This window comes from Tenrec ecaudatus, chromosome 6 (genome assembly GCF_050624435.1).
Source record: "Tenrec ecaudatus isolate mTenEca1 chromosome 6, mTenEca1.hap1, whole genome shotgun sequence".
In the NCBI taxonomy this organism is placed as follows: Eukaryota; Metazoa; Chordata; class Mammalia; order Afrosoricida; family Tenrecidae; genus Tenrec; species Tenrec ecaudatus.
The window spans coordinates 129,601,290-129,672,162 of NC_134535.1; the positions used below are offsets into that span (position 1 = coordinate 129,601,290).

Here is a 70,873-nt window from a genome sequence, read left to right on the forward strand (position 1 = left end):
GGAGGCGGAGCTTGCTGAAAGGACTCCCGTCCTCACACTGTTGTTACTGTAAGGCGTCTTCCGGTCAAGTGACCAATAGATCCGCAGCAGGACGTTGCCAAGGAGCATCATCTTCACGGAAGCCCGTCTCCAGGCCCTTCCGCATGAAACCACTGGGGAGATTCAAGCCACCCAACTTGGGTGTCACCGCAGAACACTTAACCATTGCACTGCCAGGGCGGCTTCAGAGCATGTAAATGAATAACGGGAGATCAGGGCTAGAGAGGACACAGTTGTGGCAGGGATCGGTGCAAAATTGTCCACTGTAAACACTGCCCTGTCCAAAAAACAAGCACACAGCCTTGGGGTTCATTCTGACTCTGTGTTAATCCAGGTAGACTAGAGAAACAAATTCATAGACACGCATATCTGTATAAGAAAGAGCTTTATATACAAGAGCAATTGAATATTAAGAAAATATCCCAGCCCTGTCCAGATCAAGTCCATAAGTCTGGTATTAGCCCATATGTCTGATACCGGTCTGTAAATTTCTCTTCAGACTCACGCAGCCATGCAATGACACTGAATGCAGGAAGATCATAGGCCAGTGGGTGGACAGTCTTGTGGACCCCGTGGTGGTAGAGGCATCTCAGTGCTGGCCAGGGTCTCCACGTGGCTCCTTCAGCCAGGGCTCTAGTGTCACTCCATGTGTCTTGTCAGCAAGCATGTCTCACAGGGAGTGAGTGTGTGTCCTGCCCTCTGCCTCCAACGAGCTATGTATCTCCCCTGAGCACAAATGAGGTCACCAAGCTGCGCCCTGATTGATAGGCCAAACTCCACCCCTTCACGCTTAAGTCAAATTGACACAGAGATTGTAACCACCACAGCCTCATTGGCTCATAGAGACCCCGAAGGACAAGGCAGAGCTAGCTGCCCCTGTGAGTTGCTGAGACGGCGACTCATTCTGGAAGTCGGAAGTCTCATCTCTCTGCTGAGGAGCGGCTGGTGTGTCACCCATCACACCCCTAGGGCCTGTAAGCCTGGAAAGGTGCTCGTGTCCCTGAGGTGGGCGAGTGGCATTAGGGTGGACTCAGTGTTGACAGAGGAGCAGCGGTGACCAGTCGTTAAGCCCGCAGCTGCTGACTGCGAGACCGGTGGTTTAGACTGACCAGTGGCCAGCCCCACAAGAGAAAGAGCTCCCCGTCGTCTTTGATGGAGAATGCAGGCTTGGAAACCCGTGGGCCGTTCTGCTCGGCTCTCTAGAGTTGCTGTGAGTCACGGTGCCTTCCGATCTCGGGCCGGTGCTAGCACGGGGTCGCCGAGTCTGGTCCCTGACAGTTCACGCCGCGCTCACATGCGATACTTTGGACCAGAACATCTGAGCCTCGGGGCACCATGCATCCAGAGGCAGGTCCAGAACCAGGTGGTCTTGGCCTGATGAAGATGTGGTATGGCGGAAGGGGTTCTTTGTGGGGTGGGGTGGGGGTGCGGGTTCCGAGCCTGGTTCCAAGCCCTACCAACTTTGGCAATGTGACCCGGAGCAAGTCACCCCTGGAGTATCATTGGGCTTCCTCTTTGTAAACCCACAGGGAAGAATGATGACCTCCAGCGTGCCCGGCCACCAGCGCCGAGATTCCACGTTCCTGTGGCTCCCACGCGGGGCATCCACTGGGTGGGACTGGGAAAGCTTCGGAGACTTGGGCACCCCTCAGAAGGCATGACGTCTGGCCAGCCAAGGGGCCCTTTGGTTGAGACTGACTGGTCGGAAGGAGCTGTGGTGAGTTTGTGATTAAGAACCCAAACGTCGGTGGTTTGAACCCACCAGCCTCCCGGTGGGAGAGAACGGAGGCCATGTGCTTCTGCAAAGAGCAGCGTCTAGGAAACCCTACAGGGCAGATCTACTCTGCCCGTCCGTGTGAGCTGAAGCGGACGCCATCACAATAGGCTGGATTCTCCTATGAGCGTGTTTTGCCTGAAGGCACACACTTTGGGGGAAGTGCGGCAAGTGTTTGAAGCCCCCCCCGCCCGTGTTTGCAAGGGACGGGGGAGGTAATAACCCCGGAAGCCTTTTATAAAGCGAAAAGGCACTTTTCGCAAAGAACACACGGAGAAGCATCTCCCCGCTGAGCGAGAGGGGTAAAGAGTAAGCCAGAGACTCAGAAGACACTCGAGGGAGCTCCCGATTGTGGGGCAATGTCTAGGGCTTGTTAGTGGGGCTGGGGGTGGGTATAGTCAAAGGGCCCTGAGAAACCCCCATTCAAAAGCTGTGTCCCCTATCCCCTGCCCTCCTAAATGTGGCCGCGCTGATCCGTGCGTCCTGAGTGGGACAAAGGCTGCTCTTGTCGCCCTAAGTGAGCCTTTGGTACAACCTTTCACACACACACTGCTCCCCCACCCGTGGGACATGTGGTGTCTTATCTCCTGAGAGCTACAGAGGTGGAGGCCGGGAGAGGGCTTCCAGTAACAAGAAGGGTGTGAGCGGAAAAGGCGGGGGGGCCATGAGGAGCAGTGAGGGAAGGAAAAGGGAGTCCGGCTGCAGTTATTGATCAGTCGCCTGGGCTTCTCCCCCATCTTTTTGCTCTCAACGCTTCTGTGACCTGAGCTGGATAAGGGTCCCCAGCTGAAGTGATCTGAGGTTCTTCCCTGCTGTCCCCCACTTCTTTTTTTGGCCTGGCAAGGGGTGCCCAAGGTCAATAGCTGTAGTCTTGCTGAAGTTCATTGCATTTAGTTTGAGAATGCCTAACAAGGATTCGCTGTTCTTGTTTAGCTGGGCTTTAAGGAGAGGTGTTGGGTTGAGATCGGTGGTGGAGGGCATCTGCCTTTCTTGTGTCCATCTCTGTCCGGTGGGGAGAGAGCCAAGTCCACCAGCAGGGGATTTAACCAACTCCATTCCCCACCTGTGATGTGGGGAACTCAAATGCAGATGATTCGGTTAAAAGGGACCTGCCCCCAAACCCACTGCCATTGAGACCCGCCCCAAACCCACTCGCCAGGGCCCTATAGGGCAGGGTAGAGCTGGCCCTTTGGGTTTCTGAGTCTTTGACATCTTGACTGGTGCGGCCGCCTCATCTTTCTCCAACAGGGTGACTGGTGGGTTTGAACCGCTGAGCTGATGGTTTGAAGCTCAATGGGCAACCCACTCAGCCAGCAGGGATCTGGATCAAGCATAGTAGGTGAGAAAGCAAAGTATTTGGGAGGGATGGGGGGCAAGTCAGTACCCTATCCCCCGAGAGAAACCTCAGGGCTGAACAGCCGAGAAGAAGCTTCTAGAGTATTGCAATGACAAATCCCCCTCCCCTGGTTGAAAGCAGGAGAGAATGATGTGTCTAAAGCTGCACTTATGGATTTCAAAGGAAAGGGGCTCTGACTTGGGCGTGAAAGTTGATCCACGTGGCAGGGATGGGTGAGAAATTGGCTTTTGTCATCTTCTTTCCCCAAAGTTTTGACTGTGATTTGGGTGAACGCTGAGGGGGCCCATTGGTTTTCTGTTCAACAATTCATGCACTTTTTTTATGTTGGTTGTAATCCCCACAATGTAACAGCTCTCTCTCCCCACTTCCTCTTGGGGTTCACCATTCCTATCCATCCCTCTTACTTGCCTTCTGAGCTTTATCCTTGAATCTCACGTGACTGGGGGTCCCAGGGAGCGCACCCCCACCCCCGCAGCGGTGTCTTCTGTTGGGGGCCTGGAGGTATGCAGGGAGACCCCGGCTGTTCTAGCACACTGTCTGTACCTGACTCTGCGAGGATTACCCTGGACACCACGGAGGCAGACACCATCGCTGCTCTTGTCCCGTGGTTCCTTGTTCATAGACACTGTCCCCAGGAGAAAGGCGTGGCTTTCTCCTCTCCGTAAAGAGTTACAGTCTCAGAAACCCCACGGGTCTGTCTGCCCGTCCTCCTGTAGGGTCGCTGCCAGTTGGAACCGATTCGATGGAGGTGGGTTTGGTTTGGTTTTTGGTGGTGCAGATAATGCACCCAAAGATGCTGAAAGAAAGGCCAGGTGATTGGCTTCCATCCTGTCACAGCCCGCCCAGATTGTGGCAGAGACCTCTGTTAGCATGAGGAGCCGCCCGGAGTCGGAATCAGCCAGATGACATGGCTGTATGGGTTCGAGCAATTGCAGGCTCGCCGAGAAATGGAGCAGGAAGACAAGCTCCCCTCGAGTGCCCTCCCTCCACCCCCTCCACACACACAGCCTTGCCCACAGTAACGTCTTGCATTCACATGGTTCCTTTGTGACGATTGATGGATGCACATCAGACACGATTGGCTAAAGTGCTTCGTTTGTGTCAAGGTCGGGGGTCCGTTTAGGTTGCCCTACTGCATGGTTAACTCTGGTCCCATGGGTGGGGGTGGGTAGGTGGGGTTTAGTGAAAGTTTACAGAACAAATCAGTTCCCGGTTGACAGGCCGGACAGAAAGTGGTCATGACACGGGTTCCGGTGCCCGCAGTGCGCCAGCATCCGCCCCTTCAGCCGGGGGTCTCCCTTCCTCACCCACGCCATTTCTTTTCCTCGGAAACCTCGACCCCTTCCTGCCTTCTCATCTTGCTTTGGGGCAAATTGTGTCCGTCTGCCATCACATCATGGCTTCTTCTAAGGAACTCGATCCTCTGGGGGACTGTTGTGTGTTTTATGGGCCTGACTATTGTTGGTCTAAAGAGTGATCTCTGGGAATGGCTTCGGGTTCAGGTCAGAAGGTTCCAGGTCAGAAGGAAGGTTGTGGCAATGGCGGGTCCCGTGTCCACCACGACAGTCTCCTGCAAAATAGGTGACGGCCCTAACCAGGCCTCGTGCTCCAGGTCTTGCTTGCGGTGTCTCCCATGGACTCAGGTCTCCTTGTTGGGCAGCTGTTTGGGACAGTGGACTGAGTGGCGCCTGCCCACGAAGGACAGCGGATGGTCGATCCATTGCTCATGCTCGATGCTGGGCTCTCCCACATGGATCACCCTTAGCTGTCGACTCTTCTGTGCGTGTGCCAGCTGCTGAATCCTGACTGTTGCTGTTATCTGCCGTCAACCACCCCCAGCTGATGACTCACTGACTACCCAGTGAGAAGCTGCCTGGTCCTGCACTGATCCCTGTCATCGGTGGCAACTTCCTGTGACCCCTGGAGTTCTTGTTGGCTGAGTGTTTTGTTGCCAGGCCTTTATTCCTAGTCTCTCTGCATTGGGAAGCCCCACCGTGGCCTGTGCAGCCTCCCTGACACATTGGTGAGGTGCAGTGGCTAGGATGGCAGCCACGTTGGATTCTACGTGGAAGGGCTACCCCTGAGCCACCATGGCAGTCCTGTGTCTCCTCGAGCCTCTTCCTTCAGTGTTCTTGTCACCGTTTCTCACCATCCAGCTGGCCTCTTTTCTGAGGCTCGTCAGAATCCGTGTCCTCCGTACAGCTGGTTTATACCCTTTAAAACACGGTCAAGGGCTCAAGTAGAAAGGAAATGTCTTGAGAATGATGATGGCGACATAGGTACAAGTGTGCTTGGCACGATGGCTGGATGAGGATAAGAGCTGTAAGAGCCCCCCAATAAAATGATTTTAAAACACAAAACCCCAGTAAACCTCTAAGTGAACACTCAGGTGTGTAGCCGTTGTTGGTTATCGAGTCCAGCTCACGGCGACCCTATGCACGGCCAGCGGAACTGCTCCGTGGCTTTGTTCAGGGTTGTGAGCTCTTGGAGGCAGATCAGCAGGGTTGTCTTCCAAGGTGCCTGCCTCGGGAGAACGGCGCCCTGGGAGATCTGAGCTCTAGCTAGGGGGTGTTAAATTCTGAAAGTGTTTGTTTGTCGGCATCATTGTTAGGCTCTGACTCATAGCGACCCAGTGTAGAAAGAATGAAACACGGCCCGGTCCCGTGTCACCCGCAGCATCATTGTCATGTTTGAGCCCATTGCTGCAGCCACCGCGTCGATCCATCTGGTCAAGGGCCTTCCTCTGTTTCACTGCCCCTCCACTGTACCAAGCATGCTGTCCCCCTCCAGGGACTGGTCTCTCCGGACACATGTCCCAACAACAGCATTCTGTTGTACTTCTTAGACAGATCCGCTTGTTCTTTTGGCGGTCCGTGGTACTTTCAATACTTTTGGCCAACACCATAGTTCAAATGCATCCATTCTTCTTCAGTCTTCCTCAGTCAATGTCCAACGTTCACTTGCCTCGGAGACGACTGAAAATACCCTGGCTTGGGTCACAGGCACCTCAGTCCTCAAAGTCACACCCTGGCTTTTCAACACTTTAAAGAGGTTTTGTGCAGCAGATTGACCCAAAGCAATGCATCATTTGATCTTTCGAATACTGCTTCCATGAGCATAATCCTGGATCCACGCAAGACAAAATCCTTAACAACTTCAGTCTTTTCTCCGTTTATCATAATGCTGCTTATTGGTCCAGTTGTGAGGACTTTGGTTTTCTTTACATTAAGTTGTAATCCACACGGAAGGCTACAATCCTGGACTTTCATCAGCCAGGGCTTCATATCCTCCTCGCTTTCAGCAAGTAAGGTGTGTCATCTGCATATTTAAATTTGTTAGCAAGCCTTCCTCGGATCTTGATGCCATGCGCTTCTTCATATAATCCAGCTTCTCTGATTATTTGCTCAGCAGAGACCGTGGTGACCCGAAAGTCCCCAGCCACCAGGACCACTCCGAGCAAGGCATGTGTGACTGTCTGTGCATGAATATATATCTGACATCTGTGTGCATGAGTGACTATGTGTAAGGCATGTATGTATGTGTATGTGCAAACATTTGTGCCCTTGGGAGCCACACCCAAGAGCCTCTGCAGCAGGGCATGAGACGGAAGAAATGGAAAGACGGCTTTCTGGAACGTGAGGCGGTAAAGAAAAAGCATGAGCCTGGACACATGAGGTCCTCCTCGCCCCACGGCAAGCCAGACAAGGTTACTGTGTTGAAAAGTCTGCACCGTGAGAGAATATCATCTGGAGGAGATGGACCTTCTCAAAGAAGGTTCTAGGAAAAAGAAGTCAGGAGAGAAAAGAGAAGCATTTATAGAGTCTTGGTTCTGGGGGCGCAAAGGCAGAGACTGGACCAGTGGCCTGCAGGCAGCTCCTTGGGAAAATTCTTCTGGTGAGAGAGCCAGAGCTTCCAGGCCAAGATGGAGACCAGCCAGCCACAGGGCCCCACCTGCCAGGAGGGGCCGCATCCCAGGCAGCCACCTGGAAGCCAAGGCCAGTGCTATCGGAAGACCAGCGCGGTCTCCCCTGCCTGGCCATCTGCCATCAGCATTTCACACTAGTGCCCCAGATGCTCAGCACTGAAGTGTGACTGGTGAGTGCCCTCTAGGTGTGAAGCCCGGAACACACTCTGGACTTTCCCTCGGTCTCCAAAGCTGCAGGGGCACCCCTTCTAACAGGCCTAAGCCGGAGGCTCCTCAGACAGGTGCAGTGGGTACCTGTGGCTGGTGTTGGGTGCCAACTCCTCACGCTTCTGCGTCGAGCAGAAAGCAGTCCTGCCCAGCTTAGTGCCAGCCTGCCATCACTGCGTTTGAGTCCATCCATCTCCTCAACGCTCTGCCTCTTCTTCGACTGTACCCAGCATGATGCCCCTTTGCCTGATGACCTGTCTGAAGTACATGGGATGAAGTCTGGCCATCCTCGCTCAAGGGGTGTTCTGGCTACCCCTTCTTCCCAGGCAGATTTGCTCGTGTTGAGTCTAGACGGGGTCCTTTGCTAACACCCTAATTCCAATGCACCGGCTCCACGGATCCACACTGAAGCATGTTGTTTACCATTGAGCTGATTCCAACCAGCTCGAATGACCCCATGTAACAGAAGCGAATCGCCCCACTGGGCCGTTTACAGGCTGTAATTGCTATGGAAGTAAGCCCCTAGGTCTTTCTCCTAGCAGGTTGGTTTGAACCACTAACCTTCCCCTTCATAGTTGGTGCTTAACCCTCGGTGCTGCCTGCACGTCTAAACATTCTCTAGAAAGACCCGTGTAGATCCCAGCCCGCCCAGTTTGACTAGTAATCCTGCAAGGAAATTGAGCAGGGAATCAAGGGGGGGTCTAGATCTCCCAGGTCACGTTTGGAACTCCAAGTCTTGTGTATTGGTGAGTCGGCTCACCCAGAGATCAAGCTAAGCTAGAGACTCTGGTCCAGCGTGTCTGGGATGGAAATCCAACTCCTTAGCCAAGGATGGAACCAGAACGAATGGGCTTGAAACGCTGGTCTAAGGCACTGGGGCAATGACTGTGTGAAAGTGCGTCCAGGATCCTAACAGGCAGCCAAGCTGGAGAGTTGCTGCTGGTGCCCGGCGGTGCCCCAGTGGGACAATGGTTGAAGATGTGACTGCCGACTGCCAGGTCAGTGGTTTGAACCCACCAGCGGCTCTGAGGGCAAGCGACCCCCTTGCTCTCCTCAATCTTTCTCGATCTCGGATGGGAAGACTTGTGCCGAGACCTTTGCATCTTCCTTTACTCTCCCCACCCCCTCCCCACCTCCCACCCTAAGAATAACCTACTCCTCTGCTACTGGGCACGCGGGGCTGCTTTCTAGAGGAAGTGGGAGCCTTTGGGAGGGGGGGAGGAAGCTAGCGGGCACATCGATCCTCTATCCTAATGAGAGAACAAAGCAGGCTTTTTTGTGGGCTTGGACGGGGTTACCCCAAAACTCCACCCACATCTCCAGCTCCTGCCAAGGCACCGTGGGGAAAGCGAGCCACCTTTTTGGGATGGCAGGAGGACTTAGTCACTCAGCTTCTAGAGTGACTGCCTGGCTTCCTTTGCCCCAGTGCCCACCCCCCCGCCCAGCCCAGCTGTCTCCCTTTTCTGAGTTTCATTACCGTGTCTTCTGTTTCTTAGTTTAGCACCTCCCTGGGCTCGATGAGTGACACAGGACCAGGCAACGTCGCATTCTGCTGTGCCCATGGAATCAGAGGCGACGGGTCAGTAACAACCACACCCTGCTTGTGTTCCACGAAGCCGTTCTCTATGCCGGACTCAGCGGTGCCGTGGGTTCCGTCCGCAGCAAACTGCTGTCCACCAAGGCAATGACTTTGATCCCCCCAGCGGCCCCATGGGAGAGGCATGGGCTGCCTATTCCCATACAAGCGGAAAGTCTTGGAGACCCAAAGGGGCAGTTCTCCTTGTCCCCGTGTGAGTCAGAAATGACTCGATGACAGGGAGTTTGGCTTTTTAAAATTCTCTGCTCGGTTATACTGCAAGTGGAGGATATGTTTGTTCAACTGTGCACTTTTTTTAAGTGTTCACTTTTTTTGTCCCTTTGCTCCATTCTTCCTTGCACAGAGAAAGTTCTCAGTAGCTGCTCATGGCTTCTCAAGTGCTTGCCACCAGAAGAGGAAAGGCAGCATTATCAGTGAGCAAATGTCCCCGAATGCTTTGCCTCTCAGATCTGAATGTGAGCTATTTCTTCTAGGAGCTAAGAGGTGATATACTCCATTGATGAGCCTTTCGGTGGTCGTCAGGAGAGAAGACGTTTTCATAAATGTCACCCATCTTCTATCTGACCCACGGGAGCCAATCACATTTGGCATTTCCTAGAGACAAATCTTGGGTAATGGCACGGCACCAAAGACAGGGATTCTCTGCCATAGTGCTACATGTCCCTGCTCACCCAGCTCTGAGCGTGGGGTTGGCTTGTACATCTAGCCAAGTGACTGGGGAGTCTACCGTCAGACTAGGTGCATTCACACCTGCCCTCTTCTCCTTCGTATAAGGTGTATCATTGGGCATGTTATTCAAAGCCTGTATGCACCCAGTTCCTCATCCGAATACAGCTGATAAGAACAGCACCCCTCGGAGTTCTTAGGAAGATGCAATGACTCCTTACAGGAAGGCCCTTGGGACAATGTAGGGATGAGCACACTCCCAAAGCATAGTGTTGCTGTGCTTCGTACCGGAGAGACAGCCTAAGCCTAAGGAAGCAGAAGCCGTATTTGCTCTGTGACGGGGCACCCATCCCCAGCTCTCGCATGTCTCCGCGTGTGCATTGCAGACACTGGTGATGCCCAGTGCGGCCATTGCCCAGAGCTTCAGGGAGGTTCCAGTGAGCGTCGGCATGAGCAGAGGCTTTATCCCCGATGGAGCTCTGCATGCACCTGCAGGGGTCACAAGGGAGCTGCGGTGGCACCGTGGGGAAAGCGCTTGGTTCCCATGATTGGCCGTTGGCATCCACCCACCATGCCCCTGGGGAACGATGTGGCAGTCTGCTTCCATGAAGATGACAACTTTGGAAACGCCATGGGGCCAGCCTACTCTGTCTGCCCCATGGGGGTCGCCATGGGCTGTTGTGGTGGACCAGGTGGCAATGGGTTTGGGAGAGTTGCACTTGGAATGATGCTTCGTGGCACAGCGACTTACTTTATCTGCCTGCTCCGCTGCATCGGGGTCCCTGAGCCCAGCATCATCCCACCACCATGCCTAGCCTGACGGCTGTCTGTGCTGCAGCCTCAGCTTGCATGTGTTTCAGTAGCTTCTTCCCTATTAGATGGTATGTGCCACGTGGAGCCCCACCCCCCACATCAGCCCACAGCTTCTCGGGGCTGGGGGCAAGGAGGTACACCTACAAGCAGCACCTGTGTGGCAGTGTCCAGGCTCAGGAATGGGGCCCCTATGGGTAGACACTGACTGTGTGGACACACCCTGTCCCCGCAGCCCTGGGATCCTTCCTGAGTTCTGATGGCCTCTGCTCGCCCAGCAGCCTACCCATCCGCCTGAGGTTTCTGACCTGCTCTCCCAACAATTGGGAAAGAACAAAATGACTGGTTTGGCGGCCAAACTTGGAAAATGGAGAAAGAAAATCTCGGAGTTTTATAAAGCACCGGGGACCATTCTGCCCCTGTTGAAATCCTACCAGATGGTAACGATGGCTGTTCGAGCCCTGCCCCCACCCAGCCCCCATCTCTTTCAGGAGGTGGGGTGTCTGGGAGAATCCCATTTGCCTAATGACATCGTTTATTTCTCCATCCTTGGAAATGTCTAGAGTCACCAGGGTGATACAACCAGTGGCCATGCTCAGCTGCTAATCACAAAAAGGTGGGCAGTTAAAGAGTGCTCCTCAGTGCACCTTGGAAGAAAGGCCTGGCCACCTATGTCCATTGAAAACCCTCTGGAGCAGAGTTCCACGTTGACACACGTGCATGGGCATCAGCTCCACACCCGGCTCTCAAAGGACCGGCTGTCAAAGGACCTACTTGCTTATGCACCGAGAAGGTACGGACTAGGCACCTGACGGTTGGGAGGAAAGGGACGGGGGATGCAAACTACAGAGCCTGGGAGCCTCCGTGGGAGAGGAATTGCACAGGAGCCTACTGACGGCAGGAGTGAAGCTGGATTGTTTTTGTTGGGTTTTTTTTTTTCCCCGAATCACTGGCTGCCTTCACATTTCCTGGTGGAAGTGGGATAGGTCAGCAGACAGCCCAGAACTGCAGATAACTTGTGCCCACACAATGACTTTTCGGAGCATTGGCTTGAAATTGAGGTGTGTGCGTGCATGCGTGTGTGTGTGTGTGACCAAGGACCTCTCGTGACCCCCAGAGGTCTCTGCTCTCTTCAAATGGGCTGATCTCCACACAGAGGATGTGGACAGTGGAACTTTTCCTGTTTGATGTCACATTGCTATCCTTTAAAAGTCCGAGGGGGCAAAGGAGGGAATCCAACCTCGCACAGTCGTTCCAGATACCCGCGAGGAAGAGGAGGAAGAAAAGGCCGAGGGTCACGGCCATCCAGCAGAGGCAAGGAGACAGTGTCGGGTTTCAAACTTGGCCCCAGCGGTCCAGACAGCCAGGATGTTGGGGGCCCACCTCAGACTCTGGGTCTGTGCCTTGTGCATTGTGAGCGCCATCTACGTCGGAGCCTACCCCAACACCTCCCCACTCCTGGGCACCAGCTGGGCTGGCCTGACCCACCTGTACACGGCGACGGCCAGGAACAGCTTCCACCTGCAGATCCACAAGGATGGCCACGTGGACGGCACCCCCCACCAGACCATCTACAGTGAGTGGGGGCTCTGGGTGGAAGGAAGGGGGCGCTCTCCTGTGAGTTCATCTGCACGGGGCTTGGGAATGCTTTGGCTTAGACTAGATCCCATTTCCTAGTGCTGGGGCCAGAATCCACTTATTTTAACCCTGGGGGAAGAGTCAGCCAACCTCTGAATTCATGATCACTGGATCTCCCAACATAGACAGTTTCTGTCCTACCTGAGCCCCTCCGACAGAGCCCCCTTCCTCGTGCTCTGTCCAGGGTACAGAAAGGATGGTGAGGAGGTTGAGAGCAAAAGAAGCCGGAGAGAGAACACGGTGGACAGTGAGCTTGAGCTTATGAACTTGAAACTGGACTGGCTAGGAGAGACGAACCCAGGGGCCCTTGTCAAAGCTACTCTTCCAGTCTCAAGAAATACTCTTGAGAAGGTGCTGTGGGGATGTGTGGTCTGGGTGAATCTCCCCTGGGTTAGGTGGTCCTTTTGAATCCTTCCATATACCCGTCTACTCGCGTATCCAACTGGTCTTTACTGGGGGCTTCAGAGGTGCCCAGTCTGGTAGGAGCTGGTGACTCTCCGTGGAGCTGGAAGGTATCCAGTCAGTCTTAGGCTGGTGACCATCGAGTCAATTCTGAATCAGGGTGCCCCTGTGTGTGTCGAAGTAGGACTTTGTGTGTGTGTGTGTGTGTGTGTGTGTGTGTGTGTGTTTGGCTTTTTGGGTGAACACTAGAATATTTCTCCAGGATGAGGAAGGAAACCACGACAAATGCCCATACTTTTAATGTTTCTGATTGTTTCAGGAGTAGATGGCCACAGAGTCTCTGGGTAGACTAGAACCTCTAAAGCCAGCTCACAGAGGAGCACATTAACCGTTCTCAGTGCCCAGAGACCCCCTTTACAGATTAAGAAGTGTGTGGAAAGCAGGTCCTAGGCAGTCAATCAATTAGCTAGATGTCAAATGAGCGCTCACTGTACACACCCCCATAGGGCTGCAGGGGCTCTGTCCGAAGCAGTGGTAAGAAGGGAAAGGTTGTCGGTTTGTACCCATAGCAGCTCCACAGGTGGAAAGATGAGCGTCTGCTTCTGGACCGATTACAGCTCGGGAGCCCACGGGGGCCGTGCTACCCAGTCCTACGGGGTTGCTATGAGCCAGCATCAACTTGACAGTAGTACGTTTGTTTTTCCTATGTGATTAAAGGGTGGATATAGACAAATATATATAGCCTCTTCTATTTCAGAAAGGCATGTAAACAGTACTCCCAGGACACAGAAAAGTATACACAGATTCAATACAGATCGGGCTAAAGGAATGAAAGACGGATCACCATTTCTGCTGCAAGAAACAAAACTCTTTATTGAAATGGTGATTTGCTCTTTGTTGCTGTAATCAGTGACCCTGTGCTTTCGCTGTTGCCTTACTGTGAACCAGGAGGCACTGTGCTAGGAAAGAAGATTCCTGAAACCTGGTAACCAGGTAACAGATGCAGGGGGTGGGGGGTGGGGGGAGTCGCTCCAAATACCAAACATTCCACAACGCAAGCAGATATAGTCTCAGATTCAAGCGTCAACATCTTAGAAGCCAAGGTTCGCGCACCCCCGCGGAAGTCAGAACTAAAGCGGGGATCAGTGATGGCGCCAGAGTGCTGCTTGTTTCTGTCTGTTGCTGTCCCATAGAACCTAGAGCGTGTCTGGGAACCCTGATGGTGGAGTGCTCATGCACTCGGCTGCTAACCGAAAGGTTGGCAGTTAGAAACTGAAAGACGAGGGGTTTTTTTATTTTTATTTTTTTCAAATAACCCCTGTACACAGTCACAGTCTCAGAAACTCACAGGAGCAGCTCTACCCCGACGGCTGGATGGCCGAGTTTGTTTTTTTGAGCACATACTGAGCCCAAAGCTCAGTCGTTTGAACCCCGCTGCCGCTCCACGGGAAAATGACGCTGTTGCTTTCCTCAAGATCTACAGCCTCCAAACCCCCCCGGACATAGGGGTGCAGTTCTTTTCTGTCCCGTAGAGCCCCTGTGAGTCAGGATTGACTTGATGGCATGGGCAGTGGGTGATGGAGGGTCAACCTTACTTCCACTGCGAGACGATGTGATAGAGAATTCTGCATCACAATCGACCACTTCGATTTCCATAGATGGAAATTTGTCTAGAATGCTAAATCTCTCTGCTGAGGGAAGTCTTCCAAGAGACGTTTTCCTCAACCAGCGAGAGTCAAGCAGCCCAGAGAGTGTGGTGTGTGGCACGCTCACCGTAGCCAGCACTTTCCATTCCTCAACTTTCCCCCCAGACTTCCACCAGTCAGACCCAGATGGCTCCGCTCAGGACTACTTTAAGTGATTGAAAAGGACTAGGACGCAACAAAAGGAATAGAATGGATTTTGGATTGTGTGTGTGTGTGTGTGTGTGTAGAAGTGTGTGGCTTTACTTTGTCTGATGTACAAGGAGAAACCAGTTCAGCATGTGTCTCTGGAAAGATACATACTCAATGGAGAAGGGAACCGGGGTGGGGAAGATCAGCGCTTCCACACCATCATTTGTTCCACCCAATTCCACTGACATGTGCATTTACACACGCACGCGCACACACACAGAAACCAAAATCATATACGCGGAGATAAAAAGTTACCCAAGGAGAAAGGAGACCTTGACACCTATGGATGGGCAGCATGGCCTTCCCTTGGCCAAGGAGTCTATTCTAACTCCTGTGCACCCCGAGGGACAGCGCAGGACTGTCCTGTCTTCCCTTCATGGAGGCAGATTGCCACATCCTTCTTCCTCGGAGCAGCTGATGGGCTGCAGGCCTCCTGGTTCTAGGGAGCATCGCCAGGGCCCCCGATTGGCAGCACAGGTGCTTAGCAAAAACTGGAGGTTGCAAAAGGCTTTCTCACACATTTAAACCATTGAGTTGTATGGCAGGTGAATTACATGTTGAGAGAATGGTCTGTAAAGTAGCTGAAGAAGGATGTGTACGTGCCTCCTCAATGAATGCACAGCAGCGGCTTTCTTCTGATGGAAGGGCTAGGGTTTGGCTTCCTATCTTTCTAGTTCATTGCCTTTCCCGTGGAATCTGGCTCATCTGCTTACTCTGCGTTCGTCAAGCCCTGATTCATTGCATCGCATCCCGCCTAGCTGGCTAATGGCCTCTGATAAAAGGAAAACATCTGTCTTGGAAATTCTATAACTTCCTGAGGATTCACCAGGCCTGACATCAGGGACCCCCTCTTCCATCTGTCCCTTCTGATATGAACAAGGCTGCCTTCTTATGCCCTGTTGTCTGCGCCGTGGAAACAGACAAAATGCTTCTTATCCCTAGTTTATGACCATGTCCTTGTATGTTCACTACCTCACACTCGCCCATCAGCCTTGTCTTCACTTTGAGGCTCCAGTATATTGGCCCTTCTTCATAATAAAAGTGCTTTCATAAGGCACTTGACATCTGCCATCTTTGTTATTCGTGGCTACCCTGGAGAACAGACTGGAACAGAGCATTTTCGACTTTTCAAGCAGAAGCGGAGGTGAAGTGGCAAGTGGAGCCGTTGCTAACCTGTAGAAAATGCTCCGTATAAAGCCGTGGTGCTGTGGCGAGAAGAGCCTTGGTGGTCAGCAGTTCAAAACCACCAGCCACTCAAAGGGAGAAACATGAAGCTTTCCACTCCTGTAAAGAGTTACATTCTCAGAAACCCCACAGGGCAGTCCGACCCTGCCCTATAGGGAGGCTGTAAGTCAGAATCAACTCGATGGCAGCAAGTTTGCTTTGGAGTTGTTGGTGGTGTTGTGGGTTACTTGTTGGGCTGCTAACCACAAAGTCAGCAGTTCAAATCCACCAGCCACATGGCAGGAGAAAGATGAGGCTTTCTGCTCCCGTAAAGATTGGCTTTGGGGCTTCAGTTTCTAGAGGAAAAACAATTATCTCATTACATCCTCAAGATGGCCATTTATGCCACCCGTACTGTCCAGCCAAGAAAACAGAGGCGTAGAGGCCTTAGATACCTGATTCAAGGTCGCACCGCTGGTAGCTGTCCTGGAGGGCATCTTAACCCCACCCCCCAGGCTTTCGCACATGCATGCAGACACCCTCCAGGATGTCCATTGGGCCAATCCCTCCAGCAGGTGGAAGTTCCCCCAAGTGAGCTGCTCTCTCTGCCAGTTTCTCGCCTGCAGTCTGCGCAGACCCTGGAAGTGGTCGCAGGAAGCTGTGACGGGAAGAGGTTTTACCTTTCTCAGCTTTCCTAACTTTCAGATTGGCCTGTGTCCATTTGGTTCAGAAACTGGTGGCACAGCTGCTCAGAGTTCCTCTGCCGGTTTCCTGACTCGCACCAGACTGGCACGGGAACTAGAGAGAGGCGAGCTTGCTCCCCGTCACCGGACCCCAAACTTCAGGAGTCCAGGTAGTGGGTTGCCGCAGACGGCAGGCCAGCACAGAATTTAGCTTGGTTTCCGTCTGTTCAGTGGCCTTCGAGTCACGCCTACTACCAGTATCCCATCTGATTTCATAGTGGCCCTGGGAAGGAGGTAGGGACAGCTATTGTTAGTCTCATGTACAGCCAAGGAACCGGGCTGGAGGAATGAGTTGCCCAAGGCTATTAAGTTCCTAAGCAGTAGAACTGGGAGCAAGATCCAAGTCTCCGGATTTCCTGGGTCTGTGCTCATTTTCTGGTTCACTCAGAGGCACCAGGACGCAGGATCCCCAGGGCCTACATAATTTCTTCCAGTATTTGATTTGGTCTTGTCCATACTTCAGCTGGAGGGAGGAGGAGATGTTGGAGTCCCTGGCCTGAGTTTGAGTTCTGTTTGAGTGCCTTAATCATTTAAATGAAGATCCTATTACTAAGACGGTTAACAGGATGAGGGGGCTTCAAACGGAGGGGCAGGGTGTGTGTGTGTGTGTGTGTGTGTGTGTGTGTGTGTGTGGAATCCTACTGTCTTTTAGCTCCTTTTCCCACACTCTTTCTGAAGCCCCCCCCCCATTATGTTGTTTTGAGAATGGAGAACATGAAGCGGATAGAGAACCCAGCGAGACACTGCTTCTGATCCTTCCTTACACTTCTCTCGGGCCTTGCCACCAAATTAGCCAGACCTTGGAAAGATACAGGAAGACGTCATCATGCCGCAAATCAAGTAGCCTCTGCCCTCGCATACCCCCACCTGTCTTCCAGAAGCTTCTCCTCCCACACAGGTCATCAATGACCCAAGGACAGCTGACCCCAACCCCCTTGACTAGCCCTCAGTCAAACTTGGGAGACGAATTAAATTTTTTCTTTGGCTTTCTTCCTTCCTTCCTTTTCTTTCTGGGTTCATCCTCATCCTCATCCCGTGTCCCAAATCATTCCAAGATCAACCCTTCATTAGACTCCCCGACGCAACTCAAGAAGATTCATTGCCATCGAGTCAATGCGGACTCATAATGAGTTTTCCAAGACTGTAACTGTTTACAGGAGTGGAAAGCTCCCAATTCTCTCTCCCGTAATGCTGGTGTGGTGGTCTCAAACTGCCGACCATGCGGATTGCAGTCCAACACATACCCATGACACCACCAGCTAGTGTCTAATTATTGCCTGTTTATGCTCCTCCAAAGGAGTCCTGATGGTGTAGGGCAGGGTTCTCCACCTTCTTAATGCCTCAACCCTGTCATACCATTCCTCATGTGTTGGCGACCCCCCAACCATAAAATTATTTTTGTGGCTACTTCATAACTGTAATTTTGCTACTGTTATGAATCATCATGTAAATATCTAATAGATGTATTTTCATTGTTACAAATTGAACATAATTAAAGCATAGTGAATAATCACAAATACAATAGGTCATTGTATATTGTGAACTATTTATTTCTAATGACAAATCAATGAAATGTCTTGAAGCATAGTGTAGCATGGGTACTCATAGGTGGGCGTATCTGCACGTGGGCGGACCCGCCTGGAGACAGATAGAGGAACCTTGTCTCGGTTCCTAAGACCATTGGAAATATGTGTTTTCTGAAGGTCTTAGTTGACCCCTATGAAAGGGTCGGTCCACCCACAAAGGGGTCCCGACCCACAGATTGAGAACCGCTAGTGTAGCGGGTTACAGCATTGGGCTGCTAACGAAAGGTCAAGCAGTTCAAAGCCAGGAGCCACTCTGGGAGAAAGGTACAGGCTTGGAAATCCGTAGGGGGCGCTCTACCCTGTCTCTATGGTCACTAGGGGTCAGGATCAACAGGATGGCAGTGGATTTGGGGCCCGGCACAGTCACACCCAGAGTTGCTGCACTGGGTGACACCAACTCTAGTGACACCACTGGCTGGGTGAGCTCTGCTCAGGCAAGAAGGGAAAGCAGAGGCCAACACAGCAAGTGGCAAGAAATGACCCGGGCAAGTCATGACCAGGGCAGGGTCCTGCGACGTCCTCACCACTCTCGGCAGCAAGGCAGAGAGATTGCGCGAAGGCAGACCAAATGTGCGACAGGTTTTGACGTGCACGCTCTCTTCCTAGGTGCCCTGATGATCCGATCAGAGGACTCTGGCTTCGTGGTGATCACAGGGGTGATGAGCAGGAGATACCTCTGTATGGATTTCAGAGGCAACATTTTTGGATCGGTGAGTCTTTCTTCGTGCCGGCCACCATTGGAAAACACATGTCAACTGTGTGATTGGAACATACCGTAGTCGTTTACAGCTTAAAGACCCCACTTGCACCGTACTTAGCGGTCTGATATCACTGTGAGCTTTATTCAGGGCCAGTTTCAACTGCTCAGGTTCACACAACTGGGGTTTCAACCTAGGCCATCTGGTTCCCCAGCTCATGCCCCTAACTTCTCTTCTGTACTGCGCCCTTTGGGGCCCATTTCTGCATCCAGCACAGCACCGTGTATGTTGCGGCAGGCGCCCGGGCCGCTGAGTTCATATTGTTGAGTAGAGCCCATCAGAAGAGCGGAGAAGCCCCCTGCTTGGGTATCTTCTTGAGTCTGTTTCTGCGGCTCCTCACTTCCTCCAGCATCAGGTCCCTCCCCTGGAAGCAGGGCAGTGAGAGGGATCCCGTAGCCGGTGGAGCGCTCTCTGGTTTAAAGATCTCTCGTGATCTCCGCCACAACTGGGACTGGATGGCCATTCAGATTGTTAAACACAAACTACTCACGTGGATGTACCAGGCATCTTCCAAGGGCTTTGAGAGTGCTCGTAAATCTCCGTTACCTCAGGAGCCTCTCATCACCAGGGAGTCCAACCGGAAATGCACACGAGCCAAGCCCTTTTATTTGGCTCCTTGCTGTGGCCTTGTACCTGGTCCAGCATGGCCAATACACAGGGATCTGTTGAACAAACGGGAACCTAGAAGTAGCCCTCGTCTGTAAAACACCTACTCCACAGAGTTGAATGCAATGTGCTTGCGATCCAGCTTTGCCCTAACAAAAAAAAAAAACCCTCTGCAGGTGGCCTGGGAAAACACACATTTCTTCCGGTTAGGAGGCTAGAAGTCAGAATTTAGGGTGCTGACTCTGGAGACAAGAGCTCTCTGTTGGATCTTGGAGCAGGCTCTTGTCTCTTCTGAGCTTGTTCTTGGGCAGTCTTCATGTGGCATGGCTCTCTCACTCACTAACCACCCCCCCCCTCACCCCTCCACCCCCCACCCCATATCAACTTCCTCCTACCTCTGCCTCCAAAGAAATTTACTCAAGATACCACTTATAGCTGGATTCAACATAATAAAGAGAACCCACTCCCAAATTACCATATGAGGGTGACTATACACAGTTTGGGGGTACACCATTCAGCCCATGACATTATGTTAAAGTCCTAATAGGAACTCACAATAATAGGTCCCAGTTGGTGGCAGAGTGAAAATTCAAATACAGGTCATCTGTTGCCAAAGTTCAAGTCCCTGGGCCCCAAACTGTTCTGTCTCGCTGATGGGAAACCTGCAGTTCCATCCATCTCGGTTCTCCAGGCAAGGGGGCAGACCTGAGCCAACTTTCAGCGGGAAGAGGGCTCACCGTGGTACAGCGTGGGGGAGAAGAATGTGTTTAAATCGGCCCTCTCTCTAGAAACACACACACACACGTGTGCTAGCTCTCTTCGCTCCTGGTCCGGCATGCCTCGAGAAGTCCTCCTGGTGTGGCGGTGACACTGCTAAGCACAAGGTCAGCGGTGCAAAACCACAAGCTGCTCTGCGGGAGAAAGACGAGGCTTTCTACTCCTTCAGAGAGTTGGTCTCGGAAACCCCCAGGGGCAGTTCTACCCTGGCCTCTAGGGCCACAAGGAGTCAGCCTGGCCTGGATGCGGGGTGGGGGCTGTGGGTGGGGAAGTGGTTGAGGCATGCCATGTACCTACCCGGCCACTTCTTACATAAGTGAGCTGTGTCTGCTACTCCCAGAAGGCCCCTGGGGAATTTAGAAACCATGAGTCAAAATCAGTTTCCCCCAGGCGGAAGCCCTGATCCTTCCAGACCCTCAATTGAACCCTCAGATCCACCAGTTGCCTACCTAATGGAGTTGTGGAATCCCTGGGTGGGGCAAACAGTAAGGTATCCGAGACTGCAAAACTGGAGGTTCAAATCCACGGGAAGGCCTGGCAAGGGGGCTCTGAAAGAGTCAGAATCAGCTGGGTGGCAACCGGTGGGGTGCCTTGGTTTAAGGGAGCGGGTGTCCAGCTGCACGCACAATATGTACCAAGGTGGGCACTCAGGGGACAGCCCAGGGCTGCCAGCGGCGTGTGGGGCTAGGAGCTCACGCTGGGTTGCTTTACCTACACCGCTTTGGCCCTTCCAGCACTACTTCACGGCGGACAGCTGCAGGTTCCGACAGCGGACGCTGGAGAACGGCTATGACGTCTATCACTCGCCCCAGCATCATTTCCTGATCAGCCTGGGCCGCGCCAAGAGGGTCTTCCTGCCGGGCATGAACCCGCCGCCTTACTCCCAGTTCTTGTCCCGGAGGAACGAGATCCCCCTGATTCACTTCAACACCCCCAAGCCCCGGCGGCACACGCGGAGTGCCGAGGAGGACGCCGAGCAGGACCCCCTGAACGTGCTGAAGCCCAGGCCCCGGATGACGCCGGCTCCAGCCTCCTGCTCCCAGGAGCTGCCCAGTGCCGAAGACAACAGCGCCCTGGCCAGCGACCCCCTGGGAGTGGTCAGAGGCAAAAAGCCCAGCGCCCAAAGATGCCGCCCCTTTCCCAAGTTCAGGGAAACAGGGAAGGACTACTTTCTAACCAATCCCTGAGCAAAGTAGAGCAGAGTCAACCTTTGAGGCCTGAGCGATAGTTTCACCGGCTTCCCGCCCCATGTACCGCCTTCCTGAACAAGAAGCCCCAATAGGTAAACTAGTCCCTGTCCTTCCATTAAGGGGTCAGAGCATGGATTGTTTCTTTCCATATTTATTTTCCCTGTGCCTCTCCTTAACCAGCTTAGCCAAGAACAAAGCAATGGCTTGCTGAGTCCACGATCCCTGAGGGCTGGGACCCCCACCCCAACTGCCTACCCCCAGGGAGCATCAACTGCTCTTGGCACTTGCGATCTGGCTGGACCTGGTCGCATTTGAGTTGGCCAGTGTCGGGGCCTTGGATATGAACAGTCCGAGTAAGCACATTGTTGGAAACCCTAATTCCAAGCCTTGGTTCTCCTTTGTGGAAGGGCTTTCCAAGAGATTGGTGGTCAGCTGGTCAAAACTAAAATGCTTACTCTCAACTGAGGCAGCAAGCACACTAGAAAGAAAACTCAACCTTCCGGGACAGAGTAGGAAGCACATGGCATACTCGTGTCCTCTCCCTGTGGCCCTGCTCCATTCCCAACTGGCCCACAAAGGAGCTCTGGCTCTTGAACTTGAGTGAATTCGGCCTGTGAAAGAGTTCGGTCCATGAAAACCTGCTCTGCTCCCATGCTTCCAAAATGGCAATGCAATTCCAACCCTCCTGAGGGGCAGGAATCAAGCCTGGAATTCCAGGTGGCGTAGCAATCCATTCGAGATCAATTACAAAAAGATCACTCCTGGACACCAGGTGACTGCTCTGGGCTGGGCTTTCTGTCGACTGTCAAACCCTGTCCTTTTCCTAGGTGAAGTGGCCGCAAGGGCTCAGGGGGAAAGATGTCCCATTCCAAAGTTTAGGAGTTATAAAAACACAACACTGGTTTGCGATCTCCTTTAGCACGCTGTAGCGGCGGCTAACCAATTACTTCGAACGCTTCAAGGCTGGCACTTGGAGCCTCCTTTCATTTAGAAATTTGGGAGGGAGGGGTTCTTAAATGAAGACCACTTTTGGTCACAGGTACCCCAATTCTATCCCAAGGAAAACGAAACCTCCCTTACCCAAGAGCGGAGGGACGCCAGAATGGGAGCTTATTACACGGTCCGCAGGCTGGTCTTACCCCTTGACTTCCTCCAACCAGGGCCTCCGCTCTCCTGCCTCGCTCTCAGTGAGCCGAATATTGACCAGCGGAAGCGATTTCACGAACGCTTTAGGCCAAGTCACCTTTCATTTTCCTTCTTCACTGCCACCGTGGACCAAGCCTGAAAAATCAGTTCATCCTTCTGTGCATCCCAGAAACGCACACGGAACAACTGGCTTTCCTGCTGCCTTCCAGTTGCACTTGAAAGGCCGTATTCTGGAGCTCTAAAGCCATGTCTAGTACCAGACAGCAGGGCAGGTCAGGGTCGTGGTCTTCATCCCACCTCACAACTGGTGGAAGTTAGGCAATCCCGAGAAGTACCCAGAAACTCCCCCAAGGACTTTGGTCCAACATTGGCGGTGACCTCCCAAGCACTGCCGTCACCGCCTTGTGTGCTCTTTGGCAGAGCAAGGGCAGCCCCCTACGATTTCCCATGTGACCTAGCAAGTGGCAGTATTTATTTATTTATGTGGAAAATTGTGCCTATCCACTCGATATTTATAGAATGGTCACCCTATCTTGTTTCCTTTCTTCTGTTTAAAAGAAAAATAAAATTTATCTCAGCTTTGCTTCGCTTTTCCTGTCTGTGTGACACCATTCAAAAAGGCCAGCAGACGAGAGTAAAAGGGGTCCTCAGGTGGGGGCAGGGCGCCATTGGGAAAACAGAGAAAGCAACTTGGAAATAGGTGAAGGGAACCGTTAGGTATTCAAAATCTCCCCCCAGTCATAAGCAGACGCTAGACTCAGCAGTTTGATCAATCCGATCAGAACTCTGAAACACACAGGAAACCGATCATTGCAAATATCTGATCACCCTCCTTTGAGACATTGCCCTCAAACAGAGGAAGCCTCTTATTTGAGAAATGTGCTCAGACGCACCATCAATACCCAGGGAAGCATAAGTACACTTAACACACGCGGTGTTCCTGCTCTGTGGGCTGGAGAGCCATGACTAGGGTCACGGATCTCACTCAATGCCTGCTCTTCGCATGGTTGTCTGTCTCTAACCTCCATCTGACAAGGCTACCCCAAACCCAGCAGGCAAACACGCCCGTGTCACGTTAGCACCCCGGGAAATGCACACCAGCTCAAGCCAACAGTTTTTCATGATCTGACTGGACCCATCGGCTTCTCCCTTTCAGTCATCCACAGACAGTGTTCACTGCTTTGACTGATGTTCACATTGCCTCTGCCATGGTGGACAGGTTAACTTTCTTTAGAAAAGGTTCATTGTAAGAAAGTACCCAAGTCCTCCATATGGGGCAGCAACAACAACAAAAAAGGATAAAGGTGGAAGAGGACACCAGGATGCCAGAGGTAAAGGTTGTTATATACACAATCGGGCTGATGGTGATCTGTAAGTATGGATTATGAATGGGTAATGGTCAGAGAGTGAGAGGATACTGAATATATAACACACACACACACACACACATTGCCTAGGCAATGGCCATTAGTGCATTTGCAGTTACCATTGCTGCAACTGGATCTATGAATGTGGAGGTTACCAAGGTCAATAGGCCAAGCATAATCCTCAAAGACAAGGTTCTACATGTTACACCTTCTACTTACGAAGTACCAACTCAGGTCTTCAAAGCTCCTAAGAGACCACCTAAGGTACAAATGTTGGTCTCTCCGAGCCTGAGGGAAAGAAGAGTACGGAAAACTGTGGACTCAATGGGTCCAATGGACTACTGGACCACATACACATCAGTCTCTACCACCCTGAGACTAGCGCTAGAAGGTGCCCCCAAAGCACTGCCTATGACTCTGAACAGTATCACAGCAAAAGGTCCTAAATCCCCTCCCTCCCCATTCCCCTCTCCCTCATGAGCCCTTGATAATTTATAGATTATTATTTTGTCATATGGGGAAAAAAAGGGGGGGGAAAGAGGACCTGATGCAAAGGGCTTAAGTGGAGAGAGCAAATGCTTTGAAAATGATGAGGGCAAAGAATGTACAGATGTGCTTTACACAATTGATGTATGTATATGTATGGATTGTGATGAGAGTTGTATGAGCCCCTGATAAAATGTTTTTTTTGGTTTTTTTAAAAAAAGGTCCTAAATCAGCAGTTCTCGAACTATGGGTCGCGGCCCCTTGTGGGGGTTGAATGACTCTTTCAGAGGGGTCACCCAATTCATAACAGTAGCAAAATAACAGTGATGAAGTAGCAATGAAAATAATGTTATGGTTGAGGGTCACCACCCCATGAGGAACTGTATGAAAGGGTCATGGCATCAGGAAGGTTGAGAACCATGGGAGAAAATGGGAAATTAAGAAAAGCAGGCTCATTTGCCAGACAGTGACAGGTGGAGCCCTGAGACAATGGTCCTTAGCCACCCCTCAGGTCTAAAAATGAACTCATCCCATCACTCCATTTTTTGCAAGATTTATAAGGGGAACAGTAAGACTAGGGAGGTACACATGCCTTAGAATGATGAATTATGTGAGGTCCGAAGGGCAACAGACCCAAGGATAAAGTCCAGAAGGGTTAGGAAGGAAGAAAGAATGGAAAGAGGAAAGAAGAGGTGGACGTGGGGCAAGTGATGCTAAACTGTGGGAACTGCAATCAATGACATGATGCAAAATGTGTGTACTGTCAACAGGAAGTGGATCTGCTTTGTAATTTCACACACACACACCTCTCCTCCATACTAGAGAGGATAACCATCAGGTTCCACCCATGGCACAGGCCAAATTTTTGGCCACATAAGACACTGAAGACTTTCACTGCCGCTGAATAGATCCAACTCACAGGGACCCTAAAAGTGAGTAGAATGGTCCTTCTGGGTTCAGAAAGCCTCATCTTTCTCCTACAGAGCTACTGATGGTCTCCAACTGCTGGCTTTGTAGTTAGCAGCCCAAGGCATAACCCCTGTGCCACCAGGGCCCCCTTACCCAAATACCAAAACCCAAACCAAACTCACTGCCATCGAGTCCATGCTGACTCATGGCGTCTCCCGGTGGGTTTCTGAGATGATAACTGTTCACGGGACCAGAAAGCCCAGTCTTTCTCCCTTGGGGCTGCTGGTGGTTTTGGACCGCAGATCACAGCCCAGCTAGTAACTGCTGTACTATCAGGACTCCAGGACCAAAACATCGGTGCTGTGATGATGAGTTTAATTCTCTCTAGTCTAGGCAAACACTTTGTTGTCGATACCAAGTCGGCTCTGATGTGCCGCATCCCTGCGTAACATACAACCAGATGTAACGCCACCTGGCCCTGTGTCACCCTAACAATCCTTTTTCTGTTTGAGCCCATGGTCGCAGTCACTGTGTCAACCCATTGTGTCAAAGGGCTTCCTCTTTGACTGCCCCTCCACTTGACCACTAAGCAAGATGTCCTTTGCCAACGATTTGTCTTTCTTGACATATCCAAAGTATGTGAGACGAAGTCTCGCCATCCTTGCTTCGAAGGCCCGTTCTTGTTGTACTTCTTCCAAGACAGATCTGTTTGTGTTTTTGGCAGTGCATGGAATGTTCATCTTTGTGGGGTACCAGCCCCCACAATCGAGTGGGTCCGAAGGGTGGTTGTGTCATTGAGGGGTAAAATTAAAGAGACCTCAGACAAGATAAGGCATGCAAGGGCTCACCTCCAGGACCACCATGATTTCAGGAGCCAGGTTCGCACAGAGAATAATTTCCAACCAAGGCTTATATACACTCGGGGTGTGCAAGGCCCCCTAATTAAAGGTAACCACATACATAACAAAGTGGCCTGTATCCTAACCCTAAAGGTCCCTGAGTCCATGGGGGGAGTAATGTAACACCAGTGCCCAGGCAGGTGAGGGGGAGTGGCTGTCTTCAGAGCCTAGCGATCAATAGCACACTTCTTCTTCTATAGATCAAGCCGCTGCTACGTAGCAGTGAGCCACGTGCTTCTAAGAGGTAACTTTAAGGTAGCACTATGATGGGAGGCTATGGTGGGGAACCAGATTAATGATGAGAATGTGATTGGGACTCACGGTGACTCCAACTCACAAGGACGAAGGGCCCCCTCCACCCAAGAAGCCCAGCCTGCCCGGGTCCTGAATCTATGAGACCCAAGGATTCATCCGTATACACTCTCTTCCCATTCTTGGCGCCCCACACACATTTCTCAACTTCCTCCCACGGAGCAGCTTGGGGGCTGATTGCTGCCCTTCCGGTTAGCAGCCTAACCCGTAACCCACCACGCCACCAGGGTGTCAAGCAAAGAGCAGGCTCAGCTTGTAAAGTCGGTAGGTATGAAAGAAGACCCAATAATCATGTTGTGAGTCCAAAGGCCTTCACTCCATGGCCGTCCAGGTACCTCCGACTCAGAGGGACCCTGAGACGAAATCTTTATGGGAGCTGAGCGGCTGGTGCACTTGAACCACCAAGCTGACAGGTAATAGCTGAACACCTAACCCACAGTGCCACCAGTGCCACCTATTATCAAAGGGAAATTAAACGTGAAAGAGGTGTCGCCTTCCACAGGCTTGCGAGAGAGTTGCTTTCTCACACCATGTATGTGTGAACTTAAAAAGTTTTTTTTTTTAACACAGTTGGTGAGGTGAGGATGGAGCGTACAGGAAGAGAACACGTCGACATGCCATATATATTTCTAGGGAGCTTTATGGCACAACATCCGGCTGCTAGAAGCTCGCTACCTATGCCGAGGCAGGGTTTATTGCCCAATCTCGGGCTCCCCTAGGAGCCTCAGTGGTGCTGTGGGCTACAAGTTGGGCTAACTGTAGAGTCAGCAGTTCAAACCCATTAGCTGCTTTTGGGAAAAAGATGGGGCTTTCTACTCCTGTTTTTAAAAGTCTGAGCCCCCCCCCCCCAAAGAACAGCTCCACTCTGTCCTGTGGGGTCACTGTGAATTGGAATCCACAGTATGTGGGTGACGTTTCTCTTCTCTGCATAATTGCCTCTTGAAGGTCCTGTAGGGGTGACACACGATGGTGCCCAGGAGAAAGGAAGCGCACTAATGAGGCCCCAGGATCATCTCAGCTTGCTGACTTAGTGGCACGTGATTTCACAGCGATGGAGCGGAGACGCAGCCCAAGGATGAGGAATGAGGAAACATCGATGTGAGAATGGCCGTCCTTGAAGCACTGCCCACACCACACCAAATGCCAGTGAGAATGTGGAGCATCAGAAGTCTCACTCCTTGCTGGTGGGGCTGGAAAATGGGGCAGCTACCTTGGCGAGGTCGCTGTTCTTGGCAAACACGACAGCAAGCACAGGCCTAGGGCTATTTACCCAAACGTCTGCGAAGCATTCCCCAACACTTTGCGAACGAATGTCTCCAGCAGGTTTATTTAGACACAGGAACCAGTACTCTCTTCAGGAAGTGAATTGTGTCTCATTCAGGTGATGAAATATTACTCAGCCATCAGAACGGCCGGGAACTCGAAAAAAGACAGGGAGCATGTGGACGTCTGCCTCCACGCACAACTGCCACCTCTGTCTTAAGACCCAAACTGAATGGTGCCCTGCTCACTGCCTTTTACTTCTGGGCCTCTTTTAAACGTATTTTGGATTAAGTGGAGGTTCACTTGTGAACATTTGGATAAGTCACCACAGAAGGATCCTGTTCAAAAGGGGAAAATGCAAAACAGAATTGCAAGTTCCAATGGACTCTGGGCTCTCCGGAGCCATGACAGACGGGGAATAATCCCCTAAAACCGTGGCCAAGATCATCGTCAAGCCTCAAAAGTATCCTCTAACTCCCCCTTAAAACGGAACTGGTTAGCTCAACTAGTGAAAAACACAATAAAAAAATGTAAGAAGTCAGCCTTGAACATTATGCTTTTTAAAGGATTATATAGGATCAAAATGACAGCAGCAACTCAAACGATTGGCTAGGAGCCATACGGGGTCGAGATTGCTAGTTGCTAACAGGGCGGAGCGAGTAAGGAGTCCGACCACCGCAGGGATGTGGTCAATGTCTCTCTCTCAATGGAGCCTGTCGAAACCGTGGGACTGGTGTGTTTAGCTGTGTATATTCCCAGCAAAGCGTGGGAGTAAAACAAAAAAGAATCATGAAGCTCAAACAGGGAAACCTCCCTTTGAAAATAGCCTGGAAACACAGGACAGGGAATCCAGGGCGGATGATCCCTCCAGGACCAGGGGTGTGAGTGGCGATACTGGGAGGGTAGAGGGTGAGTGGGTTGGAAAGAGGGAACCAATTACAAGGATCTACATGTGACTTCCTCCCTGGGGGATGGACAACAGAAAAGGGGGTGAAGGGAGACGCCAGATAGGGCAAGATATGTCAAAATAATAATTTATAAATTATCAAGGCCTCATGAGGGAGTAGGGAGTGGGGAGAGAGGGAGAAAAAAGAGGACTTGATGCAAAGAGCTTAAGTGGAGAGCAAATGCTTTGAAAATGATGAGGGCAAAGAATGTACAGATGTGCTTTATACAATTAATGTATATATGGATTGTGATAAGAGTTGTATGAATCCCTAATAAAATATTTTTAAAAATTATACTTAGCCCTGAAAAAAAGAAAGAAAATAGCCCATCCTTTATGATTACAAATACCTAACATTCTGGAAAATGGAAAACTAGGGAGATATTACAGGAGCAGAGCAGAGGTATTACCAGGGAGTGCAGTAAAGTCAGGAGGGGTGAGCAGGCTGGGAAGTGTTTGCATGATACAAGGGGAGGGGGGGACACACAGGGCATTTAGCAGGGGCCAAAACCCACAGAGCTGTACAGCACCAAGAATGAACCCTAAAAAAAAAAAAGAACCCTAATGCAAACTCCAGGTAAGAACAGATCGCCATTGGTTCATCAATGATAACGAATCGTCCTGCTAATGGAAGATGCGACCAGAGGGGCAGCAGGAAGTGGGAAGAGGGCTTGGGAATGTCCCGGGCATCCGGCACCATCTTTCCGTGCACCAAGACCGCTCTAACACACCGTCTATTTCACAGGAAGATACTAGAGGGAGCCTTCACCTCCCGTGTTCAACTGCAGTCGCTACTAAAGCACAGTTGTGACGTGCCCATCCTTACCCAGATCAACTGTGAGGGTGTGGGGACGGCACAGATTCCTAGGGACACCGGGAAACGCGTCTACAGATGGGGGAAAGGGTGCACAAGCCCACTGCCTCATTGGAATAGAAGACAGAACAGAACGTTGGTGACTGCTTGGAAGTGCCTTTATTTGCATCTTGATATTTTATTTGTTGAGAAGAAGAATGGTTTCTCAGGAGTTTTTTTCCTTCTTCAAGTTTCCATTTGCTCTATTCCGATCCTGGCGGGAGATAGGGGTACAGTGCGAGACCACTGATAAACGGGGCAGCAGCAAACGACCTGTGGGTTCCCCAGGCTCAAAGTCAAGTCCGTGTTCAGTTTCTTACAAGGTGAGGCAGTGCGCGTTGGCACTACTAAAAGGCTCACCGCGTGTCGAGCATATTGAGAGAAACAGGTTTTGAAAGGACCGGTCTTGGTTACAAAATGAAGTATCAAAGTTGGTTTCTCCTGGTGCCCTCTGGTGGCAAGAAGGGGCAGCCTGCCGTGCTCTGACTGAGGCTACTGTGTGGGAGACTGCAACTCGCCTTCAGGTGAGACAAGCCCATGGACGGTGCACTTCCAGGGAAGTGTCTTCAGGTCAGGAGCCGTGCTGCTCCTTCTGAGAGAGGTGTTCCGATCCTCCCACTCAGAGATTCCCTCTCTACCTTGGTTTGTCACACGCTGCCTCACTGGGGCATCCTGTGATCCACATTTATTATTGACCCCCGGTTGTCAGCCCTTCCAGAGAAAAAGAAAAAAAAACCCACCAGTTGATTTCTACAGAAAAGACTTTAGTGTCGTTTGATTTTGCAGACGCTTGTGGTGGGAAGGGACTTAGCACTTCGTGGACAGAACTTCAAGTTTCTCGAGACAGAGACCGTGATTGCCACTGTGAAGAAGAAGAAGCCGCAGGGCGAACAGTTCCTTCTTCCCGACACTGAGTGAGATGATGACCATGCGCAGGGTCGGATCAAGAGCCAACGCAAGAGGCTACAGACTGGTCAGGCATGGATGCTCGATGCCTCCCGTCTTGCAATGGGGAGTTCCCTCATCCGCTTACAATCCAGAGATGCACCTTGGCGGGTGGTGGACGGACCCGGGAAAAGGCCCACTGTGCTCAGACAAGAGGTCGATGCTTAATGGTTTTCTGTGCGCGCTTCAGGGCCCATGTTGAGTTTCATAACTGGTTACAGAGTAGAAAGCTTTTTAACCGTTTGCAAATCAGCACTAGCAGGGGGGAGCACTGAAGCCCCAGGCACCCTGCCCGGAGGCTCCAAACTGGTGTCCGCTTACACTGAGCGGGTCCCGGCCTTCCCATTTAGATGGTCCAGCAGGTTCATGCAGACACACTCGACTGTGGGTGTAACTCCCTCTGCGTCCTCAAAACTCACGATAAAGAGGCTCATCCCTGTGTTGGGGCTGACGGAAACCAGTTCGGATTTGCTCAGGGTTGCCGGGAGGGAGCACTTAAGGTCTGACAGAAAATAACCGAACAGGGTTTTCATGTATGCTCCGTGGCTCACAACTAAGACACTGGCGGCTAACCCTGGGGCAGCGTCACCGCCACGGGAGTTTTTGCCCAGCGGAAATACTTCTGTCAGAGAAGATTCCAGAGAGTTGCCGGGTGCTTCTTGGGAAGGCTGCTCTTGTTGGCCTGCTTCTTTCAGGACCAGCTGACAGAGATATGAAAAGAAGTCTTTTCCCCGCAGTCTCACCTACAATGAAAGAGAGAAAGCAAGCAAGGGGCTCATTCTCAGCTGGAGTGATCTTAGCAACACGCGGAAACGGAAAACGTAACAGACCTGATGCTTCCCGAGTGCATCCACAGCAGAACCTCGTCTGTCTTTCTACCCATTCAGTGATTCCAAACAGCTCACCAGAGCGCTCCCTGCGAGTCAGAGACGACGGACGCAGATGGGGGACCAGGGTGGTGGTGGGGGGAACGATGACATCAGGGCCCGGCTTCTGCCTCCACTGCACTCACAGGCCAGTTAGGGAAATCTAGACGTAGCCGGAAACTTACAAAATAGTGCTAACCAGGAAGCTTTATTGTGCACTGTAGTTCAGCACAAAATTAATCTTTCCCTTAACAGAGTAAGATTAAAAAACAAGTCCTTTTAAAGAAAATTATGAAACCAAAGGGAGGGGGCAGTGGGGAGGCGCTGCCAAGGTGTTTCAAAAGCTTTCCAGACAGAAGGGACGCACCACGGTGATGAGGTCGGTAACAGGTGGCAGGGCGGGAGAGGTGGGGGGAGGGTGACCTCTTGTCTGACGTCACCTATCACTCCCCCAGAAAGGCACCCCACTTACTCGACTGAGGGCCAACTAAACCCTCTGCGGCTGGATCAGTTCTGTCTCCCAGCAACCCTACAGGAAGGAGCAGAGCTGGGCTGCCCGTTCGCTAACAGGAAGGTTTGCGGTTCAAAGCCACCGGCTGCTCTGAGGCTGAGAGCTGTCGTCGTTTCCTTCGGTGACCCAAGAAGGCGCCTCTTGCTCCACGTCGGAACATTCAGCCACGGAGAACGGGCTCCCGAGCACAGTGACACTCTGACAGCGCATGGGGTCTCCAGGAGTCACCATCACCTACGGCTGACCCATGACCAGCAAGGGGTGCAAACGAGCAACCCCGGGTTTCGAAATAGACAGGCCATTTGCGCACTGTGTTGATAATCAGGAAGCGATCACATTGACATGGGCCGTTATCACCAGCCAGTTTATGGACCAAGCAGCTTCCCAACTGCTCGGGCTGGAATGCCCTAAGACTCTAATGGATAAAGCGAGTCTGCTCTCAGCTACCCTGCGGCACAGAGAGCTTCACCCCAGGTGGCACTACATACCTGGTCCAAGGTCTCTCCTCCGGGCGGGGTGAATATGGTTATTTCTTCCTGAGCCGCTTTGGCCAATGCCCTTAGCTCAGTCAGCACCTTGCCTTCTGCAATCCCATATTTCTGCAAAGGTTTCAATGCATTAAAACAGCCTGAGACAGTTAGTTCATTGCGCCAACCTGGCCGATAAACACATGTGGGGTTAATTGAAGGGTGGAGGGATAAATGGCTCAGTGAATATTGCCTTTCTAGTTCTCAGGTCTCTTGCTTTGTGATGGTCGGACCAGGGTGCAGCTGCCTTAGCCAGTTCCCTGCTTCAACTGACAAGGCTCACTTCCTGCAAGACATCCCTGAGGAGAAGCCACATGGACCTACCCCGATGCAGCCCTGGGTACTGGAGACCCCTGCTAGTACTAAGATGCTTACACACTCACTGATTTTGCTTTCTCCCTGCAGTCGGCATCATAATGTGTGTTTTGTGAGATGGATTAGGACTTTGTGGATTGGTGTCGGACATCTGGGTTAAGGTTGAACTTGGTTTGTGCAGCACTGGGTTGGGATGTTTTCTTGATGTGCACTTAACCTTTATGTAAAACACTCTTACACATGTGAGTTTCTGTGGATTTGTTTCTCTAAAGTACCCAGACGCACACACAGGCTCAGACGCATTTGCAGACTAAGCACAAGTTCGTAGCAAACATGACTCCTCTGAACTGGCGATTGGAATCTGCTGAGCAGTGGGCCAGGTACCCTAGAAAATGTGGGCGATGCCCTGACTGTGCACATGGCACGGTGGGCCACACAGAAGAACGCAGCCAAGCCAGCGCAGGGTACAATCCAGAGAGGCGCTAACTCCAGAGGAGTGCACAGTCCACCGAGGCAGTAACACCACACCCACACGTATCCCCGGGGGCCTCAAAACAGCCAGTGAGACACATATTTTCAGCTCCGTCCTCACGCACACAAGGAGGCTGCTTTTCACAGAGGTGAAGCAACCTGCCTACAGATTCCCAGTCTCTAGTAAGCACAGCGGGGCGCCTTCAAAGTTCAGGAGCTTTCTACAGTCATTTGAGATGGAGGCTCTGAGAAAGGCTTCACAAATCGCCAACTAGGAAGTGGCCTAGCGAGAAATCACCAGTGTGAACGTGACGCTGGTGCCGTTTTTAAGGTCCCGGGGTGGAAGAGCAAGAAGCCGGGTGACACCTAGTACTGGTGGGAGAAAACCAACACTCTCCGGGATCACCCGGGAGCGCCATTGGTACTTGTCTGGAAGGCACGTTTCGGCAATTTGGTTTCTACAGTTTAGTAGCCGCTACCACCAGGCCCCTTCCGCCTGGTGGTAGCGGCTACTAAACTTGTAGAAATGCTCATGTGTGAGGAGAAACGTGGTCACGTTCAGTTGCACACCACACAGTGGGCTTCTTGAGTAACATCTGGACACTTATCGTTATGCACAGTCTGGCCACAACAGTCTAGCACCGCTTTCAGACAGAAACCCAACCAAACTGCTACGTTTGCTTTGTACAGAATGTGAAACTTAAGATTCAACTATGAATAAGGAATTTGTTGGCTAATTTAGGTTTTAAATGTAGTCTACTTATTTAAAATATTTAAATTTTTAGGAAACTTAAATATTAGAATGTATGCACAATTTGGCTACGAAGCTGGTCAATTTTCCAGGCCTGAAGTCCAAGTTCATATATCTTAGTCTGTATACAGAGCAGCTTTGGCTACAAAGCAGGGCAGTAAAAAACTATCACTTGCCGTGTCTTTACAAGAATGGAAACATTCATTTACTGAATGAGTATTCAGAACGCCACTCTTGACGTGCACGCCAGGCTGCGGGGCCTCACCAGGGCCAGGGAGGCTGTCCCCCAAGGCCCCCATCCATGTGGAGACACTGAGACAGATGATGGACGACTGACCACGGAGCAGCATGCCAAAAGTGGATCAGTGGAAAGACACAGAACCTAAGCCACAGTGATCTGACCTGGACTTGGGGAATCACAGACGACTCAGGTCTAAAAGGAACCAAGAAGTTCAAGGTCAAGTTTGCGGAGCTTGAGTTCCAAGCGGAATGGCCTAGACTCCGGTGTTCAGTGGGGAGAGAGAGCAACTCAGAGATCAATGGTCTAGAACATGGTTCTCATCCTTCCTCATGCCGCGACCCTTTCATACCGTTCCTCATGGGGTGCTGACCTCCCAACCATATAATTATTTTCGTTGCTACTTCATCACTGTCATTTTGCTACTGTTATGACTCGGGTGGCCCCTGTGAAAGGGTAGTTTGACAACCCCCTAGGGGGTCGCGACCCACAGGTTGAGAACCGCTGGTCTAGAGCCCTGGTTCCATGGCCTGAGGCCCTGTGTGGAATCTCGGCTCTGCCATTACTTGCTTGGTGACCCTGGGCATGGACTGAACCTCAGGGGTGTCTCCACTGCTGCGAGGGTGACGGAGAGCGTCCTGCTCACTGGGTTGTCATGAAGATCAATCTAGCGTGGCGCTTGGCACAGTGCCGGTGGGTGGCGAGCAGCCTTGTTCCAAAGGCTGATGGACTGAAGGCACGGTGAAGAGACAGGGGCCAGCCACGCACCAGGTCTCGTGGCCAGGTTAAAGCCTCTGGTCAACCTCTCCCAGGAAAAGGCAGCCAGTGAAATACTGGACACAGAGGTGCAGCCGTCACGCGTTCAAAGGTTCCCCAGGCTGCCACGTGGAGACTGGAGTGGACGAGAGGGTGTCCAACAGAAAACACAAGGACGGCCACGGTGACCGAGCAGAGGGATGACACCCATCGGCAATGGGATGGCAGCTAGTGGGATTGGAAAAGATGAACAGATTCAAGCGCAGCTGTGAGCTACAGCTGGCACGATGGTCATGAGATTAAGTGTCCGAGACCATGAAGAGTCAAGAAAGGAGGACTTGGTGACATGAGTAAGGCAGGAGCCAGCAGAGAGAGGGAAGCCCCGAGAGTGGGAAGTAGCTGACAGCCCTCCTGGCACTGCAAGGTGAACGGTGGACAGCTAGCCACAAGGTTGGCAGTTCAAACCCACCAGCCCATCTGTGGCAGAACTGAGGCTGTCTGCCCCTGCAAAGATTCAGTTTTGACCCCTAACATCAGCTAGATGGTAATGGGGCTGGTTTGGGGCTGTAGGGGAAACAATCAAATAGTAAGCAGTATGATAGGTGAGTGCGAAGCTCTGTTATGAGATCTAAGCTAAATATATGTGTGTGTACATGCATATATATAAATACATATACAACATCTCTTTTGTAAAGGAGAGAATAAGACTACATATATGATTTTACTATACAATATACTACAAATACACACACGCTATATGTGTTTTTTGTATGATGTATGTAGACATATACATACTTGTGCACACGCGCGCACACGGAGTGAGACATGTGAGAGAGACTTTGTGACAAGCGTGCCTTGTTTTTCCAAGTCTCTCAGGTTTTCCATCAGGCCATGATACAGTCCCATCACTTGCCTCTCACTCTCAACTCCTGGGCGGTATGTGACGGGTTTCCGCCTTACACAGTGCGGGAGTTACATCATCTGTTGTCAATTTGAGACTTAAGAGTGAAGGGGTGGAGTTGAGCCTGTCAAGCAGGTTGCAGTTTGAGGACCTCCTTTGGAGGCTCTAAGGATATCAATAGCTCGCTGAAGGTGGGACACACACACGCTCCCTGCCAGACATTCCTGACGATGAGCCTGGTGGAGCTAGGCTGATGGAGCCAGAGCCCTGGAGCTGGAGGAGCCATGTGGCGACCCCTGCCAGCACTGGGATGCTTGCACCACCACTGGATCCACAAGACTCTCCACCTATTAGCCTGTGACCTTCCCGCATTCGGCATCATTGCATGGCTGCACGAGTCTAAAGAATTTATGGACTAGTATTGACATATGGGGGTGATATCGGACTTAGGACTTCATCTGGACTGGATTGCGACGTTTTCTCAATATTCAATTGCTTTTGTATATAAGGTTTTTTGTGATACACATAAGTGTGTTTATGAATTTGTTCTTCTAGTCTACCCAGACTAACAAATGGGGACTCCCACTGTCACATGTTTTCCTGTATTTTCAAGGCCTTGGCCCAATGCCTTAAGTCAAGGGAAAGGCTGACTGACACAGCCCCCAAAGGGTCCAGAGGAAGCAAAGAAGATGGCCTAGCTAAGGCAAATGCCTTCTCCGGCTATGTGATAAAAGCCCCACCCGACCACCCCCACCCAGTTTTTGTTTGTTTGTTTGCTTGCTTTTTAAAGTAACTTTTGAGCACTTGTCCTCAAGCAGCGAGTCTTTCCAAGAGCATTGGAGATGAAGTGCTACCGTTTTAGACATGAAAGGAATTAGGAGTCACTGACTGGTCGGGAGCCCTGGTGGCACAGTGGATCTCATGTGGGGCTGAGAGCCACAAGGTCAGAAGCTCAAACCCGCCAGGCTCTCCAAGGGGGAAAGTTGAGGTTTTCTGTCCTGTAAAGGTCCACAGCCTTGGAAACCCAAAGGCGTTCTACTCTGTACGGAAACAGAGGATCATAAGGGAGCACCTCACTTTTATGTTAAACTCTGTCCTGTGGGAAGGTCTTGGCAATACATCCTGCACCTATGATGGAAGGCAGGCATCCACTATGGTATTGATTATTAAATAATAGGACGCAATATGTGGCCATCTGTAACCAAACTGCTTACCCTTTCTCGAAGTCTTGAATCATACATCACAGTCATATCCTTGCAAAATTTACTCTTCTCCAAAATCCCATGCATGGTCTGGAAATCAAAACACAGCTGGGTCATGAAAGTCATCATTCTAGCCCAAAGGTCTAGGACTTCCAGCTCTGTCAGACCTCTTTTGCCACAGGTCGAGAACAGCCCTTCTTTTTAAAATCACTTTTATTGGGGGCTCTTAGGGCCCTTAAAACATTCCATACATCAATCGTAACACCTGCTGCCATCATCATTTCCAAAACATTTCCTACTTGAGCCCTTGGTATCAGCTCTTTATTCCCCCTCCCTCCCTTATGAACGAATCCCTGATCATTATATATTGTTGATGTTATTTCATGTCTTACACGATTCGTGGTCTCCCTCTGCTTTCGTAAGGCTGCTTCAGGCGCACGCTTACCAGCGTGAGGTCTTTCTTTCTGCAGCACCCTGACACTTCCTTCCCTTGGCCGGAGGGGACCGCGCATCTGATTCCCAGCCCTGTGGGAGCTCTCGGGATGCCAGCTTATGGTTCTTCGGAAGTCCTCTCTCCTGAACGTGTCCTTTAGCTTGGCTTCCAGCCGAGCCACTCTACATGTGCCAATTAACATCTCACCTAATACGAGGGGTCCCGGGGCCCACTCCCATGTTTCCTGTTAACACCCTTCTCTGGTCGTCAGCCCCACAGATTTTAACGATGCTACCTTCCCCAAACACCACGTTCCAGCTCTCCAACTCGTCGTGACCCCTGCGGTCACCTGGATTCCCGCATCCCTACTCTGGACATTGCTTCAGCCCCTAAACCACGACCATCTGCATGCTCACCCTCATTCAGCCCTTCGTGCAGGGGCGGTGGGACATGTTCCCATGTTGCCTGACGACTCTGTCTGGAAACACGTATAGTCGACCTTGTGGCTTGTTTTCTAGTGTTTAAGGGAGATCTAAGACTAAGTCTCAAGCCCTCTTAAATCCCTCATAGTTGCCAAAGTCATCAGCCATCGAGTTTCTCATTTCCACATGATATTTTATATTTATAGAAGTTGGTGTGTTTTTTTAATACTAGAAAAAGGGTCTTTGGGGCCATTCATTTAACTATCTTTCGTCATATTTTGCTTCTGTGGGTTCCCTCCCATTGACCCTACTTCTTTTTGATTTCCCCCCCCCCCCAAAGCTACTCCAATTTGAAAATTACCAAAATAAAATAAGGAAAATGGACAGGAAAATCAGCTCTCAGTCAGGGGTGGGATTAGGGGTGATGGCGTCTCTGTGTGATTGACTCCCCTACAGCCTCTGCTATCCCATTTCCCAAGGCTACACCACAGGGGAGACTTCTGATCCCGTGGCCATAGGCTTGCCCCGTCATGGTACCTGCTTTGTCCGGATGAGGTCGCTGGAGAACGCATGCGTAAACTTCACCTTGTGGAGGAACAGCCCCGCAGCCGCTGCTTGTTGGAACCCCGTCTCCGAAAGGGGCTCATCTATTCCTTGTCCTGTGGCATTAAGAGAAAGAACAACGCTTGAACTGTCAGAAAATTTAGAAGGAACCCCATTAAATGACATGTAAAACACTCTCCGTTGCATTCAGATTCCCTTAGGTGATTGCCCACATCACCGTTCAGAGAACTGATGACCAGTAAGACGAACCCCCTTTCCATAAAGGCGAAGTGTTGCGGTCACATAGTGTGCTCCTCGGAGAAGCCCTGAGCCCTACTACACCTGTGACGGGGCCTCAAGGGTTTGGCTGTCACTTTGTACTCTGAAGCCAGCTGCTCTGCAGGTGAACGATAAAAATCTGCTTCTGTGAAAGTTACAGCATTGGGAATCTTAACTGAACAGCTCACAGACATTGATAAGAGTCACAATTAACTGGTGACAGTGGCTTTCGGTGTGACTGTAATACTTGGAAATAGAGTTCTCTTCACAATATTAACGAGGCCATTCCTGCACACGCCACAATCAAGCCAAACCAAACTCACTGCCATCACGGCCAAGCCACCTCTTAGCAACCCTTAGGGCAGAGTAGAACTGCCCCTGTGGACTTCTGAGACTAACTTTCCACAGGAGTAGAAAGCCTCGTCTTTCTCCCGAGGTGGTTCCACACTTCTGGCCTCGCTATTAGCAGCCCAATGCGGTGGTGGTTACATAATGTGGTGTCAATTTGGGACTTGAAAGGATTAAGAGTGAAGGGGTGGAGTCTCGTCAGTCAATCGGATCAGAGCCAATGAGGCCTCTGTGGGGGCATGGCCTTCTCCTGAGGATTCCCAGAATTTTCCTCCTTGGAGGCGGGAAACACTCTCTTGGCTCACTCCCTGTGAGACATTACAGACAGGGAGTCTGATGGGAACAAGGAGGCGGCCCCTGCCAGTGCTGAGATGCTTACAACGCCACTGGATCCACATACTTCCCACCCACTGGCCTGGGATCTGCCTGCATTCGGCGCCATTGCATGTGGTTTGTGAGTCTGAGGAGGACTTTATAGATTGGTATGGGACAGATGGGCTCATATCCGACTTAGGGACTGGATCTGGACTGGGCTGCGATGTTTCTTTCAATGTTGAATTTCTCTTGTATAGAAACCTTTCTTACACACGTATGAGTGTCTACGAATTTGTTTCTCTAGTCCGTCCAGACTAAGGCAACCACCAGGGCTCCAGACGTGGAGGCCAGCAAGCACCCGGAGAAGGGCGGCTGGTCACCACCATGTGGAAATCGCCAAGGAGCCCAGCACAGTGGGGACAAGGGAAGCTGTGCCAGGCTTTTCCCCCAGAGTGGCAGAGCGTCTTCCCCTACAGCAGGGGGTCTCAACCTGCCTCATGCCACGACCCTTTCACACAGGTCAAGGTGGTGACCCCCAACCACACAATTATTTTCGTTGCTGCTTCATCACTGTCATTTTGCTACTGTTATGAATAGGGCGACCCCTGTGAAAGGGTCGTTCTATACCCAAAGGGGTCGCGACCCCAGGTTGAGAACCGCTGCCCTAGAGCCAGTATCCTGAAACCAGACTTCTAGCCTCCTGGACTGTGACAAAATGCGTTCCTCCTTGTGACGGCCTTGTGACGGCCTTGCACGTGGCCTTCTGCCAGAGCAGCACTAGGAAGTGCAGACACACAGCTATCTGCGTCTTTCCAAGGGTCATTTTCCCCACGAGAGAGAGAGTTAGATGATGGCATGGGCCAAGCTTTCTTAAGCCTTTTCCCTATTGGCTGTAGTTGATTCACTGACTCTGCGTCTATGTTCCCGACTTGGGTGGTGTCTTGCAGTGAGCGATCACTGGGTTTCTTCCTGTCCCCTTGGCCATCTGTTCAGTAGTCTAACTGGATGGCTTTTCGTCTGTTTTCTGCTTCATTTCAAAAATCCTTTCAGGAGCAAGGCTGGCTGGGCGCCCCACAGGCCCATTCCATTTCAAAAGAATGAAACGGAGGCGTTCTACTCTCGTGAAGAGCTGCAGTCTCCGGAGCCCACAGGGCAGCTCGACCCTGTCCTGTAGGGGGCTGCGAGACAGAACCCACGAGAGAGGGGCGAGGAGCAATATACTACAGCTTAGCAAGGGGGCCTACGGGAAGGCTGCCGCCAGAGCACGGCTGGCCATCTGTCTGCTCCACTAAAGGTTACAGCCTAGAACCTACAACAGCTCCACTCTGTCATGGGTCCCGATCTAACAAGAAAGAAGAGCGCCGGGTGGGGAGGGACCGGAGCGCAAAGGATGGCTTGGGTGGGGACGTGTCGTTTAACAAAAGTTCACTTAGCAGTCTTGTTTCCAGAAGGAATTATGTGCCCTGGATGTGAAAATAAAAAGTTCCCCCATCGGAATAAAAACCCTAAATGCCTTACAGCCAAAGCACAGAAAGTGTGTGTCTGGCAGAAGGTTCACCTCAGAGAGTCTTTAAAAAGTCAGAGCTGGCTCTCAGGGCGCTCAAGATCTGAGCCCATGTTACTAGAATGAGGGAGGCAAAATCTGTCATAATAAAATTAACAACTCCATTGAAGGGTCCTCTTGGTGACGTCGCATCTCAGTTACTACTGAAATTAAAACAACTATCTCAGCAAAAAAAAAAAATTCCCATTTTCACCAGTCAGTACACTTTATGAAACTTCCAAATACGGAGTTATTTTAAACCTAGGCAGCTATATTTTAAGACATCTAGACCCACTGACTATCTGCCGACGGGGCCACGTGGAAGCTACTCACAAACAAGAGTTTTGGCACCGAGTTTACGTGGGACAGTTCTTCCTCTTAGGTGACAATTGTTCGGATTATATTTGATTTCATCATGCTTAAATCCCATAATCCCAATTCACAAGCCCCAGGTCATGCCACCCCCATCAAATCTGATGAATTAACATATCGCAATAACACTACAGGGGTGAACTGACATCGCAGGTGTCTACCAACCTTGCAGTATTTTCTCCTTGTTAAATCTGGTTTCGCCACTAAAATAAAAGGGAAGAAGGGGGAAAACATGATTACCGAATTATGTTAATTTAAAATTAAGAATCCACACTAATGATTAAAATCAACAGAACCCTGAAGGGCAATGGTGTATCTTATGAACCTTGTAAAACACACACTTCATCAACAAGCCCATGGAAACACGATTTATTTGACGCTAACATTCCGTATTCCACTCTGCAGGGGAGAATCCCCGAGTGGGGTGAATGGTTAATGTGCGGGGCTGCAAACCAAAAGACCCCCGGGAGTTCCCCGGGAAGAGTCTGGTGCCCTACTTCTGGAAAACCAGCCATTGAAAACCCCATGGTGGAGGAAATGGGGGGGGGGCTCTTACTAAGGGGCCTTGAGTTTCTGTGAGCGGTGGCAGAACTGCAAGGGCAAGGACAGCGGGGAGGGTGGCACAACTGGAAGAATGTAAATGCGGAACTGTACATGCATGATTTTCTGGGGTCCTAGGAGCTAGATGGCCCCTCAAAACTAGTCCTCTCAGAGGACCTTTAAGTAAGGTGACCAGACTGCCCGCTTTGGGCAGGACAGTCCCAATTTCTGACAATTTTCCCCAAGTCCCATGGCGTTTTTTAAAAGTCCCAATTTTTGGAAAGAATGCACGACAAGCTAGGGTAGACGGTTTTCGGCTGCCATGTGGCTATTTTGCCAGGATGTGAGTTTTATCAATGGTGTACCACTTTACCAATGTCAAAATCGGGTCACCTTACCTTTAAGCCCCAAATACCCATGATATCTTGGAGTAAGTAGTAAGCGATCTCTGCCTGGAGCGCTGTGCTTGTTTTAAAGTGATCTATCTACATATCTGAGATCTGAGATCTATCTACATATCTGAGATCATATCTATCTACATATCGGAGAACTGGCCACCGCAAGCCCCAGGGATTGGATTAGCAGCGTTACAGGGCAGGGGGCTCATATTAATTGGGGGGCACACACCCAACTCCAAAGGAAGCTGAGACTGGTTGTACACCTGGAAGAGGATAATTAATGTCACTACAGTGGAGAACCTTGGACCAAATAAGCCACCAAAATTCTTCAGAAAAAAAATTGGAGCATAATAAGAAAAAAAGACAAGCTCACCGCCGTGAGTCATTTCCAACTCATAGCGACCCTACAAGACAGGGGAGTATGGTCCCTGTGACTTTCTGAGACTGTGACTCTCTCTGGGAGTAGAAAGCCCCCTTTCTTCTGAGGAGTGGCTGGGGGTTCCCAGGTGCTGGCCTTGCGGCTCACAGTCCAATGTGTAAGCTCTACGGGACCAGGGCTCCTGCATGAGACGCAACAAGGGAGCCTAGTTTAAGGGGCCAGGCTGCGAGTCACACTGGGGTAGCTTGTGTGTTTGGGGCGGGGGGAGGGGATGTTCAAAGCTTAATGACTGGTATCTCGAATACCAGCAGGGTCACCTGCAGGGAACAAGTTCCAGCAGAGCTTCCAGACTAAGAACAGACGGTGTAGGAATAGGCTCAGCATCATGATAAACAGAATAAAAATTGGAAGTTGTCAGTCATTTCGTCTTGCTGGGATCCACAATCGGTGTTCATGGAAGCCGCAGTCAAGACATCCCATGAATCACTGCATTGGGTAGATCTGCTGCACAAGGGCTTTAAAGTGTTGAAAAGCAAGGAGGCTGCTTTGCAGACTAACGTGCACCTCTGACCCAAGCCGTGGTATCTTCATGTGGAGATATGAAATATGCATGCGAAAGCTGGGCACTGACTAAGGAGATGAAGAATCTCTGCATCTGAAGCGTGGTGCTGGGGGAGAACATTGCAAGTGCCGGGGACTGCCAAAGAACAGATGTGTCTTGGAAGAAGGACAACCAGACCACTTCTTACACACCCGAATGGAGAGATTCCATCCCATGGACTCTGCACATGTTGGCAGGAGAGACCAGTCACGGGAAAGGGCTATCACGCTTGGTCAAGTAGAGGGGCAGTGAAAAAGAGGAAGACCCGTCAGATGATTGACACAGTGGCGGCACCAATGGGCTCAGGCACAGGGAAAATCGTGAGGATGGCACGGGACCAGGCAGGGTTTGTTCTGCTGTGCAGAGGGTGGCTGTGGGGGCAGGACAACTTCATAGCACCTGGCAATGAGTCAGAATTTACGTGACGGCAGTGGGTTTGGTCGGCTTGGTTCCCACTGCAATGAAATTGGATGGTTGAGACAAAGAATTTAAAACCTCGTTATTAGTATGTTATTAGTTCTTGGTAAACAATGAAAAGGTTAGTGGTTCAAAGTCCCCTAGAGGTGCCCCAGAAGAAAGGTCACAGGCGTGAAAGCTCAGCGGACCCACATGTCTACGCTGCCACACACGGGGTAGCCTTTAGTGGAATCGACTCCAGGGCAGCTGGTTTATATGGCCCTGTAATAAGAGTTGGCCTAGTAGAGGTACTGGGTTACAGAGTGTACGAATCTTCCGCTTTATTAAATAATGCCAATGGGGCTACTACATTGCAGGAGGACAAGGAGGCTGTCTGCTCCCACAAAGACGTAAGAAACCCACAGGAGCAGCTCTGTCCTGCAGGGTCGCTACAGGTCAGAATTGGCTTGATAGCAAAGTTAGATGCAGGAGCCAAGGAGCACCGGTGGTGCAGAATTAAGTGTGAGGCTGTAAGGGTGGAGTTGATGGTTCAAACTGACCAGCTGCTCTGAGACAAAAAGATGAGGCTGTCTGCTCCCGGGGAGATGTACAGGGTGGAATCCCTCTGGAGCCGTTCCCTCCAGTCCTGCAGGCTCACCAGCGGTAGGTTTGGTGTTCGATTATAGAGCTGCTGCCCACGGCAGCAAGTCTGGCTTCTCTTCCTTCTTATAATGGTGTCCCGCATTCTCATTTAGTAGTCACTCCACATCATTTACTTAACATCAATTTTTCTTTGAGTGGGTGGCTTATCAACATCGATCTTCACTGGCTTTTCTGCTCCGTTTACTATGGAGACTGCAAGTTCCTGCCCTGCTGCTTCAGAAGCACCCGTTTTACAGGGCACAGCCGGAGAGAGGGCCTGTCGTGTGAAAATGCCCCGTGCCGGGGGCAGCATGGGACATAGTACAACCTTGGGGAATGCACGCGGCCTATGGAGGACCGCTGGGCAACGTGGAGCAGAATCGGAACTCTGCAGACCCTGGTACCCAGCAGGCCCAGCCCCGGGACACCTGCATTCAGCGCACTGTTAGAAGGCTATTTGCTGCCGTTGTTGTTCGATGTCTCCGAGTGGGTTCTGACGTCGTGCACAGCGGAAGGAAAGAGTGCGCTGTTCTCCGTCATCCCTACAACGGTTCTAATGCTTGAGGCCACTGCTGCAGCTGCGGTGCCAATCCATCTTGTTGCGCCTTCCTCTTTTTCACTGCCGCTCAAACATCATGTCCTTCCCCAGGGGCTGGTCTCCCCTGGTAACATGTCCAAATCGCCTAAGACAACATCTCATCATCCTTGCCTCGAAAGGGCATTCTGGGCGTCCTTCTTCCAAGACAGACCAGCTTGTCCTTTAAGCAGTCCATGGTGAGCCCAACCGTCTCCTCCAGCACTACAATTCAAATACATCAATTCTTCGGCTTTCCTTACCCATCGCCAACTGTCACATACACATGAGATTGAAAAGGAAAAAAGGAAAGGTCAGAGTGGGCGTCCACAGAGACTCTGACACACACTTCATCGTCAAGTAGCTAAAGCCAGTGGAAGAAGCGACGACGTCAAAGGGCTGAGCAGGAAACGTCAAAGGGCAGCTTGAAGAGACAGTCAACTATGATAATGATACATGCAAATGCCCATTGTCAGAAACCAAAGAACGAGCAAGACATGTTCCAGGGAAAGCAAGGTGCCGGTAAGAGGGAGAGGATGCTACGCCCCCTCTACCCCCCTTGGACAGGAAGGTTCAACATTTGTATCTGCACAAAGCTACGCCGGGAGGATGAACCAGAAACCAGTCAAAGCAGACACCTGTGGGGAAGTGCCGGAAACCCAGGAAAGACTCGGGAGTGCTGTCTAGGTTTTTAAGTGTCTGGATTTGTTAGCCTGAGAAAACCAACATAGGATTAGTAGAAGTTTGTGAGCTGGCTAGAACCAGTACCGCTGATCGTGGGGAAGCGAGAGGGCTTCTAACCACGGTCGGTAACTCCCACTGGGCGACAGGGCGGGGCTGTGCACAGGGGTAATGGACTCAAAGAGCACATGGAAACAAAGGGGTCCAGGACCCCGGCGTGAGGATTGGTTGGTTTTGCCACTCCATCGGGTACAAAGGAAACCATCGTAGAAGCAGGAACAAGGAATCCCAAGCCCATCCAGGAAGAACCCAGAGCAGAGTGCCCGTGACGTCTAAGCAGGATGTGGCAGCAGCCCGGCACGCAAGAGTCCGAAGCCCTGAGACGGCGAGGAAGCACTGAGCAGGGCGTTCTAACACTTGCCCGAGCCGGGCGGCATCCGAGGGAGACGTGCCCGTGGCACAGCTGTGAGGAGCTGTGGACAAAAGCACTGTATCCTGGTGCTTTCTGAGCCCAGTGTGCTAACGGGTTAACTTTCCTGATAGATCCCATAATCCCAAGCAGTGCCGGGAGTTCTGTGTGGTTACGGGCGCGGGATTCTGGAATCCTGCAGAGGAGCAGCAGGCTGCAGGTCAGAAGAGGATAAAGGCCATTGGAGGGCAGAGCCGTGTCTGAACTCAGCACCGTCAGAATCAGCCTTAAGCGAGTGTACAGGCGGAGACCCCTACTCCCTCCTCCTGAAGCCCGGGGTAAGGGATGGCCTCTGAGTCGTTTCTTCCAAGTGCTGGTTGACTCTCGAAAATGATTTCTTAATCTCCAAAAATCACCCAGAATCCTATGGTCTGTCTTTACTGTGGAATTTAAATTCTATAAAAGGACACGACTGGGAAGCTCCGTTTCAGTGTAATTTTTTAAAAGACAGGCAACAAACATACTATAAACCGGGGCTTTAAGAAAGAAATCTTTTCAATGAAGAGCAGGGCGGGTGCTACCCTGCGATATGAGTGGTGTCCATTTGGAGCCTGTAAAAGGTTGGTCATAAGACAGCCTCTTGGCACCGCGTCTGGATTCGTGCAGAGTCAGGTGTTCTGTTTTGGAAATGGATCTCACTGCGATTCTGAAAGGGGGTGGTGTTACTCCTGACACCCTTCAGAATATATTCCTCTGACCTTTCTGTTCCCTCCACCTTCGCTGTGGCTGCCCCCCGTCAAATGTGGGTTAAGGGAAGCAGACTCACAGGCCAAACTTGCCATCTACTTTCCTCCCTCCTTCCCTAAACTTACACTTAAATGGTTGCTGTAAGGATTTGTACACAATCTCCTGATAAAGTTGATAAAAGCTATGAAACGAAAGACTTACGTGGGTTTTTTTTTGGGGGGGGTGGGGATTCTATGAGCTGTCTTTCCAGGTTATTGACAGTTACTGAGCAGATGGCGGGAGCCCTGGTGCAAGTGGATGCACGCTGGGCTGCTGCCTGCAAGGTCAGTTCCAAAGCACCAGCTCCTCCGAGGGAGAAAGAAAGGGCTGCCTTTCGACTCCTGTAAAGATCTGCAATCCGGGGCAGTTCTACCCTGTCCCACAGGGTCACTGAGAGTTGGCATCGGCCAGACGGCAGTGAGCGTCCTCATCCAGTGGATTGACTTCCTGTCTCGGCTTCATTTTCTTGGCGAGGCCAAGGCTTTAAAAAGCAGCAGCAACAACAACAAACCGCCTTTAAAACACGTACCAAAAATAAAAATAAAACACGTACCATCCTCGTGGCAGTAACTTTGTAGCCAATCCCATTTCCAGCAAAATCCAAAGGCACCCCACCACCACCACTCCCTATTGCCCGTGTTTACAAAGTAAGTTTGTTTTTTACACTAGAAACTCCAGGGGGCCGGTGTACATTCCAGCTCACAGTGACTCCGTGCATGCGTGTCAAGAGTACAGCTTGTTCCACCTGGTTTTCAGTGGCTTTGATCTCTAGGAAGTACACCTTGCTTTCCAAGACGCCTCTCTGCTTACTCCCATGGAATGGATCCTGACTCCTAAGCACCTTCTATTCTACAGCAGTGGTTCTCAACCTTCCTCATGCCGGACGTGACCCTTTCATACAGTTCCTCTTGTGACCACCCCCCCCCAACCATAAAATTATCTTCATTGCTACTTCATCACTGTCATTTTGCTCCTGTGATCCATCGGGCGACCCCCACAGGGGTCGAGACCCACAGGTTGAGAACCGCTGCTGTACAGGGTTTCTGAGATTGCCCGTCTTTACAGGCACGGACAGAGTGGTTGGTGGGTTTGATCTGCCAACCTCAGCAGCCCAATGCGCCTAACCACCCTCAGCTTCACCAAGGCACCTCTGGCTGCTCCAGAGGGCTCACAAGGGATAACGCCTCCTGTGGCTCCGGAGAAGTGACCCAGATGCAGTTTCAAGAAGTGGCAGGACCTTCAAAGATGCCGCAGAGATGATGGGGGTTCATGTCCATGTGATAGTCACAGATGCAGTGTTCCACCACGGTGACCACAGAAAGTTACCGTTCCTTCAGAATAACCATAGGCCTGATGTGGGACATCTGCAACTTTCTTTCCCCAAATGCCCCACGGTATTATGCCAAAGAGAGAGATTATGGACATGAATGGAGTGGAGGTCCAAAAGATGTAATGTTATGGGAAGGAACCGTGTCCCCAACTCTGCAGCTATAATCCCATTTGGGAGTCATTTTCTTTGTCGTATTAATGAGACCAGATCAGGTTAGAGTGTGTTTGAAACCCATCACCGGTGCTGAGATGGCAGATGCCACGTGACATGAGCCCAAGAATAGAAGCTGAAAAGGGACAAGGACCTTCCCCCAGATCCTCCGGGAAGAGCCTTCAGTATTCCACCTGACCAGTCTCTTAACGTCATTAAAGCCACTCACTAGCGGTATTCCTGTTATACCAGCACCGAGGAACTCAAGACTGAAGACGGTAACCCCAGCTCATAAAGGGTTTGGATAAACTTACAGAAGTTGCTTCAAAGGCGTGTTCTTGCAGTGCCTGAAGAGGTACTGTTCAGTAAGATTATTCAACTGGTAAAAATCATCTCAACACGTGTGAATCGTTCTGGCTGCTTCCTCTAATACTCATTGTATTGAATTCGGTTGGTAATCCCCAGAAAGCTTGTTTTGCAAGCTGATTCCTATGGGGTGTTCCATATCAAAAGCCTTCTGAAGATGTAAAGGGAAGTCACCCTCATATCTGTGTAATTACTGTCTATCGGAGCCCTGGTGGCAAAGTGGTCAGGCACCAGGAGGTTAACCGCAAAGTCAGCAGTTCAAAACTGCCAGCAGCTCCTAGGGAGAAAGACGAGGCTCTCTGCTCCTTCAAGGAGTTACATTCTCAGGAACCCACAGGGGGCTGTTCTACCCTGTCCTAGAGGGTCACTCCGAGCTAGAACTGGCTCAATGGCAGTTTGACTGTCTATTAAGGCTCCTCCAGCAGGAGATGGAAGCCCCTGACAGAATGGGGCGCCTCTAGGCACAAAGTACTACAGGGCTGGGTAGGGGTTAGTTAATGGTGGGATAAACTCTGAGGGAAGGATCTAAAGTGAGACTATGTTCTTTTTCCAGGTGAGAGGGATGTACCAGTAAGGATTTACAGCCTTGGAAACCCAATGAGGCAGTTCTACTCTGTCCTATAAGGTCACAAGGCATCAGAATCGATTTGATGGAAATGGCTTTGGTTGGATATTTTTCTAGGGAGACTTTAACCTCCATTTCTGACAACTTCTGCATTTCGATTCTCTGTCAGAAGTTGCTGGCTGGATCAAACCACTTAAAAAATGATCTCTAACTTAAAGGAAGCAAGATCCTAGGCCCTGTTCCCAATTAATTGCATGACCTTAAATTGGCCCCCAAAGCCTGCTACAAAAATGGAGAGGAAGAGAAGAGATATGGAGGAACAAAATTTCCAGTTTGGCATTAAAATCCTAAAAATATAACCTGAGATGACCGCCAAGATTAGCTTCTTGAAAAGGGAGAACAAGATAGAAAAGAGAACAAGAGAGAGAGAAAAGACAGAAAAGAGATCAGTTAAAGTCAGCTTCAGAAGGTTCGACCATATTAACATTCTTTCTGAGCTCAAGGGCAGAAACAATGGTATCCTGTTTCTCTCTGTAACCCAATAGAACTTACTGAAAGACCCTGGCCCCATAAAACGACACATATTGGAGGACTGTTTGCATTTTTATTACAGCTGTCCCTAGAGAAATATAAACAGAAGGAGGAAATTCTGGCTCAAGGCTCCAACATCACTATGAACGCCATTCTGACTTAGAAGCCCCCTAGGGCTTCCTGGGCTGTAAATCATGACTGAAGCCGACAGCTACATCTTCCTCCTGCAGTGCAGCTGGTGAGTTACAACAGCTGACTTCTCCATTATCAGGCAAGCTAACCACTGTCCCCCTAGAGCGCCTTCCTGGTTCCCTGCGATTGGTCAGTGGCTGAATTTTCAGAAGTAGATCACCCGGGAAGTAGTGGGTATGTGGAACTGCCAGCTGCTCCTCAGGAGAACGATGGGCTTTCTCCTCTTGGAAAGGGTCGTTGTCTGAGAAGCCCGCTCGGGCAGTTCCACTGTGCCTGACACAGTCACTATGAGGCCGAGTGGAGTCCGTGGCAAAGAGGTTGGAGGAGTCTTATGAAAAGCAGCTCTTGGGTTGTGTGCACCAGCCACTCCTTGGGAGAAAGTCAAGGATTTCTATTCCCGAAGGAGTTAGTCTCAGAAACCCACAGGGGCAGTTCTACCCTGTCCTATAGGGTGGGTCACTATAGGTCAGTGGCAGTGTATTTGGCCTTTTTTTTGAGATTACCATAAATGAATAGGATGACCAGGCCTTTCTCCCCAGGTGCCCCTCAGTAGATTAGAATCTCCCACCTGTCCGTCAGCAGTCAAGTGCTTAATTCTTTGCATCACCCAAGGACCCCATAGAAAACAACAACAAAGAAAAAGCGAAACCTACTGCACCCTGGAGTCAATTCCGACTCATTGTAACTCTATACCCTGACAAGAGTAAAATTTCCCAGACTATAAATCTTTAAGAGAGCCGCCAGCTTCCGCCTTCTCCCAGCTGCAGCTGATGGATTTGAACCACCGACCTGGCGGTTAGCAGCCTGACAATTAACCCACAGCACCAGAACCATATATATATTTTAAAAGTAATAATAACCACTGCCAGGAGTAGACGCTGACTCATAGCGACCCTCTGAGACAGGGTACAACTTCCCCTGTGCATTTTCAGGACAGAAACTCTTTATGGGAATAGAACTCCTCGTGTTTCTCCAGCGGAGCCTGCCAGTGGTTTCGAACTGCTGGCCTTGCAGTGGGCAGCCCAAGGGCTCCTAGGAATCCACTTAGAGGTCCTTTAGTCCTCAACTATGCTTGTCCCCCTCCGCTCATGGAGCTTTCACCATAACCCGGTGAGGTGGGCACGATCTTGACCTCCATGCTATGGAACGGGAAACTGAGGCCCAGGTACAGAAACCCTCGCTGGCGCTGGGGCTGGGCTTGCTCCCAGCTGCGGCGCTCCCCCTACGAGTTTCACTTTCCAGCGGCAATCCTAAATAAGCGGAGGGAGTTGGGTCAAAAGCCTGAAGACATCTCAGCCTCCCGCGGCAGCCGGTAATCTGCAGTGAATATAACAGTAGTTGCAGGAGGCTTTGCGGTTCGCTGACAAGAGGGCGGCGGCCCTCGGTCCCCTCTCAGAACTGCAATCTCTGGAGAGGAGGAATAAATCTCAAATTTAAGCTTGGGGGACCGACTGCCCCGGCCACCGAGGGGCTCAACGGAGACCGTAAACCGCGTCCAAATACCCCTGGTGGACGAGTACTAGGACCAACTCCGCGAGAGTCACCCTGAGAGGTGGGTTGGCTTCCTCGGGTTTTAGCTCAGCCACCAGCGCGCTGGGCCGCCGGTCCCCTCCCCAGGCTGCACCGAGAGGGCGAAGGTGGGGCCGGCAGCAGCCAAGACTTGGCGAAAAAGTGCCGAGACCACAGCTCGGTCCGCAAAACTGGAGGTCTGTGGGGGATGGCACATCACTGTCCCTTCACCCACCCCAAACCGCCCCCGACCGCGGAGCCGGGAGCGGCGCAGCAACACTCACTGTCGAATAACGGTCAGGGCGAAGCGGGGCATCTTCCTGGGGCCCGCGAGGCGGCGAGGCAATGGCCACAGCTCGGCGTCCTGCTCCCGCAGCGTGGGACCGCGGCGCGACTCTGCACTGCGGGCGGACAGCTCGCACGACTTCCGCCGAGCCCGACCTGCCGGCCGGCTTGGTCCCACTGATGGGAGGCGGGCCCTCGCGTCATCACAGCGCAGCCAATCGGGACGGCGGGAGGCTGCAGCGGCGGCGGCGATTGGTGGAAGCCGACGCCCCGCCCAGGACGGTGGCGCTTGCGCCCCTGCGCGCCGGCCTGTGATTGGCGCGCGGCAGGTGCGTGCGGACCCCCGACAGTCCCCCGAGGAGCAGGGTTTGCCCAGGCAAGTCCAGAGCTGGCAGACTCGCCTTTGAGAAGGATGCCAACCCCCCGAGCTTTACCTGATTTGACTTGAGGCTGAAATGAAGCCAGTCGCTTACAGTTGGCAAGGCTGAGATACACGCCACCCATCCGAGGAGGTTTAGCCACTGTAGGCTGCAGGGTCAACAAAAGGCAGCAAGGTCAGATCCATTGGGCTAGACCAACCCGGTTGCAGACCCCAACTCCGCCACTTAGTAGCTTTCATAGCCTACAGAGTTATATTACCTGCCCTCAGTTAATAGGTGGGTAAAATGAGGTTGCCAAATAAGGGTATCCTGGCTGCACTGGAGTTATGCGTTGGTCAGCGGATCAAGATGACCAGCTGCTCTGAGGGAGAAAGAAGACTTTCCACTCTCACAAGAGAGTTAATGTCTTGGAAACTCACAGGGGCAATTTTACCCTGAACTATATGGAGTCGCTATTAGGCAGCTACATTTAGGGATAAGTGGGGTTGTCCTTCCCATACCTGCAGAGGCCCGCAAAGAGGGCTTGGAAAGAAATCAGACGGACTTTGGAACCTATGGGAAAATCCAAACTGAGCATTCACAGACTAGGACCCCCTAGGCCCAGGTAAAACCCATACCTTGGGCACACTTACCTTAGGTGTATCATACAGGTGAGCCTGAACTCAGCCAATGGGGTCAACCAAGAGCTTCAACCACGCCTACCCAGTCAGAGGGGTTAAATAGCCCCACTGCAGGTTGGAGGGTGGGGGGCATGCACTTGCTGCCTGGACATGCCTCCCCAGGGGACACTCTTGGCCTACTCGGGGCTCACAGGCTCTTGGGACTCTTGGCTCCTGGTCTCCAGAGGGACTCCCCTGTTCCACATGTGTTCTTTTCCATGTGGTTTTTTGTGTCCGGTTGTGAACCCATGTGGCTTCCGCATGGTTTGGCATCGGTTCCAGACATAGCGTGTGGGGGTTGGTCAGATGCTCACAGGCATCCTCCCTGAGGGCCATCAGTTGCCAGACTGCAATAGGCCCCACTCCCTGCTGTTAAAGACAATGGATGCCTGCAGTCATCTATTTGGTTCCTGTAGGTGGGGTTTACACCCTACTGATAATGGTTCCTATGGAGACCCAGAGACTAGGTCAAAGTTAAGCTGCCATCCTAAACCTAGGATCTGCCCATCTTGTCACATGTCTATCCCCAAACCCTCCTCTTCCTATTGTGTATATGTCCCTAGACCACCCCTCTCATTACTGTATTACTTATAGCACAGCCCCTTCCTGTGAGTATGTCCTCACCTGTAATTAGGGGCCTTGCATGTCCCCGGAGAATATAAAAAGCCTGGGCTAGCATTAAACTCTCTCCCTCCACGTGGACCATCGAGTGGGGCGAGGTGAGCATGCTACCATGAATCATGTCTGACTCCATTTATTTTAATGCTTCACTTCTATCTCTCATGCTCTCTATAACTACTATGATCTTTACTTATTATCACTGTACAATTGCGCCTACTGGACCCGTAATGATGTGTTAGGGGCTGGCTTCCCCTGACAAAAGCGTTGAACCCCCTTGAGACCGTAAAACCTGAAACTTTCCTTTCCTTCATAAAAACTCACTTGGGTTACAAAACGTGCTTCGGTAGGTGTGAATTCTTTCAGCGAGTGTGGGAAGCGAAGAACCGAGGTCTAACCCGCTCCAGAAACCTCACATCACAGCGAGTCTGAATCAACTCAACACAGTAATGTTTGCTGGACAGTGTTGTCCTCCATGCCTGTTTCACACTGCATTCGTTTTCTTGAATCCCTCTTTATGTAGGCCAAGATGGGCTGATGGCAGTTGGAGTCACACATCACACCTGATGCTCAGGACAGCTGCGAAGCACGCAAGGTGGGTTATTTTACTTTACCTTCCTGCTAGTGCTGTTTCTTCTACTCACGGCCTGCAGCTTCCCCAGACCGTAGCTGTTTCTGAGTAGGAAGCCTCGTCTTTTCCCCTCAGAGCAGCCTAAAGCATAACCACTTAGCCTACGAAATCTAGTCAAGAGAGGAACTACCCCATCTGGCTAGGTTCACACGATGTGTTAGTCTTTGTAAATTAGAGAAACAAATCCACAGAAACTCTTTTATATATATGAGAGAGTTTTATATAAAAGGTAAGTGTACATTAAGAGAGCATTCCAACCCAGTGCTGTCCAAGCCCACAAATCCAACATTAGCCCCTATGTCTGACACTAATCTACAGTCCTCCTCCATCTCACAAAACACACGCCATGACGCAAACCACAGGAGGAAAGCTGAATCAGTGAGCATGTAAGCATTGCGGTCTTATCACAGGATCAGTGACGTCCTGTGTCCAGGTGTGCAAAGGTACCCAGATCTGCATACACATTGGAATTGCCAAAGGGCCGTGTGAATGCTGGGCAGTATACTCAGAAAATGAATGTGAACCACTTGTGAGAGGGAGTGCCCGGTGGTTAAGCACCCGGTTATTCATTTTAAAAGTTGCATGTCCGAGCCTATCCATGACTCAGCAGGAGAAATATGTGTCCATCTGCATCCATGACAATGTCAGTCTTGGAAATCCCGTCTTTGCCTACCTGCCCTATTCTGTCCTACACGGTGATTGCAGGTCCACTGCGACAAGTCGGAACCAGGCATCTCTCTCTTTCTTTTTTAAATCGTCAGTTGTTTTCTGATGTGCAGCCAGTTTTTGAGAGCTAGAAATATGAAGGTTCAAGGCAGTGCCTGTGTCTGGGTGCCTCACTTGGAGGGCCTTGTTAAAATGTGCGTTCACCTTCACTAGCTTTGGAGTGGGGACTGCAGACTCCCCCTCATGGTTCTTATGTTTGAGGCCATTGTTCCAGCCACTGTTTCCATCCCTGTGGCAAGGGCCTGCCTCTTGCTCATTGCCCCTCTGCGCTTTCCCTAGCCTGATGTCCTTTTCCAGGAACTGGTCTCTCCTGACAAAGTTCCAAAGTACAGGAGACAAGTCTCGCCCTCCTTGCCTCTAAGGAATATTCTGGCTGTATTGCTTCCAAGACCGATTTGTTTGCTCTTTTGGGAGTCCATGGGACTTTCCGTGTTCTTCGCCAGCACCAAAATGCAAACTTGCTGATTCTCCTTTGGTCTTCCTCAGTCAATATCCAACTTTCACATGCACACAGAGCCCTTGAAAATACTGCATGATGGGGTCGCGTAGATCTTAGTCATCAAAGCAATATCCTTGCTTTTTAAAAACACTTTTAAAGTGGTCTTGTGTAGCAGATTTACCCAGTGCAATGTATTGTGTGATCTCTTGCCTGCTGTCTTCCATGACCATCGATTGTGGATTCAAACAAAAGAAGTCCGTGACAGCGTCAATATTTTCTCCGTTTATCACAACGCTGCCAGTTGATCAAGTTGTGAGGATTTGGGTTGCTCGAGATCGAGTGTAATCCACACTGGAAGCTGCCATCCTCGATCGCTGTCAGCGGAAAGCTTCAAGTCCTCCTCACTTTCAGCAAGCAACACTGCGTCCTCTGCTTCTGTTAGTAAGCCTCCCACAGAGCCTGACGGGGCACATGCTTCTTCTATTTTGAGACTCCAGATGGATTACGGTTCCATTGAATTCCTTCTAACCGTCGACTGGCTAGAGGGAATTCAGTGAGATGCTTAATCCATCTGGAGTCTCAAAATAGATTTTGGGCTTTCACTGTCACTCTGGCTTCCCACAAACCTCATTGCCACGGAATTGATTCGGACTCATGGTGACCCCATGGGACAGGGTGGAACTGCCCCCTGTGGGTTTCCAAAGCTATGAATCTGTATGGGAATAGAAATCTTTCTCCCGCTCCTGGAGAGCATCCCCTAGTTTCAAACTGCTGACTTGGTAGTTGGAAGTCCAATGCATAGCCCACTACACGAGCCAGGTTCCTGTAGTTTCCACACACCTAGTGCTCAGAATTCAAACTCGGACACAACATGTTTCCAAGATGGTCAATCTTATAGAAGCTGGCCACCCCTCTGTCTTTCTGAGTAGCTGGCCTGTTTGAGCTTCTGACCTTTTGGTTAGCATCCCAGTGCCTTAACAGACAGGGCCAGCCGTCACAGCAGGGACTGATGTATGCCTCCAGACTGGGCCTTCTCCCTGCATCCCTCATTCATTCACCAGTTGCCCACTGGTTAAGCTTGGTCTCTCCAGCTTAACTTCATCCACACCGAACCTTTGATTTTTACCCTCAAAGAGTGAGACTCTTCAAGTCTTTTCATCCCAGAGTAATGGTCTACCCAATTGCTCAGGCTAAGTGGGGTCCTGAATTCTCCCTCTTCCCTGACACTCATCATCCAATTCATCATCAATCTTTTAGCATTCTTATCACCTTTTGGCTTGAATCGACCACTTCTTGAAACCCGACTACATCCTGGGCTAAGCCTCCATGTCTTAGCCTGGATGACTGAAAAAGCCCATTTGCTTGGCTCTGCTGTCCCCTCTTGTGCCTCCTACGCGGGAGCCAAAGTGACCTTTCTTGCTTGAAAATCTTAAGATTGATTCTCATTCCACCAGAAGGGATTCCAAGCTGACCTAGAAGGCTTCGGAGATTTGGCTCCTCCCTATCAGCTCCAGTCCCTCTTCAACAAACTCCAGGCGACCATGGCGTCCACTGTTCCTATAGCCTATCGGGTTCCTTCCACTCCAGGGTATTTGCATCTCTGGTTCCTCCTGCTCACAGAATATTTCCTCTAGGGATTGACGCGGCTGCCTACTTCTGCACTTGCAGATCTCAACTCCAAAGTTACTTCCACCAAGAGGCCTTTCCTGAAGCCAGTAACTTACACAGTCACTACCGAGGATGCTCCTGTTTACAACAGTTTTACCGGCAATTCCACCGTATCAAGAAGAGTTGTACAGTTATCGCCACATTCGATTTTAGAACATAAGCTTCTTCCGTGTACTTACTGTTGGCCCAGTGTTCTTTTATAGCACTTCTTGTTGTTGGTAGGCGCCATCGAGCCAGTCCCCACGCACGGCAACACCATGCACAACAGCACGGAACATCACCTGTTCACTCCGGGGCATGGGGGAATGCCCAAGAACAGACCAACATATAATCATCAAGTAAACACAGACACACCACCCCACAATGTCCCTGAGAGAACAGTTTCAGTTCCCATGAAGAAACAAGATAAACCGTAGTATCAATGAAGAACACAGCTTTCCCCCGGATCCTGGATGCTTCCTCCCCACAACTACCATGATCCGAATTCTACCTTGCAGGGCTGGATAGGACAGAGGCTGTACACTGGTGCATATGAGGGTTGGAGGTACAGGGAATCCAGGGTGGATGATACCTTCAGGACCAAAGGTGTGAGGGACGATGCTGGGAGAGTGGAGGGTGAGTGGGTTGGAAAGGGGGAACTGATTACAAGGATCCACATGTGACCTCTTCCCTGGGAGAGGGACAGCAGAGAAGGGGGGAAGGGAGACTCCGGATAGGGCAAGATATGACAAAACAACGATGTATAAATTACCAAGGGCATATGAGGGAGGGGGGAATGGGGAAGGAGGAGGGGAAAAAAAAGAGGACCTGATGCAAGGGGCTTAAGTGGAGAGCAAATGCCTTGAGAATGATTGGGGCAGGGAATGTATGGATGTGCTTTATACAATTGATGTATGTATATGTATGGATTGTGGTAAGAGTTGTATGAGTCCCTAATAAAATGTAAAAGAAGAAAAGAGAAAAAAATGATTAGGGCAAAGACTGTACAGATGTGCTTTATACAATTGATGTATGTATATATATGAACTGTGAAAAGAATTGTATGAGCCCCAATAAATTGTTAAAATTAAAATAAAAAAAAAAGAAAAAAAAAAGAAACAAGATAAACCAAACCAAACTCACTGGCATCGAGTTCACGCTGACTCATAGTGACCCCCTGTGGGTTTCCAAGTCTGTCACTGTTTACTGGAGTAGAAAGTCCAGTCTTTCTCTCTTGGAGCTGCTGGTGGTTTCGAACTGCCAACCATACAGATCAGAGCCCAACACGTAACCACTGTGCCACCAAAACTCCCTATGTCAGTCCAATAATAACCCACAAGTCCGATACCAATCTATAAAGTCCTCTTCAGACTCACAAAACACATGCAGTAACACCGAATGAAGAAAATCACAGTGGGTGGAAAGTCTTTGGATCCATTGGCATCAGAAACATCTCAGCACTGGCAGGGGTCTCTGCATCGGGGGGCGGGGGTGTCTATGGGTCTTGTCTTGTCAGCTGCTATGTCTCCCAGGGAGTAGCAGAGATACAGGTGTCTCCCACCTCCAAGGAGGAAGTACTGGATTTCCCAGAATTCTCTGAAGAAGGCCATGCCCACACAGAGGCCTCATTGGCTATGATCTGATTGACTAGTTAGACTCCACCCCTACACTCTTAATCCTCAAATGGACAAACAATTATCTATCTACCACATTCTCAAAGGCAACAAGATAGGGTGACACAAACAAATGACTAAGATCTATTTAGAAGAAGAAAGTCTTTGGAACTGCCTGGTGAGGAATTAGAAATAATTGTATTTAGACTGCTTCAAAGGACTGAGAGAATGATTGAGGAAGAAAAATACAGAGAGAATTGAGCAAAGCACTACAAGAACAAGCTGACGAGATGAATGAACCCTTTAAACTATACAAAACAGGGAAGAGAAATTCAAAAGATGAACACTGAAATTCCAGAAGTAGACAAAGAAGTGGAACTGAATCAATGGAAGGCCTAGCTGGTGAATTTGAAGACACATCTCAATACCAATTTGCTAAGAGGAATAATCAGACAAGCCAACACAAAGTTCAAAGAGAACCTAAGAATCATGTGGGAGACAAAAGCAAGAGGAATAACTTATATGGTGAAATTCCAGAACAGAAAGAGGCCAAAGTAACAAAAGTGCAGAGAAAATGCCCTCTGAAGTCTTCTTGATCCTTCCAAAAACTCTGGTTTAATGTAAACGCGGGCAAAGCGTCAATTATTTGGGAAATTGCCCACTTGCATTTTGTTAAATTTTTATGTGAATCCTAACCTCAAAATAACATATTCCAGGACGCAAAAAGCATCCTTTTTGCCCCCCTCAAAGGCAGCACAAGACTAAGCCAACCGAGCGAACTTGTGGCGGTCATCACTGATGGCGGAGATGTGTCTGAACTAGTTTGTTTGGAATAAACTTAGGCATGGCTGAACTAGAACCCTAGTGGCAGTATTTTGTATATATCTTTTGCATCCTGGAGTTCTAGAATATGTTTAATAGCTTTATTGGCATGTAATTCACATATCGTATAATTCAATAGTCCGATCAGGAAGCGCTGCGCAATCATCAGTTGTAGAGCATTTTCTTTGTTCTTGTGCTCATCATTATCCGCGCTCTCCATTTCCTCCCAGCCTCCCCGCCAGATCCTCAAGGAACTATTAATCCAGGTGCTTTCTCAATAGATTACCTATTATGGATTTCATATTCAGAAAACATTAAAAAATAAACCAACAATCGGAAAACCCTCAATCAAACAGTAAGCAGAAAATATTAAAAAACCAGAACAAATTTTAAATAGAACAAAAAGGAGATCAAATAATAAGGTGTTAAATGTTAACCTAACTGTATCTGCAATAATCCACTTTCCAATTCTGCATGACAGCAAAACTATTCCCATCCCTTACCGATGGTCAGAGGGAATTCACCAGAGGTTTAATCCATGTGCATTTCTCCTTATTTTTTTCAAAGTGAAACCACGTTAAAATTTATCAAAAGGGAGATCAAATGATAAGAGATTACATTTTAACCTAATTATGTCTGCCATAATTACTTCTGATAACAAGGTTATACATATCCCTCAACTAAGATCAGAGGGAATTTACCAGAGGCTTAATCTATGTGTGGACTCTGAAAATGGACTTGAGGCTGCCAGAGTCCTCCACAGGCTTCTGAAAACCAGGTGTTCACAATTTAAGGTCTGTTACCAGTCCCTCCCTCAGATTTGGACATTATTTACAATCCTTGTATTGCATGAGCTGGTGTACTTCTTCCGTGTGGCTTTAGTTGATGCCTCACTTAGATGGATGCTTGTTTGAAGACCAACCATTTTTTAAAAAAATCATTTTATTGGGAACTCTTATAGATATTATAGCAATCCATAATTCAATTAGATCAAGCATAACTGGGCAGTTGCTGCCACCATCATTTTCAGAACACTCTCTTTTCTTCTTAAACTTGGTTATATCAGGACCCCTTTATCCCCTTCCTCCTGAACCCTACCCCCACCAGGAAACTTTATTATATGATATATTATTATTACTATTTTGCCATATATTACACCATCCAATGTATCACATAACTACTATGCATTGATAGTGTCAGCATGTTAGCCAACAACATAGAATTTAAAACACTGGTTAGAAAAGGAAATTATATGATATAACCAATATAGGCCAGCTATGAACCAAAATACACTAATTATTGACTTGAACAGATTAAACTCTTAAGTGACTGGACACTCTTTGCACCAACAAAATGGGACTTGGTGATAGGGCAATATTTTCAGTCATATTTATTGACAACCACAGAAGCACGCCTACCAGATTAATACAGGTCATACCGAAGCAAGAAGGACATTAAAATAATAAGTATGTGGTAGTTCTGGGCCGCCAATCATTGGACACCATCAAGACTAGAGATTGCAATCACAGTCTACCATTGGCCAGTCCTTGGCTTAACAATGAGCCATCTGCTTCTTCTCACACTGGGGAGTTTCAGCCTTAAGTCCAAGGGCTACAGGTGAGTATGAGGTAAAGCCCAGGTCCCTTCGTGGGGGTCCCACATCATCCTTCTGGTGTGTCTGTGGTCATTACATAACCCGGTGTCAAATCTGAGGACTGAGAGTGTAGGGGTGGAGTCTAGGCTGTCAATCAGGATACAGCCAATGAGGCCTCTGTGTGGACATGGCCTTCCCCTAGGGATTCTGGAAATTCCTGGATTACCTCCTTGGAAGGCGGGAGAGCCTCTCTCTCTCTCTCTCTCTCTCTCGCTCTCGCTCTCGCTCTCGCTCTCGCTCTCGCTCTCACTGCTCACTTTCTGGGAGACATCCCTGAGGACAAGACACATGGCACTGCACTGACAGACCCCATGCCCTGGGAGTTGGAGGAGCCACACGGAGACCCCTGACAGCGCTGAGATGCTACCAACGCCACTGGATCCAAAGACTTCCCACCCACTGGCCTGTGATCGCCCTGCATTCTGCGTCATTGCATGTGTTTCATGAGTCTGAAAAGGACTTTATAGATTGGTATTGGACATATGGGCTAATATTGATCGGACTTTTGGGTTTGGACAGGACTGGGTTGGGATATAATTACCCTTTATATAAAACACTTTTTTATACATGTATGAGTTTCACGGCATGCCATGAAGGAAGTTGTCCTTATGTAAAGAATAGAATCTACAGTCCCAGTAGTCTATGGTACACATACGGTGTCACCAAGGGCTGCATGTCCAGTTCAGAACCCAGTATCAGGTCTATATCAATATCATTTGAGTGTTTTTTCCCGACGGGAGGTTGCTGCCCCCCATTTTCCTACTCACATAAACGTAATTGCTTTCTCCAAGACATACATCATAACCCCATCCTCCATCTCAACTGGAATTTCCAGTTAAGTTTTTTTTTTAATCACTCTGGTAAGAGTGTCTGTTGGATTGGGGTACTTTAGTGAAATTTCATATATAAATAGATATATTATGACAAGAAGACATATGTCCATTGCCTATCAAGGGTTTCTAAAGAAGATAATTATAAAGTTAAAAAATTCTTATATTTTCCCATTACAAAAGCATCTATTTCCAGAGTTATCAGTCTATGCACATGAATAAACATTCTATCCATCACAAGGAAACTATGCAGAGTGAATGAAGAAGAATATTCTATCACTGTATGCTTATGACCACTCACCCAGGCAATACACTTACTGTTATTACTGTTGAGGACAGTGCTGAATATTAAAACAGAAAGAAAAGAAAGTAAAGTTGATCAGTATATGGGATCTAGGAGGTGAGAGAATTATCATGTTAATCAAGATATTCTAAATATAACTTAAATATAATTTAAGATTTAATGTCCTGGAATGTCAGGGGAAGCCAGGCCCTAACACATCATTACGGGTCTGGTAGGCGCAATTGTACAGCAATAATAAGTAAAGATCATAGTAAAATTATAGCAAGCATGAGAGATAGAAGTATTGAAATAAATGGAGTCAGACACGATTCATAGTAGCATGCTCATCTCAGCTTGGCTTCGTGGTCCACGTGGAGGGAGAGAGAGCTCTTTAATGCTAGCCCAGGCTTTTTATCTTCTCTGGGGACATGCAAGCCCCCTAATTACAGGTGAGGACATACATCACAGGAAGGGGCTGTGCTATAAGTAATACAGTAATGAGAGGGGTGGTCTAGGGACATACACGCAATAGGAAGAGGAGGGATTAGGGGTATACATGTGACAAGATGGGCGGATCCTAGATTTAGGGTGGCAGCTTCACTTTGACCTATTCTCTGGGTCTCCATAGGAACCATTATCAGTAGGATGTAAACCCCACCTACAGGAACCAAATAGATGACTGCAGGCGTCCATTGCCCTTAACAGCAGGGAGTGGGGCCTACTGCAGTCTGGCAACTGATCACCCTCTGGGAGCATCTGACCTCCCCCACACTGGACACCTAATCTCTAACAGCCCCTCTCGCAATAAAAATTCCTCTTATCCTTCACCAACAGGGATGGTCTTCTGACTCAGGAAGGCTGAAAGCCAGGCCAGGCAAGAACATCCCCCATATAGAAAAGCAGTGGACTGTAGTGTTTCCGGGGGTGGTGATGTGGTAACTTCTTGAGAAATGTAGGTATAGATCCTTGTTTCCTGTGTTATCATGACAAAACTTGCTTGGTATCACCTAGTTGGGGGCATTGTTTCCTGTGACCAATGCAAAATCTGCTGTGCTGTCATGCAGTCTATAACGCTCTTGATTTTTCACTAGATTGTTGAAGCATTCTGTAGGTAGTAAAGGCCCACTGTTCCCCTCTGTCTCGCACTTGTAGAATAAAGAATTTCACACAGGTGGCATAAAGAAATGCATGCGTGCAGATTTTCTCAAACCCACTGATCTCTGTCTTTGGCTGCGGACAGGGACAGACTATCGCAGACCTCTGTCCCAGGCCACACATGCGCCCTTGGTGTTTGTTCTAATTACTTTTGTTCGTGGCGCTTTCTCAGAACAGAGACCAGACGACCAGTGGGCAGATGACATGGACTTCAGCGAGCCACATAAACTTGGAGCCTTTGGGGCCAGCGGGGGTGCCTGGGAAAGGAAGTTTTGCGATGGCCCAAGTTGTTTGCAACCTTACTGCTTTGCTTTCTCCCTTCTTCTGCTTTTCAGTTGGGCATGGTAGTGATGTACGCAGACGACTTGAGAGAGAGCCTCGGATTTTCGCTGGCAGGGATTGGGTGGCGCCCCCCACTGTCATAATTGATTACATGCTGTATCCTGATGGAAGAACAGACGTTCTCGGCCAAAAGAGAATCACAAATACATGGTAAACCATCTGCTTTGTACCGCGCCTGAGAAAGAAGAATGTGAGCAATGATCCAGCAAGGGGGAGCTGCCAGTCCAACTGGGGCCAGTCCCCCATCAGCTTGATGTCTGAAGGTGGAGGGAGATTTGTTCTGGCAGCCGCGAGGCCAACATCTGACATCTGCCACCCAGAGCTCCCCATTATTGCAAGTTCCAAGAAAAAAAAAAACATCTCTGCCAGTCAAAAGGCTTTCCCTACTAACGGACAGTCGAAGGACGCTTTCTCAGGCTGATGTGCGTCTGGGGAACTCCCTTTTCTTTGACTACATGCACCCAATAATCCCCTTTCATGCCTTGCCTTTTAGCCTGTCACTTTGTGGGGAAAAGAACTCTTCCCCAAGCTCAAGGTCACTGCTGTTAGGAAAACAGTCAGAGCAAGAAGGACACACCAGGAAAGCAGTAAAGACTCATGGCTTTACTGCGTTTGTATCAACAGTAGTTTGCTGCATCTGGATCCACAGAAATCAGTGTCCTCTCTCCAGCCCTGCCTTCATGTGTGTGGGAGGGTGGGGGTGGGGGAGAGGTGAGAGTGGGAGGGGGACTAGCACATGCATTTGTTGTTGGCATTCATTTCCATTTAGAAGATTTCAAGGAGCCCTGGTCGCATAGTGGTTATAGGCTAGGATGTTAACCCAAAGGTCAGCATTTCAAAACCACCAGGCCGCTCCCTTCTGCACAAAACGTGGCTTTCTACTCCCTTAAAGAATTACGTCTCGGAAACCCACAGGGGCATTCTACCCTGCCCTATAGGGTCACTCTGAGTTGGAGTTGACTCGGTGGCAGGGAGTGAGTAGATTTCAAGTCGCACCAACCCCAAAGCATCTCTAGTCTGTACCTTCACGAGGCAGATCACCTTAAAAGAAGGAATTGACACTGTGCTTGATGTGTTTACTTGGATCCAGCTAAAGCCGGTTCGTGTTGAAGCTTCCTCTGTATTTAGGGACTTTACAGAGAAGATCTCATTTAAACCTCTTGCGAATCCAGGGAGGCGCCCTATGATTACAAGGGAACAAGCAGAAGCTCAGCGCTTGTGTACCTTAGCGAGGCAGTGTTATGCAAACCCAGGTCTTCTGAGGCCAGTCTCCTGACTTCTCCGGTCACTTGATCGTACATCTCTGCACATAGGATAGGGTCGGTAATGCTCCAGGCAAGTAGCGGCACTGTGGGTATAGTTGGGAAGTACTAGAAAGGCACAGCCCTGGCAGAACTCAGGACAAGAGAAGAATTTGTAGGGCCCCGAGACCTCGTCTCCCAGCCCCAGTACCGAGAAAGTTTCAGGGTCGAAAGCAAGTAAGATAATCCAGAACCCACTGCCAATGAGTGGATTCCGGACTCATAGAAACCCTATAGGACAGAGTAGAGCCACCCCTGTGGGATTCCAAGGTTGTCAGTCTTTACAGGACCAAATGCCTCATCTTTCTCCCAAGGAGTAGATGGGGGGTTCGAACTGCCGAGCTCACATTTAGTAGCTCAGTGTCTAACTCACAAAGCAACCAGAACTCCTTATTTCAACTCCTACCTCAGAGCGATCTTCTAGGACAGAGTAGAGCAACTCCTCCGGGTTTCTGAGTCTGTAGACTTGTATGGACGTACACCAGCCCAAGCAAACCTTCCATAGTCCCTTTATTGTTATTTTACTGAGATACAAGGCAAATATCAGCGTGTAATTGTTTTTGAAACATCTGGGTAAGCAGTGGGAGAAAGATGGGGCTTTCTACTCCCCTGTAAAGAGTTATGGCTCAGAAACTCCCAGGGGGCAGTTTACCCTGTCCTATAGGGTCACTCTGAGTCAACATCGACTTGAGGGCAGTGAGGTGAGCGTAGTGGGTTATGCAGTAGGCTGCTAACTGAGAGGTCAGCAGTTCAAGACCACTACCTGTGCCGATAGACTCGCTGCAGTAGAAAGATGAGGCTATCTGTTCCCATAAAGGTGGTGAGCTAGTTAGTTTATTGTGGCAACCTGGCTGATAAACACGTGGGGTTAATTGAAGGGCAGAGGGATAAATGGCTCAGTGAGCCTCGCCTTTCGAGTTCTCGGGTCTCTTGCTTTCTGATGGTCAGACAAGAATGCAGCTGCCTCAGCCAGTTCCCCGCTTCAGCTGACAAGGCTCACTTCTTGCAAGACATGCCTGAGGAGAAGCCACATGCATCTACCCAGATGCAGCCCTGGGTGCTGGAGCAGCCGTGTGGAGACCCTGCCAGCGCTGAGATGTTTACACATTCACTGGCTCAGCTTTCCTCCTGAAGTCGGCGTCGTTGCGTGTGTTTTGTGAGATGGAGGAGGACTTTGTGGGTTGGTGTTGGACACATGGGTTACTGGGTTAATGTTGGACTTGTGGGCTTGGGCAGCACTGGGTTGGGATGTTTTCTTGATATGCACGTAACCTTTATATAAAACTCTCTCTTATACATGAGTTTCTGTGGATTTGTTTCTCTAAAGTACTCAGACTAATACAGGTGGACAGCCTTGGGAACCCAGAATCAAATTGATGGCAAGGGGTTTTGTTTGGGTTTGGGGTACATAGAGACCTGGGGGAAATTGGACCACCAAAACACTGGAGCCTTACTGGGTGGAACATACAGAGAGCAAGATTTCTCTTCCACTTTTCTTTCAACACTGCCCTTAAGGGGCCTCAAAGAGTGGATCCAAAAAAGCTAATCTTTTAAAATTATTAATCATGTTCTTACTCCAGTATTTTCCTCCAATTGTTTCTCCAGTATTTCCCCAAATTTTGTTGGTCTTCCTTTTTGTGTGTCCCTTACAAGACAAAGGAAGATGGCAACAAAGCAATGAATCGCCCCAAAGATTATCTGCAGGGTAATGAAAAGGAATCTTCATAGAAGCAAAGCCTGATGATGACAGCAAAACTTTCCTCGGCCCGGGATAGAAAGAGCAGCTCTGGCACATACAGGGGAGGGAGCATGCGAGGTCAAGAATTCAGAGGTTAGAGGTTGGTGGGAAACTAAAGATAGGAACAAGGAAAATCTGATTTAATTTCTTTTTAAGGGATGTTGGGAGCAGTGCAGAGCCCATGCCCCTTTCTCAAGTGGAGCCCCAGGAGGTGGTGAGAAGGCACGGCAGGGGCACCTCAATGGATGGCATGAATTGAAGAAGACTGGCTCCTACCTCTTAGGGTTCTCAGCGAGGGCTGACTCTATAGCCTGCAGCCAGCCATTGGCTTCAGAGGACTTCTGCTCACTTATTGCTAACCCTAACAGTAATTGGGATCCTACTTTAAGAATATTTACCTCTGGGAGCAAACCACCCATGCAAGGTGGTCATGACAAAATCCGGGATGCATGTCATAGCTCTTATAGAACAGGCCACAGGAACGGTGTGAGGCCTGCTGCTTGTCTGCTGTGCAGCTGCGTCTGCAAGGCAAACTTCAGTCTGAGACTTGCTTTCATTGTAATCGGGGATCACAACTGTGACAGCCTGGTCGAACAGAACTGACTGAAGGCTGTATGCAAAAGCCACCTACCTCCTAGGGGCCCTGTGAGCAGGGCCTGCGAGCCTGAGGGTCACAGCCCCCCCGGAGCATTGCCTTGGTAAGAGCAGCGAGCCCTGAGTCTGATGCCCACCTAAGGAAAGGGGGACTCAAACTACAGACGGTCTGAGCTTCCGATGCTTTCAGTGCAAACTTCAGTTCTCCTCGGGTCTTGTAGTTTATTAGTTCTTATCTTTGGATCACAAGAGCTTGTGTTCTCCTCCCATGTGGACTTAGCTGATCCCTCACTTAGATGGCTGCTTGTCTTAAGATAAGCCTTTTAAGACCCCAGACGTCCTTTTTGATAACCCAGCACTATCTGATTTCTTCATCAGCCTTTGCCATAGCACCTATATCTCAGTGACCACTTCATGAGGGTCCCAATGTAAGAAGTAATTATAGATTAGCATTTATGATTAAGTGTGAACCCCAAATCCATCATTCACATATGTAAAGTTTATATATATCCTTGGTTCATCTTAGAGACGGCATTGTCAACTTGTTGAGAAATAATTTAAATAATATCCATGAGATATGTGATAACACTACTAATAATATCATTAGTCTAGCCCATAGTATAGGTTTTAAAATAGCATTGACAAAAGGAAGATGTGCCTATGTGGGAAAGCTCTTTAGACTCAAATGCATGGACGCTCATTTGTACAGGTTTAAAAAGTTAAGTAACTGAACCCTACTGTTTAACAAGCAATTAGTTAAATACTGTGATTGTTGGGGTTAGTATGCCTACCTGGCCAATAGGATAAATGGCTCTGCAAGGCACACTCCACCCCCCTCTTGCTTGCTCTCTGGTGATCAGACTAGTGTGCTGCTGCTTTGGCTAGCTCTCTGCCTCAACCAGTGAGCTACACAACCTGTGGGCCAAGCCAACCCATGGATTGTCTAGAGCTTGAGGTTTCTTCGAGACCTACCTCGCCACACTGCCTGTGCGTACATCATCAGAGCTTGAGGCTGGTGGATCCTGTCACCTTGCATTGCTTCAGTTCACTGTCCCATCTGGACCTGCTTCCATGAGCTCCTGACTGTTGGTGACCCACCCTGCTATCTGCTGCCTATGGGCAAACGCTGCCTGCTTTGCCCCAGGGAGAACTCCACTGTTGGCTTCCTTGACCTTGGACTGGGAGCCCACATGCTAAAGGACTTCCAGTATATTAACTGTTCTAGGGAATTAAGTTGAACCGAGCCCTCTGTACTACTGTGTGGACTAATTAGCTGCTATATTCCTTCTCAATGTGTAGACCTATACTCTTATGTATGTATAATCATAAATGTGCTGGTTTTGTTTCTCTAGAGAATCCTGCCTAATATGGCACAGTGCAAAAATTCACTAAGGCAAGGCTATGTCTGTAGGACTAAGGTCACAAAAAAAAAAAAGAAAGAAAAAAAAGAGCATTTCAGTCTATAGGAGTCTTAAGTTGCCAATTATTGAATGTCCCCCAAATTTTCAGGCCTCTCCCCTGAGCTGTTGAGACCAATGAGCGCAGGAACCTAGCCCTGGGAAAGTCCATGCTCAAGAAACATGTGTTGGATAAGGTGTTCTCAGTACACAATGCCTGGCTTCTAACCTGTTCTCCTCTATTGAATGAAGGAGCCACTCCTAGGAGCCCCACATGCGCAAAGGGATGGTGGGAAGCCATACGTTTTAATGGACGGGTTGATTCTGACTCAGTCATACTTAGTCTGTTTGCAACAAGACCAAGTACTGTCCAGTTTGATGCCTGAGAGTATGGACATAGAGTTTAGCCATGAATGTGAAGTTGAGAAAGATTTTATTGAGGCAGGGAAAGAACACCCGGGAGGGAAGGGAGAGCAGAGAAAGGGACAGGAGCATCTTGAGCCCCTGGGGTAGGTTCCGAGACACAACCAGTTAGGTCAGGGAGATTGTGCCTGGCAGTGAGGCAGTGGGACGTATATAGGGTTTGAGCCAAGGACGTATGTTCTGATAAGGGGAAGGCCTTCGGGTGCTGCAGTTGCAGGGTCTGATTCAGGGTGTACTCTGTGAGTAAATCATCCTGGAACCCTGAGGGAAGGGGCTGTACAGACCCGGCCCGGAGAGATGAGCTCCTTGGAACGCTGGAGGCAGGGACTGTACAGTCCAGCTCTGGCCTTGAGAGGTGGGGGGAAGGGGGCCACACAGTCCAGCAGGCTATGTTTCGGGAGAGCTGGGCGAAGCGGCTGCATGGTCCGGACCTGGCCCAAACATCACCATCCTCACAATGGTTATGTCTGAGCCCATTGTTGCAGCCACTGTGTCGACCCATCTTGTTGAGGGCCTCCCCCTCCTTTGCTGACCCTCCACTTCACCAAGCATGATGTCCTTCCTTCTCCAGGGACTGGTCTCTTGTGACATTATGTGTAAAGTATGTAAGACGAAATCTCATTATCTTTGCCTCAAAGGGGCACCCTAGTCTTATGTTTTCCAACACAGATCTGTTTGTCCTTTAGGCAAAGGGACCACTGTGAAAGTGGCAGGGTTTCCTTCTGTGGTGCATCATAAGGTCACTATGGGTAGGGGCCTACTCACTCTGGGGCACCTAACAATGAATTAGCCAGGAATGAGAACAGACTCACTCTCAGGCAGAGGGCATTAGAAAGGGATTACTACCACTCCCTTGAGCAGCCCCCTTTGGGGGCTTGCCTGGGAGTGTCCCTGATGGATATTAGGGTACCGGTAAAGCACAGTCATGAGTCATGCTCTGACTGCCTTGGCTGGAGGGCCCTAGACCAATCTTCTAAGCTCTTCTGTCTACCTTAATATCCGTGTCTTAATCATCTTTCTGTAGTCCCATCCAACCAACAACCGAAGATTGATGTATTGCTTTGCCTTCAATCAGGCTTCTGCGACAGCTCCCTTTGTCCTCTGTAATAGAACTGACATTCTGAGCACCCCATTTGCAGAAGGCTATGGATGACCGTGAAAACTTATTTGCAGAATACCCAAGTAGATTAAGCTTCTACTGAACTCCTTCACATCATTAACCAGGGATGTAAGTAATCTTGCCCGGAGGCAGACCGAATTGGAGAGTGGACTGCCTCCACCCAGTTTAGGGAGAGGCAGTCTCTCTTAGAGGCTTACCTGGCTGTGTCCTTAATGGGACCAATGTCCTTCCTGTACAATGTTCAGTACCAGGACTCAAATATGGGCATGGGTCATACTCTTCCTGCCTTGGTTGGAAGGCTCTGGATCAATCCTCTAAGATCCTCTATGTAACGTAGTGTATGTGCCCCAATCGTGGTCCTCTTTCCACCTCTGTAGTCCCCGCAAGTGTAGCTGTGATGTACTGGTCTGCCACCAACTGACTTTGTGAGTGCCCTTTATTCCATGCCTTTGCCGGTGTCCTGACTCTGACACCTAGGACACCACTGTGGTGGTGGCTTCGTGCCAATGGCTCCCCTCACCTGGATAATGCGTCTGTCTTCATGTCGCCTTTGACCCTCTTAAGATTTAATAAATGTTCACCTTAAATTACAGTTGAGATTTGGGGTGTCCCCTCAAACACCTCCCGGATCCCGATGGAGCCACTGGTTTTCTGTAAACTCGTGCATGCTGTTATAACCTCCTGCTGCTGATATCCCGATCACATGGATTGTCCCCTCTTATCTTTCTCCTTTATAGACTTTATAAATGCTTTCCTTTAATTAAACTCAAGATGTGGGGCCTCCTTAGTCTACTAAACACATTCCCACAATAAGTAAGTGAAGTAAGTTTAGCAGGTGCTAGACAGTGGCAGGACTCTTTTTTTTTTAAACATTTTATTAGGGACTCATACAACTCTTATCACAATAATTGACAACCTGCCCCCACCCCCCGGCTGCCCCTTTCGGATCTGTTGTTACCAGAACTTCCGTTTCCCAAGAGAGGAGTTAAAACGCTGACTTCTTTGTGAAATTGCTCATCTTTAAATAAGGGCAAGTACCATAAGTCTAAGATGACTTAAGTCACTGTGGAAGACCAGTGAAATGTTATCTGTAGGTTGGATCAAGGGACCCTCG

The 70,873-nt window shown here is 50.0% G+C and overlaps 2 protein-coding genes across 2 annotated transcripts; one reads left to right on the forward strand and one right to left on the reverse strand.

Moving 5' to 3' along the window:
* The first annotated feature begins 11,743 nt into the window (after nucleotides 1-11,743).
* On the forward strand, nucleotides 11,744-21,131 carry FGF23 (fibroblast growth factor 23). The gene is made up of 3 exons (XM_075553384.1): nucleotides 11,744-11,951; nucleotides 18,410-18,513; nucleotides 20,679-21,131. The coding sequence occupies exons 1-3, from the start codon at nucleotides 11,744-11,746 to the stop codon at nucleotides 21,129-21,131; spliced, it is 765 nt and encodes a 254-aa protein (XP_075409499.1).
* Nucleotides 21,132-29,416: 8,285 nt separating this feature from the next.
* Nucleotides 29,417-51,647, reverse strand: TIGAR (TP53 induced glycolysis regulatory phosphatase). The gene is made up of 6 exons (XM_075552194.1): nucleotides 51,387-51,647; nucleotides 41,219-41,256; nucleotides 38,191-38,312; nucleotides 36,811-36,888; nucleotides 32,126-32,236; nucleotides 29,417-31,003 (listed from the first exon to the last, which is right to left on the reverse strand). Exons 1-6 carry the CDS (start codon nucleotides 51,416-51,418, stop codon nucleotides 30,578-30,580), a joined length of 807 nt encoding a protein of 268 aa, XP_075408309.1. The 5' UTR covers nucleotides 51,419-51,647; the 3' UTR covers nucleotides 29,417-30,577.
* Nucleotides 51,648-70,873: the final 19,226 nt, after the last annotated feature.

What these genes read in the sequence shown, in the direction of transcription:
- FGF23 (XM_075553384.1), top strand. Translation starts at nt 11,744, where the DNA reads ATGTTGGGGGCCCACCTCAGACTCTGGGTCTGTGCCTTGTGCATTGTG. An exon ending in CCCCCACCAGACCATCTACA is followed by an intron (nt 11,952 to 18,409) that starts GTGAGTGGGGGC and finishes CTCTCTTCCTAG; the next exon opens with GTGCCCTGATGATCCGATCA. An exon ending in GAGGCAACATTTTTGGATCG is followed by an intron (nt 18,514 to 20,678) that starts GTGAGTCTTTCT and finishes TGGCCCTTCCAG; the next exon opens with CACTACTTCACGGCGGACAG.
- TIGAR (XM_075552194.1), bottom strand. Translation starts at nt 51,418, where the DNA reads ATGCCCCGCTTCGCCCTGACCGTTATTCGACA. An exon ending in CAAGGAGAAAATACTGCAAG is followed by an intron (nt 38,313 to 41,218) that starts GTTGGTAGACAC and finishes TTAATGCCACAG; the next exon opens with GACAAGGAATAGATGAGCCC. An exon ending in ACCTCATCCGGACAAAGCAG is followed by an intron (nt 36,889 to 38,190) that starts GTACCATGACGG and finishes TTTGATTTCCAG; the next exon opens with ACCATGCATGGGATTTTGGA.